Consider the following 72,089-nt stretch of genomic DNA (forward strand, 5'->3'; position numbering starts at 1 on the left):
GATTGAGCCATATGGTGTCATCTTCAAGCGGATCCGTTCCCATTGACTTACATTGTAAGTCTGAACGGATCCGCTCGCCTCCGCACGGCCAGGCGGACAGCTGAACGCTGCTTGCAGCGTTCAGCTGTCCGCCTGGCCGTGCGGAGGCGAGCGGAGCGGAGGCTGAACGCCGCCAGACTGATGCAGTCTGAGCGGATCCGCTCCATTCAGACTGCATCAGGGCTGGACGGAGGCGTTCGGGTCCGCTCGTGAGCTCCTTCAAACGGAGCTCACGAACGGACCTATGAACGCTAGTGTGAAAGTAGCCTAAGGTTTAAAGAGGAGCCAAATTTAACAAAGTGCAACATTTGATTAAAAATAAAGTTCTCCACATAATTCCCCTCCTGATAATTTACTCCAAATATTCCTCTCGTGATAATTTAACCCCAAGTTCTTTCCTCTCTCTGAAGGAGTTGCCTTCACCCTTTTTTCTCAATGGCTCTCCCTCTAACCTGTCGCTTTTCAACTGTAAAACTACAACTCTCTGCATGCCCTGGCAGCTGCAGACTGTAGTGGCATGCTGGGAGTTGTAGTTGTACAGTAACTGCTGAGGAGCTCCAGGTTGGAGATGACTGTAGTAGAGCAGGCTCCTACTTGCCTGTGGCAACCAATAACATAATGACTTTCATTTTTTTATCTACAAGCTGATTGGTTGCTATGGGAAATGCATATACAGTATACTTGTCTGTGTTAGTTTTCCCTGATGAAGCCCTTTGCATAGTAACAGTGTGGTCACATGACTGAGTTGAACCAATAGTAAGGAAGCTCTTCTCTCCCTCACTGAATCCCTCCATTTTTCTGCCTTCTATGTGACTGGCACTTCTGACTGTACTTTGTGTCACCTGAAAATCCCTCCTCATCCCTGGCTCTTCACTAAACTCCATAACCAGCACCACAGTGTACAATCCAGGGTGTCACCTCCCCTCATGACAACCTTTCATCCCTGAGGTGACATGTAAACCATTTTTATGTATACACTGCTTGTTAGAGGACGACCACACGGAGCGGCCCGGCCCCGGCAGGCTTCAATTAACTAATTAGGACAGCATGGTTTAGTCAGTTTTCATTAACGGTCACACCGACTAAACAATGTGGCCGTATTTAGTTAATTGGAGCCTGCTGCAGCTTGTCACGTGGTTCTCAGCCACAACATGGGCGCGTCACAACCGTGGCACGGTTGTAAAGGGGATTTCCACCCGCTAACAATCACTTTTAGGCCCCATTCACACAACCGTATGGCCACCGTATGGCCACCGTGCCACACAACCGTATGGCCACCGTGCTCGTGTTGCGGACTGCGAACCCATTGACATGAATGGTTCTGCGGTTCGCAAAATACAGCAAAATATAGGATATGTCCTATCTTTTCCAGCGTGGTGGCACGGACCTAGAAGCGCACGGAAACACATGGAAGCCCTTTCGTGGGCTTTCTGGTCCGTGCCTCCTCTCCTCAAAAGATAAGACATGTCCTATCTTTTGCTGTATCTTGCGGACTGCAGAACCATTCAAGTCAATAGGTCCGCACTGCGATGCAGAGTTCACAAGGCTGGTACTCCCAGTTTGCAGTCCACAACACCAGCATGGCGGCACTATGGTCGTGTGAATGGGGCCTTAGGGTATAGTTTTGCAGCACTAGCAAAGTGGATGAGATTTTAGGAAATCCGCAATGGAATTTCCACAGTGGAAAAATCTACAACATGTAGCTGTACCTGTAGGTTATGTCCACACGGCAAAAAATCCATTCTGCACCAATTGGTGGGAATTGTGTTGTAGAACTAGGATTGCCACCTGGCTAGTAAACCACCAGCCTAGCCAGTATTTGTGGCAGGAGGTCAGTGCCAGTATTTTATGAAGTTTCCCTGACCTGCTTAGGAGTCCCTGCTCTGCTTCCTTGGAGTCCCATGCTTTCCCTCTGGCAGCCTGGTATAATTTAGTAAATGCAAAAAATTGAATGGCAAATAAGTGAAAATCACAAAACTGTCCCTTAGGCCTAGTTCACACGTCCGTGGTGTGTTGCGGACCTGCAAATTGCGGGTCCGCAACACACCAGCCTGGCACCCCCATAGAAATGCCTATTCTTGTCCGCAAGTTGCGGACAAGAATAGGACATGCTCTATCTTTTTGCGGAGCTGCGGACCAAAAATCGGGGCCGCGCACCGCAAATGCGGATGCGGACAGCACACTGTGTGCTGTCCACATCCGTTCCGTCCCCATAGAGAATGAATGGGTCCGCACCCGTTCCGCAAAATTGCGGAACGGATGCGGACCCATTTTGCGGACGTGTGAATAGAGCCTTATCGAAGGAGAACAGTTGAAATAATATAAGTGCAGTTTCCATCAAATTATGGAAATGACTTCCACCTGACGGACCCCACAGACCATTTGCAAAATGGACAAGAATAGGACAGGTTATATTTTTTTTTTGCGGGGCCACAGAACGGAGCAACGGATGCGGACAGCACACGGAGTGCTGTCCGCATCTTTTGCGGCCCCATTGAAGTTAATAGGTCCGCATCCGAGCTGCAAAAAATGCGGCTCTGATGCGGACCAAAACAACGGCCGTGTGCATGAGGCCTAAGGATGTTTTATTGATGCCATTACCCAGATATTTACCAGCGACTATGACTAGAGAGTTGGATCTAATAGACTTCTGACAGATGGAGAAAGTTCTCTTACTGACTTACTGACTGTCACCATAAACCATCATCTTTTATGAGTTTTACAGAGCACACCAGTATGACAAACCAAAGCAAACTGGGTTCCTGCATAGGGCTGTACGTTTCAGGGGCAGCAGTGAAATAGGTGAAAGGGAGGGTTTTTTCACAGCTTTGTGGTTATCTGCCTCTCCATAAGGGCTCATGCAGACGAACGTATATTCTTTCTGCGTCCGTTCCGTTTTTTTTTGTGAACCGTATATGGAACCATTCATTTCAATGGGTCCGCAAAAAAAACTGAAGTTACTCCATGTGCATTCTGTTTCCGTATGTTTGTATTTCCGTTCTGCAAAAAAATAGAACTTGTCCTATTATTGTCTGCCAATAACAGTACTGTTCTATTAGGGGCCAGCTGTTCTGTTATGCAAAATAAGGAATGCACACGGACGTCATCCGTAGTTTTTGCGGATCCGTTTTTTGCGGACTGCAAAATACATACGGTCATGTGCATGAGAGTTTCATTATACCTGTTCACACGAGGCCATTACAGCATTTTATATTATGGTCAATTTCATACTCGTGTATTCAGTATGGAAAACACGTTCCGTATGGGAGCAGTATTTCCCGGACTGGACACTGCTCCTGCGACATGAACTCACTGCATTACCATGATTTACAATGCTATGTGTTCCTGCCCGACCTCGGCTGTACTGAACAGTACTCACAAAATGCTGTCAGTACAATTCAGTACAGCCTTAGTGATCCACAATGTGCTACCTCCTGCAGAATCCATAGTAAAGTAAAGGCATGATTACTAAAGGGTCTTCAGCCAACACAAAATCCTGAAACACCAGTAAGGGGTCCTTTGAGTCTATTGTGGTTATAAAGGTACAGAACTTACCATAGGCATACAAAGCTGTCTGCAGGGCGGATTGGCCATAGACCTTACAGGGAAATTTCCCGGTCGGCCGATGCCCAGGGGGCTGCCCGGGCCCTCCTCACGGTCGGCCATTGGACGTTTTTGGGATGTATTTTGTGCTGCTGGCAGTATTTAGTGATGGGGTGCTATAATCTGCCACAATATGGTATTGCTGGCCCTGACTTCCATCACATTGGACCCAACTACAAAACAGGGCCACTTTTAGTATTTTTTCCAGGGCCACTTTAAGTTCCCAGTCTGCATGGTTGGCCTCTTCACCAGCAACCCTCTTAGGGTATGTCCACATATGAAATGCTGCAGATTTGCCTTCACAGATTTTGCATAGCAATTCTGCAGGATTATGCAGTACCAGCAAAGAGAATGGGTTTTACCGATTCTTATTCACACACTGCAGACAGAAATCTGCTGTGGAATTTAATTTGCAGATTTCGACCTTCGCCATGCAGAGAGTGAAATTTCCATCAAATCAGCAACACCTCCGCAACAAAAAAATGCACCATTTGGTATGTTTTTTTCTGCTGTGGATTTACTGTAGATGTTCTGTCATTTGTGAACATACTTTAAAGGGGTTATCCTATATGGATAGGTCATCAGTATCTGATCGGTGGGGGTTTGACACCCGGGACTCCCGCAGATCAGCTGTTTAAGAAGGCCCCAGCTCTCCTGTGAGTTCTGCAGCCTTCTTGCTGCTTACCCTAGATCACCGATATCATGACCATTGGTAACATAGTCTGGGCGCAGCTCAGCCCCATTCAAGTGCCTAGGCCATTTGTCCAAAGGTTGTGATGTCACTGGCCTAGGATAAGCAGTGAGAAGACCTTGGCATTCACAGGAATGCCAGGGTTTTCTAAAAAAGCTGATCGCTGGGGTCCCAGGCGTCAACCCCCATCGATCAGATGCTGATAATTAAGAGCCTGGTTTAAAGGGGCCATAATTGAAAAGTTTGCCTCCAACTGCAGTCATTTTTACATGTTGTCCTGGTTTTCAATACAGCACTTTTGTAAACACAGACACATGTACATTGACATTTGTCTTTTATCCACAGGATCACTTCTGGCAAAATGCCCATAAAGCCATTCTCCTTTCCTCTCCCAGAAACACGATTTTTCCATACCACGAAATATGTGTACAAGTTCAAAATCCGATACAGTGCCCATTTTTGGTATGTTTTAAGAAGATATCAGTTGTATTTCCTATAGTTAGGCCTCATGCACACGACCGTGGTGTGTTTTGCGGTCCGCAAATCGCGGATCCGCAAAACACGGATGGTGTCTGTGCGTGTTCCGCAATTTGCGGAACGGCACGGACAGCCTTCAATATAAATGCCTATTCTTGTCCGCAAAGCGCGGACAAGAATAGGACATGTTATATTTTTTTAGCAGGGCCACTGAACAGAGCAATGGATGCGGCCCCATTGAAGTGAATGGGTCCGCATCGAAGCCGCCAAAACGGCGGCTTGGATGCAGACCCAAACAATGGCCGTGTGCATGAGGCCTTAGTCTGCAAGTCATCCTCTGGTTATAATGATCTTCTGACACTGAGACATTAGATCAAAGCATCACCATCACAGGTTACCCCAAATAAAGGGGTTTGTTGGCATCTGTCAGCACATTTGTGCCTATGAAACTGGCTGACCTGTTGCGCTTGGCAGCTGAAGGCATGTGTGTTGGTCCCATGTTCATATGTGCCTACATTACTGAGAAAAATGTTTTAATGTATGCAAATGAGCCACTGGGAGCAATGGGGTGTTGCCATTACACCTAGAGGCTCAGCTCTCTCTGCCACTGCAACGTCCTCTTCACTTTGATTGACAGGGCCAGGTGTGATGATGTTTTCACTGCCTGGCCCTGTCAATCAAAATGCAGAGCAGAGTATCTGGGTGTAATGGCAACGCCCCCGTTGCTCCTAGAGGCTCATTTGCTTACAGTCAGATCCATAAATATTGGGACATCAACATAATTCTAACATTTTTGGCTCTATACACCACCACAATGGATTTGAAATGAAATGATCAGGATATGCTTTAACTGCAGGCTGACAGCTTTAATTTGAGGGTATTTACATCCAAATCAGGTGAACGGTGTAGGAATTACAACAGTTTGCATATGTGCCTCCCACTTGTTAAGAAACCAAAAGTAATGGGACAATTGGCTTCTCAGCTGTTCCATGGCCAGGTGTGTGTTATTCCCTCATTATCCCAATTACAATGAGCAGATAAAAGGTCCAGAGTTCATTACAAGTGTGCTATTTGCATTTGGAATCTGTTGCTGTCAACTCTCAAGATGAGATCCAAAGAGCTGTTCACTATCCGTGAAGCAAGCCATAATTAGGCTGAAAAAACACAACAAACCCATCAGAGAGATAGCAAAAACATTAGGCATGGCCAAAACAACTGTTTGGAACATTCTTAAAAAGAAGGAACGCACCGGTGAGCTCAGCAACACCAAAAGACCTGGAAGACCACAGAAAACAACTGTGGTGGATGACCAAAGATTTTTTTCCCTGGTAAAGAAAACACCCTTCACAACAGTTGGCCAGATCAAGAACACTCTCCAGGAGGTAGGTGTATGTGTGTCAAAGTCAACAATCAAGAGAAGACTTCACAAGAGTGAATACAGAGGGTTCACCACAAGCTGTAAACCATTGGTGAGCCTCAAAAACAGGAAGGACAGATTAGAGTTTGCCAAACGACATCTAAAAAAGCCTTCACAGTTCTGGAACAACATCCTATGGACAGATGAGACCAAGATCAACTTGTACCAGAGTGATGGGAAGAGAAGAGTATGGAGAAGGAAGGGAACTGCTCATGATCCTAAGCATACCTACATCAGTGAAGCATGATGGTGGTAGTGTCATGGCTTGGGCATGTATAGCTGCCAATGGAACTGGTTCTCTTGTATTTATTGATGATGTGACTGCTGACAAAAGCAGCAGGATGAATTCTGAAGTGTTTCGGGCAATATTATTTGCTAATATTCAGCCAAATGCTTCAGAACTCATTGGACGGCGCTTCACAGTTCAGATGGACAATGACCCAAAGCATACTGCAAAAGCAACCAAAGAGTTTTTTAAGGGAAAGAAGTGGAATGTTATGCAATGGCCAAGTCAATCACCTGACCTGAATCCGATTGAGCATGCATTTCACTTGCTGAAGACAAAACTGAAGGGAAAATGCCCCAAGAACAAGCGGGAACTGAAGACAGTTGCAGTAGAGGCCTGGCAGAGCATCACCAGGGATGAAACCCAGCGTCTGGTGAAGTCTATGCGTTCCAGACTTCAGGCTGTAATTGACTGCAAAGGATTTGCAACCAAGTATTAAAAAGTGAAAGTTTGATTTATGATTAATATTCTGTCCCATTACTTTTGGTCCCTTAACAAGTGGGAGGCACATATGAAAACTGTTGTAATTCCTACACCGTTCACCTGATTTGGATGTAAATACCCGCAAATTAAAGCTGACAGTCTGCAGTTAAAGCACATCTTGTTCGTATCATTTCAAATCCATTGTGGTGGTGTATAGAGCCAAAAATTTTAGATTTGTGTCGATGTCCCAATATTTATGGACCTGACTGTATATTAAAACATAATTTTTCTCAGCAATGTGGACACATATGAACATGGGACCAACACAGACGCCTTCAGCTGCCAAGTGCACATGTAACAGGTCAGCCAGTGTCATAGATACAAATCTGCTGACATGCCCTTTAAATGGATAGGTGATAAATGGTAGATATGGGGTGGGTCTGGCCTCTGGGACCTCCACTGGTAACCATAAATGTGACCCTAGTCCTCCATGCTTGGATTTGTTTGCCAGTGCTGTAGACATCGTATTGAGTAGCAGGGAGCATACTCAACCATACATGGAAACTACTACTAGCTGTGGACAGGGGGGTCCCATGTTTTTGAGATTTGTTGCAGTTCCAGCAGCGATGGAAGAAAGTGGGCAGTGGGCTGAGGAAGTCTGTTTGGTTTCCTTTGTGCAGCAGTGATGTCCTGTACACACCACCTCAGTGCCGCAGCCAATCAGTGACCTTAGCAGTCATATATGCTGAGGCCAGTGATTGTCTGCACAGTGACATAGTGTGCATAGGATGTCGCTGCTGCAGCCAAGAAGATGGCGTAATTTCTGCAGGACTTTATCAGCTATTCTATCACAATTACTGCTGCTGGGCACATTTTAATGTAACTTGGGCAACCCTTATAAAGGGAACCTGTCACCTAAAAAACGCCTTCCAAACCGCCAGCATTACCTTAAAGTAGCCAGCGGTATGTTCCTAAAGATCCTTTTCTTCCTCCGGCTAGATGCACCAAAATCCTGAAAAATGAACTTTAATCCCCTGCACGCGCTATGTAACAGCAGAGTTTGAAGTCAAGGGGGCAGCGGGCTCCTCGCTTCAAGTCAAGATAACCACGCCCCCTTTCCCTGCCCCTTCACCTCTGATTGACAGCCGCGCATTTACACTCGGCCGGCTTTGCTGAACAGTCGAAAGCTATCGGCTGTCAATCAAAAGCGAAAGGCTGGGAATAGGGGCGTGGTTATCTTGACTTGAAGCGAGGAGGCCGCTGCCCCCTTGACTTCAAACTCTGCTGTTACATAGCGCGTGCAGGGGATTAAAGTTCATTTTTCAGGATTTTGGTGCATCTAGCCGGAGGAAGAAAAGGATCTTTAGAAACATACCGCTGGCTACTTTAAGGTAATGCTGGTGGTTTGGGAGGCATTTTTTAGGTGACAGGTTCCCTTTTTTTTTTGGGAGTATTGGATTGTGGTGATTAATATCTCCTTGGTGGCCCTATTTCAACTTTTCACTGTGTATTCAATTAAACCCTTAATTCAACATTTTTGTTCCCTGTACTGCCTACTTTTACCTGTGCTTAAAATAGGGTTGCTAGGCATGGTCCGTCTATCTGTTGAAGGACGGAGGACGCAGAAGCACGCAGCGTGCAGGGTCACATTACTGACAGCCAGGGACTGTAAGTAAATGATTAAAGCCAGGTCCTCCCCAGCAGCTGATAACAGTGCCTGGGCTGTGTGCACTTCTCCCTGTCCCTGCGCTTGGCAGACGCTCCCTCACTCAGCAGAGCTGGAGAATGCAGAGTGGAAGCAGCGCAGACCAGGGAAGGGAGATCTGCCGTCTGCTCAGTGTATAAATGAATGCAACATGTGGTAAGAGGACCCCTCTGTGCTGCAGGAGATTAACCCTTTAGGGGGGAGGGCTCTGGTTACTGACACTTTTGGGGGGCTATTGTTACTGGCTAGTGAGGGCAGGCGGGATTAGCCTCAGGGTGAGGGCAGTGGTGGCCATCTTAACTGAATAGTGAGATTGCAGTTTTATGCAGACTGGTTGCTAAGGGCTGAATCTTATTAAATATGGGGTAAGTCAGTCTAATAGTAACTGATTCTGGAATATCATGTTATTAGTAACTACATATATGAAAATTGAAATTAGGGTCTAAATGTGACAGTTATCCTTTAATATTTTAGCGCATTAGCCTTATATCTATTTTTGTATCTGTAGCTCAGAAGACACAGAAAATAAGTATGTTATGAGTGAATTATTGGTAAGTTAAAAAAAGACATAATCCTAAAATATGAATAACTGATTTCAATTGTTCATACGCATGAAATTTAATAAACTACCCTTCCTGCTATTTAGAGTAAGTTCACATGTAGTACCACAGAATAGGGTCCTTAAAAAATTGTTTTTGTTGTTTAATGTTCTGATGTATTGCCACCTGCATAGTTTTGTATAGTGTTAATAATCATTACCCTGCCCTTGTAGGAAGCAAGGAGTTATACCTAGGTCAGCCCCCAGTTCTCTTTCTAGTGTAAGGTGAGGAAGAGAGTGTAGCTACACGTGCTCATTCCTTGGGGAAATTAGGTGGCCTGAGTCCCAGAGAATCACTATCTCTGAGATATTTGCATCAAGAAAGCATTGTCTGTTTAGGGTCCATTCACACGTCCGTATGTGTTTTGCGGATCCGCACATCCCCGTCACTCTCATAGAAAATGCCTTTTCATGTCCACAATTGTGGACAAGAATAGGACATGTTGTATTTTTTTGCGGATCCGAAAGAGCGGATGCGGACAGCACATTCCGGCCCTATTGAAAATGAATGGGTCCGCACCTGTTCCGCAAAATTGCGGAACGGATGCGGACCCTTTTGCGGACGTGTGAATCGACCCTTACAGTAGTCCATAGAGAGAAAAGAACTAGAATATCCAGAATCTACAAGGCGGAGCATTGGACTCAGTCAGTAAGGTATTCGCTGTTTAAAGATGATAAAGACTTTACTGCAGTTAGAGCAACATTGCTAATACTACTTTCAGCCTTTGACATGGTCCTGGCCAGCCGTATCTTAATCCTGTACCCCTCAGCCTGGGGATTACAGACAAATTTTGCAAAAACCTTATTGCCAGCCTCAGATTCTGCAGAGCGATAGACTTTGGAAAGTACAACATTTTGTACAACTGGCCAGGTTACTGACTCCAGCATCAATTACCTGCTACAGGACCTACATATCCTGCTTTGCACCCCTACCACACTCATACCACCAAGGGCATGCCGACTATCATCAGGCAGGAGCCCCAACTCAACAGCTTTTGACCGGCCAATTCTCGGCATATTTGCCTGGTTGCGGCTGGATCTCCGCCGGTTTCCATTATAGTTAATTGGGCCGGAAGCCAACTCTGTGGCTTCCGGCAATCCCGAGTGACCTGGCAGGCTGTTCCCTGCCAGATGCCACAACACTAGTGTGAAACTAGCCTAAGGCCTCATGTACACGGCCGTTGCTGGCCGTGGCCTGTATTGCAGCCTGCAAACAGTATGCGGGCACCGGCTGTGTGCTCCTCGCATCACGGATGCAGACCCATTCACTTGAATGGGTCTGTAATTCGGAGCTGCGGTGTGGAACGGAGGCATGGAACGCAACGGAAGCACTACAGAGTGCTTCTGTGGAGTTTCTGTCCGTGCCTCGATACTGCAAAAAAATAGAACTTGTTAAATTTTTTTTGCAGTGCGGACGGATCACGGACCCATCCAAGTTGAATGGGTCTGGATCCGTCACAGCAGCCGCGCGGATGGTGCCCGTGCATTGGGGACCGCAAATTGCGGTTCCCGATGCACGGAGCGTCCGAACAACGGCTGTGTGCAAGAGGCCTTATGTGAATAAGCTGGTGTCGCTAGAGCCACTACCACTCCCATCCTCTTCTCCTCCTGGGCCATTGCACACACTATTTCCGTAGCTGAAAAATCCATTCCATAAATCTGAATACGGTTATTTCTGCAGCATTGACATGGATTTCTGCAAGCTCCATTTAGATAATGGGCCATTTGCAGACATTTGCAGCAACAAACCTGCCAGTGTGAACACTAAGGCCTCTTTCACACGGGCGTCATGTTTTTTGCCCGGATAAGATGCGGGTGCGTTGCGGGAAAATGCTTGATTTTTCAGCTCAAGTGCAAAACATTGTAATGCGTTTTGCACGCGCGTGAAAAAAATCGGCATGTTTGGTACCCAAACCCGGACTTCTTCACAGAAGTTCGGGTTTGGGTTAGGAGTTCTGTAGATTGTATTATTTTCCCTTATAACATGGTTATAAGGGAAAATATTAGCATTCTTAATACAGAATGCATAGTACAATAGGGCTGGAGGGGTTAAAAAAAAAATAAAAAAAATTTAACTCACCTTAATCCACTTGATCGCGCAGCCCGGCTTCTCTTCTGTCTTCTTCTTTGCTGTGCACAGGAATAGGACCTTTGATGACGTCACTGTGCTCATCACATGGTCCAATCACATGGTTTATCACCATGGTGAGGGACCATGTGATTGGATCAAGTGAAGTGACGTCACCACAGGTCCTTAGCCGGCAGCTCAACTTTACAGAAGAAGACAGAGATCTGCAACTACGCGATCAAGTGGACTCGGTGAGTTAATTTTTAGTTAATTATTTTTTTTTTTTTTAACCCCTCCATCACTATTTTACTTTGCATTCTGTATTCAGAATGCTATTATTTTCCCTTATAACCATGTTATAAGGGAAAATAATACAGATCGGGTCCCCAGCCCGATCGTCACCTAGCAACCATGCGTGAAAATCGCACCGCATCCGCCCTTGCTTGCGGATGCTTGCGATTTTCACGCGGCCCCATTCACTTCTAGAATATAGAGCATGCTGCGATTTTCACGCAACGCACAAGTGATGCGCGAAAATCACCGCTCGTGTGCACAGCCCCATAGAAATGAATGGGTCAGGATTCAGTGCGGGTGCAATGCGTTCAACTCACGCATTGCACCCGCGCAGAATACTCGCCCGTGTGAAAGGGGCCTAAAAGTTTAATTTTATTTTGTCAAGTTTTTCTATGTTGACCTACTTTCTTGTGTAACTTTTTTTGATAGGATTCTATAAGGGCCATACTTGGCAGCCTTGATAATTTGCAACCTTTCTCAACAAAACATTTCATTATTTTTCCCTGTATCCTTTGAATGATAACGCAAATGTAATACAACACCAGTCACTGTATTATAGGGATGTGAATATCTAGGAAGAGAGTCTTAGGTATTGATTACCTATGTCATCAATATCTTAATCCTGGAAAATCCCTTTCCGTTTTGCGGGCCGTTTTTTGCATTCCGTATACGGTCCGTATACGGAACCATTCATTTGAATGGTTCCGCAAAAAAAAACAGAATGTACTCCGTATGCATTCCGTTTCCGTATTTCCATTTTTCCGTTCCGTTGAAAGATAGAACATGTCCTATTATTGCCCGCAAATCACGTTCCGTGGCTCCATTCAAGTCAGTGGGTCCGCAAAAAAAAGGAACACATACGGAAATGTATGTCTTCCGTATCCGTTCCGTTTTTGCGGAACCATCTATTGAAAATGTTATGCACAGCCCAATTTTTTACTTACTGCCAGGTCACCCGGGATTGCCGGAAGCCACAGAGTTGCCTTCCGGCCCAATTATATACTGTATATGCCATACGGAAAAACGGAACGGAAACGGAAACACAACGGAAACAAAAAAACTGAACAACGGATCCGTGAAAAACGGACCGCAAAACACTGAAATAGCCATACGGTAGTGTGAAAGAGGCCTAAAAGGAATATTTTATAGGAAAAAGACTTTCCCAGTATAAACAGCAATGTCTGTTCAAGTCTATGCTATTGAAAAAACGGTTACTAATGTTTTTTCATAGTGGTTAGCAGAATTGTGGTTTTTTTTAATACTCCTGGTAAATGAACTTTTTCTCCCTGACAAAAATGACTGGTATCCTCCAGATAAGAGTAAATGGGAAAGTGCGTCTCGTCTAAAGTTTAAACACTGTCAGTCATTTCTCCAGCCATTTCCATATTTCTTCACAATATATGTGGAGCCTTATGCTTTAGTTTACGGTAAGTGTTCTTTGTTATAGCATATATAGTACTGTAAAATATATAGTATATAAGTCTATTATACAGTATACACAACTGAACATTTATATGCCTTTATGGGCAGGGGCATCACTAGGCCAAAACATCCAGGGCCGAGCCCCGAATATTGCGTCGCTGTCCTCAGGATGCAGATACAGTTGAATATTGCAGTACGGCACATGAGAAAATTGCAACCTGCCCTGCCATAAATCACTCTTATAGGCCTAAAGCCTGTAAGAGATTGCCTGCGTCCTGGCTCAGGCTGCGCAATGATGTCATAGTGGTTGCCTGCGCAGGGAGCAGGCAATGCAGGCAAGAAGAGGCCTCTGGCCTGCATCGCGAGCGGTGGCGGAAAGTGGAAGTGAGGTGAGTATTTGATTGTTATTTTTATATACACCACTTAACTGATGTGGCACTACATGGGGCAGGGGTATCAGTGCAGGGGCATTATAACTACTGGGGAACTATAAGGGGCAGACTGGGGCATTACAGTGGGCTTTATAACTACTAGGGGCACTAGAGGGGCATTACAACTACTGGGGACATTTTAACTAATGGGGCAATACGGGGGTCATTTTAACTACTGTGGGCACTATAGGCAGAATTATAACTATTTGGGACAGTACTGGGAGCGTTATAAGTACTTAGGCACTACAGGAGGGCATTTTAACTGCTTGGGCACTGGGGCCTTATAACTACTGGGGCACTATAGGGGACATTTTAACTACTGGGGCACTATATAGGTTGGCATTTTAACTACTAGGGAATTATAACTAGGGTTGAGCAAATCAAAGTATCCAAAGTGGACTTCAATCCAAATTTCAAGGAAAATTTGATTCGCCGCGAAGCTGAATTTCTTTGTGCTTCGTGGTAACTAATCAATTTTCCCTGAAATGAAGCTAAAAAAAAACTTTTCACATCATCCATTTGAGCGCGAAGAGGCCGCCACAACCATCTTTATTGAAGATGCTGTGCAAAATCTTGTGCATGGTGACGTATGACATCATCACGCACAGCGCAAGGCTTCGCACGGGATATTCAATTGAGATGGCCGTGGCAGCCTCTTCGCACTCAAATGGATAAGGTGAGTATTTTTTTTAACTGATTAACCCCTGAAAGGCTTGATTTTTCATCTCAGATGCCGCGATCAGCAATGAATGCGGCATCTGAGGGGTTCAATGACGGGGAGGCGGCGCAATCCCTGTCATTGCACCCGCTACTTACAAAGAAATGTGCTTTGTGACGAAGTAACTACACAGTAACTACTGGGGTTACTATAGGAGCCATTATAACTAATGGAGGCACAATAGAGAAGTCTTAATACTATTGGAGGCACTACAGGGGACCTTATTAATACCAGGGGTACTATAGAGAGGCCTTATTACTACTTGGTGGTGTATGGTGGGCATTTTTATTGGGCACAATATGAAGGGCACTACTACTAATACGGGCACTCTTGAGGAGCAGTATCATTATTGGGGGCACTGTATGGAGTACTTTTACTAATGAGGACACTCTGGGAGATAATTATTGCTGCTGGTAGGATTTTTATATTGCTGTAGGGGTACTATCTGTATGATATTATTTCTGCAGTATAGGGTCATAGGGGAGCACAGTGCGCGCAGTATTACGGAACCAACAGGATAACACTGTTGGGGCATTAGGGTGAGTAGTATGATGGAAAAGTGAGGAACCTAAGATGTCTGTGTGGCAAACTCTACAGAGACATGTTTACATAGAACGCAGAGACAGTTGCCTGTAATGATAAAGCAGAGAGACCTGCGCTCCTTACTTCATCATTCCTCCCTCTGTTAGTGCTCCACACTGCTGGTCTGTGCAGGGGGCAGGGCCGGCAGTCGGCTGTGCTCCTCCTACACAGACCTGCATCTCCATGTGTATGCTGCTGCTAGGGAGATCATCGGAAGAAGCAGGTGAGTATGTTAATTTTTTTTTCTACTTCCTGTGAAGGGGGCATATACCTGGGCATAATACTATGAGGGGGCACATAACTGGGCATATTACTGTCGGGGCATATATCTTTGCATAACTTCTGTGAGGGGGCACATATTAGGGCATAACTACTGTGAGGGGCACATATCTTGGCAAAACTACTATGAGGGGCACATGTGTGCATAGAGAGCTGTGTATGAGTCAGTTCTGGCACATGCGCAGTAGTGTGCATGTGTCAGGTCCACTGAAAGCTGGCAGGAGGTGGTGATATTAGCAATGGTCAGCAGTAGTCCTGAAACCCAACAGGAGCGGTCACGTGACCGTGAAGAGGATCGTGGAAATGCTGCTGCTGCTGGGGGTAAGTATGGCTTTACTACAGGTTAGATTCGGGCCTCATTTTTTAGGTAGGGCAGAGAACCCCATTAAGATCAATAGCATGTGTAGCAGGTAGTTATGGTAATGAAACTTAAACCCCCTACAAAATTATTTTTCCTCTGGATATTTAATATAAATCATTTTTATATTATCATTTTATGATCATTTTATATTATCAGTTTTTCGAACTATAAAACACACACTATTTAGTAAAAAAAAATCTTGCTCAATCATGCCTGTAGTCCGCCATCAGGGTATTCCAGCAGTGCCAGACCCTCTGACTGCTTCTGTAATGACTCGTACTCCCTCTGCCTTCTCCTGTCTCACTTACATAAACCGGAACTGAAGCCGGCATCAATGTGCCTGTCTGGGACTTCTAGCCCAGGGGGTGGCAATGCTGGATGGTTTCTGGCATCCTGAATTCTGGGCAGGCTTAGGGCACAGTCCTCAAAAGAGGCTTAGATCATGATCACAAATCTTTCCTGGCTAATGGCAAGCTCTGGAAGTGAGGCTGATTCAGTGATGGCTGACGTCACCATCAATCCAATGCACCTCACTTCTGGCAACTCCGGGGACTGTGCCTCCAAGCCTGCCCGGAATTCAGGATGCCAGAGACCATCCAGCATCGTCACTCACTGGGCTAGAACTCTCAGCCAGGTAGTCAGGCACATTGATGCAGGCTGCAGGCTTCAGTTCAGGTGTATGTGAGCAGGGCAGATGTATATGTTGCAGTGCTGTGTGTGTAAATATATATGTATATGTATATATATATGTATATACAGTCAGGTCCATAAATATTGGGACATCAACACAATTCTAACATTTTTGGCTCTATACACCACCACAATGGATTTGAAATGAAATGAGCAAGATGTGCTTTAACTGCAAACTGTCAGCTTTAATTTGAGGGTATTTACATCCAAATCAGGTAAACGGTGTAGGAATTACAACAGTTTGCATATGTGCCTCCCACTTGTTTAGGGACCAAAAGTAATGGGACAATTGGCTTCTCAGCTGTTCCATGGCCAGGTGTGTGTTATTCCCTTATTATCCCAAATACAATGAGCAGATAAAAGGTCCAGAGTTCATTTCAAGTCTGCTATTTGCATTTGGAATCTGTTGCTGTCAACTTTCAAGATGAGATCCAAAGAGCTGTCACTATCAGTGAAGCAAGCCATCATTAGGCTGAAAAAACAAAACAAACCCATCAGAGAGATAGCAAAATCATTAGAAGTGGCCAAAACAACTGTTTGGAACATTCTTAAAAAGAAGGAACGCATCGGTGAGCTCAGCAACACAAAAGACCCGGAAGACCACGGAAAACAACTGTGGTGGATGACCGAAGAATTCTTTCCCTGGTGAAGAAAACACCCTTCACAACAGTTGGCCAGATCAAGAACACTCTCCAGGAGGTAGGTGTATGTGTGTCAAAGTCAACAATCAAGAGAAGACTTCACCAGAGTGAATACAGAGGGTTTGCCACAAGATGTAAACCATTGGTGAGCCTCAAAAACAGGAAGGCCAGATTAGAGTTTGCCAAATGACATCTAAAAAAGCCTTCACAGTTCTGGAACAACATCCTATGGACAGATGAGACTAAGATCAACTTGTACCAGAGTGATAGAAAGAGAAGAGTATGGAGAAGGAAAGGAACTGCTCATGATCCTAAGCATACCACCTCATCAGTGAAGCATGGTGGTGGTAGTGTCATGGCGTGGGCATGTATGGCTGCCAATGGAACTGGTTCTCTTGTATTTCTTGATGATGTGACTGCTGACAAAAGCAGCAGGATGAATTCTGAAGTGTTTCGGGCAATATTATCTGCTCATATTCAGCCAAATGCTTCAGAACTCATTGGACAGCGCTTCACAGTGCAGATGGACAATGACCCAAAGCATACTTCAAAAGCAACCAAAGAGTTTTTTAAGGGAAAGAAGTGGAATGTTATGCAATGGCCAAGTCAATCACCTGACCTGAATCCGATTGAGCATGCATTTCACTTGCTGAAGAAAAAACTGAAGGGAAAATGCCCCAAGAATAAGCAGGAACTGAAGACATTTGCAGTAGAGGCCTGGCAGAGCATCACCAGGGATGAAACCCAGCGTCTGGTGATGTCTATGCGTTCCAGACTTCAGGCTGTAATTGACTGCAAAGGATTTGCAACCAAGTATTAAAAAGTGAAACTTTGATTTATGATTATTATTATGTCCCATTACTTTTGGTTCCTTAACAAGTGGGAGGCACATATGCAAACTGTTGTAATTCCTACATCGTTCACCTGATTTGGATGTAAATGCCCACAAATTAAAGCTGACAGTCTGCAGTTAAAGCACATCTTGATTGTTTCATTTCAAAGCCATTGTGGTGGTGTATAGAGCCAAAAATGTTAGAATTGTGTCGATGTCCCAATATTTTTGGACCTGACTGTGTGTATATATATATATATATATACACAATCAGCTATGTACAGAGCTGTGTTCATCATGGGTTGATGGGTTGTACGCAACTGTGCTGTATGTGTATGTCAGCTGTGTAGCAGGGCTGTGTTTGTTAGGTGTGTACGCAGCAGTTTTGTGTGTGTAAGTTACTGATGTTGGCCAATCCACTTCATTAAACGACTAGCGAAGCTTTAATAAATAGAAAATATTTTATTTTATTTTATGTTGTCTAAGGCCTCTTGCACACAAACATGTGTTGGCCGTGCCTGTGCTGCGGTCCGCAATGCATGGGAAGGTGGGCCAGCCGCATGCGGATGGCGACCCTATTCACTTGAATGAGGTCCGCGATCCGCCCGTTCCGCAAAAAAATAGGACAAGTTCTATCGTTTTGCGGAACGGAACCCCACAAAAGCACTTCGTAGTGCTTCCGTGGGGTTCCGATCCGCGCTTCCGCACCGCATCTCTGGATTTGCAGACCCATTCAAGTGAGTGGGTGTTCCGTGTATTTTGGACCCACCGTATGCGGGCCGCAATGTGGCCACGGGGACACACGGCCATGTGCAAGAGGCCTAAGGGTAAAGTCAGGTTTCCGTTTTCTGATGCGGTTTTGGAAGCCAAAATCAGCTATTTATTTAAAAAAGAGGAGAAGGCGTATCTGTCCTTTATACTTTCTCTTCTTTTATGATCCACTCCTGATTTTGGTTTCCAAAACTGCATGCAGAAACCTGGCTGTGTGGCCGTACACTAAACCTGAATATTTATTGCATATCTTTTTGAAAACCCCTTTAAAGGTGATTTCAAGGACTTACCTATTGATGATCTATCTTTAGGATAAGTTATCAATATCAGATTAATGGCAGTACAACTCCCAACACCTCTGCCAGTCAGCTATTTTCATTAGCTGCAGTGCTGGAATAATGAGGCGAGGCCACTACATAGCTCACTTCCAGAGCAACAGCTAGGAGTCAGATAAGGATAGGATCAGGGGCGTAATGATCGCGGTCGCAGAGGGTGCGACTGGGCCGGTGGGGGTAGGGGGCCCGCTGCGCTCACAGCATGAAGTACCAGCATGAAGTACAGTGACAATGTCAGGCCCTGTCAGAGCGCTCTTCAAACAGGTATATTATGCGCCCCGGGTGCACAGACAAGAGGGGGCGCACATACTCACCCGGCAGTTCTTGTCACTGCCGGGCTGTCGTCTCCAGAGTGAAGCAGGGAGCTCTCTCTGCTCCCTGCTTAACTTTTCTTCTGAACTCTGGCGCGCCCCCTGCAGGTCGCACATGGCGCTGCTGGCTGTGGGAGGAGCGCTGAAGGCCCAGGAATCGGCCTCCAGCACAGCCAGCAGCGCGATGTGAGTGCCGGAGCGTGTCATCAGGGAAGAAGGTAAGTATGTGTTTTCTTTCATAAAGCTGCAGACTGGAGGCAAAACGGGGGCCACAACAAGAGTGAGGGGGCACAAAAGTGGGCATAACTACTGTGAGGGGGCACATATGTAGGCATAACTGCTATGAGCGAGCACATAACTGGGCATAATTACTGTGAGGGGGCACATATCCAGGCATAACTACTATGAGGGGGCACATAATGTGGCATAACTACTGTGAGGGGGCACCTAATCTGGCATAACTACTGTGAGGGGGCACATATGTGGGCATAACTACTGTGAGGGGGCACATATGTAGGCATAACTGCTATGAGGGGGCACATAACTGGGCATAATTACTGTGAGGGGGCACATATCCAGGCATAACTACTATGAGGGGGCACATAATCTGACATAACTACTGTAAGGGGGCACATATCTGGCCATAACCAGTGTGAGGGGCACATATCTGGCCATAACCAGTGTGAGGGGGCACATAACTGGGCATAACTACTGTGAGGGGGCACATATCTGGCATATCTTCTGTGAGGGGGCACATATCTGGGCATTACCACTGTGAGGGGGCACATATCTGGCCATAACCACTGTGAGGGGGCACATATCTGGAATATCTACTGTGAGTGGGCACATATCTGGCATATCTTCTGTGAGGGGGCACATATCTGGGCATTACTACTGTGAGGGGGCACATATCTGGCCATAACCACTGTGAAGGGGCACATATCTGGCCATAACTACTGTGAGGGGGCACATATCTGGGCATTACTACTGTGAGGGGGCACATATCTGGGCATATCTACTGTGAGGGGACACATCTGGGCATAACTACAGTGACGGGGCACAAAAGTGGGCATAACTATTGTGACAAGAACAAAGGTGGGCATAACTACGGTGAGGGGCCACAAGGAGGACATAACTATTGTGAAGGGGCCACAAGGTGGGCTTAATTACTGTGAGGGGCCACACTGTGGGCATTAGTACTGTGTGGTAGCACTTAGGGGAAATGTCCTAGATTATCCTGCTATACATTGGCATGGCTCAGTCTTACAGGCCAACACAGCGCCCCCTGCTGGTGATTTCACAGGGGCAGTCACCATCCCTTCCTTATGTGATTATTCTTTTTTTCTCTATCACCGCAGGGATCTTGTTCTGGATCCAGTGGTCGTCATGCCAACACCAGTGACACCCTGGATGAGGTAGGACCAGATTTATTTAGTTAGTACTGGGTGAGTGTAGCCATGCATTAGGCTTAGTGTAAAGAAAATTTGCCGTCTCTTTGTATAAATTGGGGGGGGGGGGCCCAATCCAAAGTTTGCACTGGGGCCCATAACACTCTATTTACGCCACTGGATAGGATAGGTCATCAATAGGTACTGTAAGTCCTGGAAGCCGCTTTACCATCATATATGACAATATTGTGTTAAAAAATGACTATTTATATCATATTACAGTATTCATAACATTTTCTTATACTTATGTTTACTAATGCAGACTCTAGTGAAAGCTGCAGTGAGAAAAATAGTCAGGTATTTCCATATTTAAATCTTTATCCATCAAGTAGAGAAGATGTATCAATGGGGGAGTTATCAGTAGTGGATGCCTAGATATAAAAATTGGTGTCCACATGGCATACATAGTTGCGCTTTTATTTTTTTAGACCACCTCATGACCTTTCTACTGTATGTATATGGCAGTCATTTGCAGCAAGAAAGGATGGACATCTTTAATAAATGTTATGTTGTTTATGACTCCTATTAGTCAGATAATACATTTGGTACAAGCCATTTTCTCCATCATTGTAGTACAATTTACACTCATATTTTGGCTGACTTTGCTAGGGAAATGTGAGGGCAACTTTAGGCTGGACATGTGCACAAATGGGGACATTTATAAAGACCGGAAATTTAGACGCTGGTCTTCATCCCTCCTGCGTTGGCGGTTCATGCGCCTGAGTTATGTAGTGGCGCTGGATTTAACACTCCCTTGCTGGCCTAGATTTAGACCATTATTATGTTCCCCTTTACCTGCAGCGGAAAAGGGGAAAATGTGGTGTATATCTGTTTATAAATGACCCCCAAAATTCTTCATTTTTCATGGCATTTTTATGATATATTTTATTTCAATTTTCAATTTTTTTAAGTTAAAAAAACACTGTGATCAGATGTTAAAATCTGGTGAAGTCTACACACAAGCTACTGTAATTAGTTTCCCGCCCCTTTTGTTGCATGTTTGGAGTCATTGACCTTTTATTTCAAATAAGGTATGTTCTAGGACTTTAAAGGGAATCTGTCACTAGTATATTATCAATTTTTTTTTTTTAATGAATCCATGTGTAATAAAGTACCTTATTTCCATATGTCTTGTTTTTTTTATTCTGTGTCTTGTCATTTCTTAAAAAAAAACGCTTTTTATGATATTCAAATGAAGCTGTAAGGAGCCCAGAGGGGCGTTATTCTTTGTCCACGGTGCCCAGGAACGCCCCTCGGAAGTGCCGTGCCCGCCTAAATTTGAAAACTAAGAACTCCTCCAAGATCGCCTAAATCACCTCCCAGAGGCGAGGCTAAGTGCTCCCCCCCCCCAGCGCCGCGCTCTGCGGCAAGCACCCCCGATCCTCCTCTCGCCCGCAGCCAAAATCCCACGCAGGCGCAGTGCCGGCGATTGCCTGCGCCTGCGCGATGATAAGACGACTGAGGGCAACAGCTTCAACAGCGTCACTGGGCATGCGCCGATCCCAGCTGGCTGAGGAAACAGCGAACACGTCACTGGGATCGGCGCATGCCCAGTGACGCTGTTGAAGCTGTTGCCCTCAGTCGTCTTATCATCGCGCAGGCAATTGCCGGCACTGCGCCTGCGTGGGATTTCGGCTGCGGGCGAGAGGAGGATCGGGGGTGTTTGCCGCAGAGCGCGGCGCTGGGGGGGAGCACTTAGCCTCGCCTTTGGGAGGTGATTTAGGCGATCTTGGAGGAGTTCTTAGTTTTCAAATTTAGGCGGGCACGGCACTTCAGAGGGGCATTCCTGGGCACCGTGGACAAAGAATAACGCCCCTCTGGGCTCCTTACAGCTTCATTTGAATATCATAAAAAGCGTTTTTTTGAAGAAATGACAAGACACAGAATAAAAAGAACAAGACATATGGAAATAAGGTACTTTATTACACATGGATTTATTAAAAAAAATTTTTGCTAATATGCTAGTGACAGATTCCCTTTAAAAACACCAGAAATTTTTTTGCCTGTACAAAATGTTACAAATTAGAAAAACACTTGTTAAAACAACAAAATAAGCATTTAGCAAAAGCTAAAAAAAAATACCTGAAGGTCCGTTCACACGGGCTGTTTACATGCAGCAATCACCTCTGCTGCATTGGGTTAAGGGATTGTTGCTGCGATCACTCATCCCTATACAGATTCACTGTTTCTGGGCAGTAGATCCCTGTCTACAATGGATGATCTGCAGCCCAGAAGCAATGATTTAGGTGTCCACATCACCGATGCTTTCAGCTGATGAACAAGCATTTGCTTATTTATCAGGTGATTGGCTGCATCGGCTAAATATCCTCCAATGTTCATGCCTTATTTCTGCCCTTGTGCAGGGACCAAGAGTTTTACTCTTACTTGAAAGTAGTGGAAAACTTTCAGAAACACTCCATCCCCACATACTGTAAATATGTTATGCATAGCAATAATTTCCCCATCAATGGCTATCATATTTTTCCATTCAGATTGATGAGGATCTAGCAGAGGTGACCCAGGAGAGTACACTACTTTTATATTTTTAAAGAGGAGCTGTCCCCTCTCCTGACATGTCTGCTTTAGTAACTACTTGCATCCCCTATGTAATAACAATGCAATTATGGAACTTCTATTCTTATTACTATATTACTATATGTTGTGCTGTTCCTTTATTATTTCTATTATTATACTACTAAGGCCAAGTTCACACATCAGTTATTTGGTCAATTATATCTGCGACGCACGACAACGGCCATGGGTCCCTTAAAGCAAATGTTTTTTGTGACTCTAGTTGCAGTGAAGCAACAAGGGCACAGGGCCCCTTTAGTGATGTAGTAGATGGTACCCAGGTGTAGGAATGCCAGAGTGGTGTAGAGTGGCCTAAATGTCCCTTAATGTTGGTGCACGTGTCACAGTGCTCCTACCTGGATACGCTGGAACCCAGGCGTTGTCATTCGAAGAAGAGCAAATAGGGGGAATAATCGAGGGATTTGAAAAAATAACTTGAGCCCAGACCTGGTGATGAAGTTCAATAACAGCTTTACTTGAATAAACATTTCTCCAACAGTTTCAGGCTTTGTCTTGGTTCCCAGCAAGCGTTAGCATTAACTCTGTCAGGCAAACAAACTCAACTCTGCTACATCTGTTGCTCTCTGGCTCTGCTGTGCTGACAAGCTTACTGTATAACTTAGCTTTTTTCTTTATGCTGCAACTTCTCTCTGTAGTTTGTTTCTAGATTAATACCAGGGAATCTATACCGCCTGGCTTCAGAGGCTTTGGCCTCTGTGTCCAGCAGAGCTGAAGGTGCTCTAGCTGGCTTAGGCAGGACACGTCCAGCAGAGACGTGGACCTGCTTCCTTCCCCTAGCAGGGGGTACTTTCCTGTGTGGGCGGAGCCTGCAGCCCAGAAATCTGCATAAGCTCCTCCCACACAGTGCTTCAGAGCGATCTGTGTCTGCAGGGGAGAGAGGACTGTGAGCTTCAGGAACAGGACAAGGTGAGTAGCTACTGTGTTTTTTTTGTTTTTTTTAAGGGTACTTTCACACTAGCGTTTTTCTTTTCCGGCAATGAGTTCCGTCGAAAGGGCTCAATGCCGGAAAAGAACTGATCAGGTATATCTCCATGCATTCTGAATGGAGAGTAATCCGTTCAGAATGCATAAGGATGTCTTCAGTTCAGTCATTTTGACTGATCAGGCAAAAGATAAAACCGCAGCATGCTACGGTTTTATCTCAGGCGAAAAAAAATAAAGACTTGCCTGAATTTTTTTCCATAGGAATGTATTAGATCCGGCATTTAAAATACCAGAATGCCGGATCTGTCCTTCCAAAAAAGGTGAAAAAAATAAATGCCGGATCCGTTTTGCTGGATGACACCGGAAAGACAGATCCGGCATTTCAATGCATTTTTCTGACTGATCAGGCATTTTTTAGACTGATCAGGATCCTGGTCAGTCTTACAAATGCCATCAGTTGGCATACGTTTTGCCGGATCCAGCAGGCTGTTCGACGGAACTGCTTGCCGGATCACTCTGCCGCAAGTGTGAAAGTAACCTAATACAGAGGGGGCACAGAGGGCTTTATTACTATGGAGGGGGCACAGAGGGCTTTATTACTATGGAGGGGGAACAGAGGACTTTATTACTATGAAGGGGGCACAGAGGGCTTTATTACTATGGAGGGGGCACAGAGGACTTTATTACTATGGAGGGGGCACAGAGGACTTTATTACTATGGAGGGGGCACAGAGGGCTTTATTAATATGGAGGGGGCACAGAGGGCTTTTTTTTTTTACTATGGAGGGGGCACAGAGGGCATTACTAATGTGAAGGGGGCACAATGGGCATTTCTATTATGGGGGGCACAGAGCCAGAGGGCATTACTACAATGAAGGGGGCACAGAGGGCATTATTACTGTGAAGGGGGCACAGTGGGCATTATTACTATGAAGGGGTCACAGTGGGCATTACTATAAAGGGGGCACAATGGTAATTATTACTTTGAAGGTGGAACAGTGGGGATTTCTACTATGGAGGGGGTATAGAGGGCATTACTAGCACAGTGGGCATTACAACTATTAAGGGGTCTCAATGGGCATTATTACTGTGAAAAGGGGACAATGGACATTATTACTATGAAGGGGCACAGTGGGCATTATTACTATAAAGGGGGCACAATGGAGATTATTACTATGAAGAGGGCACAATGGGGATTATTACTGTGAAGGGGCACAATGGGGATTATTTCTATGAAGGGGGCACAATGGGCATTATTACTATGAATGGGGTACAGTGGGCATTATTACTATAAAGGGGGCACAATGGGGATTATTTCTGTGAAGGGGCCACAATGGGCATTATTACTAAGAAGGGGGCACAATGGGGTTTATTACTATGAAGGGGGCACAGTGGGCATTATTACTATAAAGGGGGCACAAAGGGGATTATTACTGTGAAGGGGCACAATGGGGATTTCTACTATGGAGGGGGCACAGAGGGCATTACTAGCACAGTCGCCATTACTACTATTAAGGGGGGCACAATGGGCATTATTACTATGAAAGGGGCACAATTGGGATTATTACTATGAAGGGGGCACAATGGGGATTATTACTCTGAAGGGGGCACAATGGGCATTATTACTAAGAAGGGGGCACAATGGGGTTTATTACTATGATGGGGGCACAGTGGGCATTATTACTATGAAGGGGTCACAGTGGGCATTACTATAAAGGAGGCACAATGGTAATTATTACTTTGAAGGTGGCACAGTGGGGATTTCTACTATGGAGGGGGTATAGAGGGCATTACTAGCACAGTGGGCATTACAACTATTAAGGGGGCTCAATGGGCATTATTACTGTGAAAAGGGGACAATGGGCATTATTACTATGAAGGGGGCACAGTGGGCATTATTACTATAAAGGGGGCACAATGGGGATTATTACTATGAAGAGGGCACAATGGGGATTATTACTGTGAAGGGGCACAATGGGGATTATTTCTATGAAGGGGGCACAATGGGCATTATTACTATGAATGGGGTACAGTGGGCATTATTACTATAAAGGGGGCACAATGGGGATTATTTCTGTGAAGGGGCCACAATGGGCATTATTACTAAGAAGGGGGCACAATGGGGTTTATTACTATGAAGGGGGCACAGTGGGCATTATTACTATAAAGGGGGCACAAAGGGGATTATTACTGTGAAGGGGCACAATGGGGATTTCTACTATGGAGGGGGCACAGAGGGCATTACTAGCACAGTCGCCATTACTACTATTAAGGGGGGCACAATGGGCATTATTACTATGAAAGGGGCACAATTGGGATTATTACTATGAAGGGGGCACAATTGGGATTATTACTCTGAAGGGGGCACAATGGGCATTATTACTAAGAAGGGGGCACAATGGGGTTTATTACTATGAAGGGGGGCACAGTGGGCATTATTACTATAAAGGGGGCACAATGGGGATTAGTACTATGAAGGGGCACAAAGACGTCATCACAACTGTGAAAGGGGCACAGAGAGGGCACAATGTGGGCATAACTACTGTTAGGGGGCACACATCTGTACAAAACTACTGTGAAGGTTGTACAATGAGGGCAATACTACTGTGAGGGGGTACAATTTTTTTTAAGTATTGGTGGAGGGGGTGCCAAAGAAAGGACCCGCCCCGGGTGCCAAACACCCTAGGCACACCACTGCAGTGCAGTCTCATTAGTTTAACTAGTGCTGCCCCACGACCGCACCATGTGGTCCTACATCATGTCAGAAGAAGTTACAGGTTCTCTTATGCCAAAGACTGTTGATGTTCCCGTCCTTCAGATCTGGCAGCTCAACCAGGTCTAAATGATTTGCTATAAAATCAATAGTGTGAAAAGCCCTTTCTTTGTATTTACAGATAAATTATAATTTAAAACTGATCCCAATCATGGAACAATCACTGACTCATTGACTTATTAGCAAATGAGATTATTACACTTCATTAAATAGGAGACGTCTATAGCATTCTCCCTACAAAGGGTTACACACATTAACTACAGCACGTACACAGTTTAAAAGGTAACAATTGTGATTTGTTTAATCAAAAAGACAAGGCACAAGCAGTTTACTTTGTGTGGATCCATTCTGCTGTGCATTATCAAAGTGGACGTTTCTTAACAGTCAAACAGTATTTTTTGTTAGTGCTGATTCTGGGTGAATGTGGGTAAAATCCATAGCAGCAGAGTGGATTAGATGTTAAAAAAAAATCCACACGCTGTGAAAAAATGTCTGCCATCAATCTGCACATAACTTACAGGGGTTATCCAGCCCCTATAATGCCCCCCAAAATGCCCGGGCCCCTCACACAGGTTATACTTACCTCGCTCCGCACCCACGTCGCTTCTGATGCCTGCACGGCCAGTGCTGTATCTCCCCGTCACAGGTAAGTTTAACCTGTGTGAGGGGCCCGGGCATTTTGGGGGGCATTATAGAGGTTGGATAACCCCTTTATCATGCGCATGCGGTGCACATTTTAATAAAATTGACCAGCTTCAGATTTCCACCATAGATTTTACCCTTTGCAATGGAGAAGGTAGAATCTACTGCAGAAAATTCCGATACAACTCATGTGGGTTCTACAGCAGATTTGCAGCAAAGAAAAAAATACTCTTCCGCTACAAAATATGTCCAGTGTGGCTGTAACATAGTAACATAAAATAGCAACACGTGCTAAGACTGCTACATATTTGTGGCAGTAGAAAGTGGAATTTCACAACTAAAGGATCTTCTGGTAAAGAAACTAATTTTCAAATATCCTGCTAGGGCATTCTGAGTTCATGTAGGACCAGAGATGGCAGCAAACATGGGGTCAAAAAGAGGCTTTGATGCAGCATTTGCAAGTTTCAACTGTTTTCTATTATCTATTAAAACTTGATTGTTAATAACTTGCTTACTGATAATGTCTGTGCCATTTTGTATAGTTTTTGATGCTTACATAGCCACGTGGCCTTCTCGTTTCACAATACAGTAACCCAGACTTGGGCATGTCTGCAATGGTTTGTTATGTTATATTTTGCCATGTTACCCTATGCACTGTACACCATTATGATCTGTATGGTTGGCAATAGGGATGGGGCTAACCACCCCATTCCTCCCTTCTTGGTAGGAGTGAGCTGGTCCAGCTTTCGATTAAGAGAGGGCAGAGCTAGTATACAGTGTCGGAATGGGGTGCCTAGGACTTACCAGTAAAATTTATTGTGGGGGCCCACCATAATACGGATACATTCAAATGTTGAGGTGCTGTAAGCTGCCTACAGTGCCTTGCAAAAGTATTCACCCCCTTGACTTTTTTCATATTTTGTTACATTACAGCCTTAAATTCAATGTTTTGTTAATCTGAATTTTATGTGATGCTTCAGAACACAATAGTCTAAGTTGGTGAAGTGAAATGAGAAAAATATATAAATAAAACTATTGTTTAGAAATTGAAAACAGAAAATTGGCATGTGCGTATGTATTCACCCCCTTTGTTAGGAAGCCCAAAAAAAGCTCTGGTGCAACCAATTACCTTCAGAAGTCACATAATTAGTGAAATGATGTCCACCTATGTGCAATCTAAGTGTCACATGATCTGTCATTACATATACACACCTTTTTTGAAAGGCCCCAGAGGCTGCGACACCTAAGCAAGAGGCATCACTAACCAAACACTGCCATGAAGACCAAGGAACTCTCCAAACAAGTAAGGGACAATGTTGTTGAGAAGCACAAGTCAGGGTTAGGTTATAAAAAAATATCCAAATCTTTGATGATCCCTAGGAGCACCATCAAATCTATCATAACCAAATGGAAAGAACATGGCACAACAGCAAACCTGCCAAGAGACGGCCGCCCACCGAAACTCACGGACGGGGCAAGGAGAGCATTAATCAGAGAGGCAGCACAGAGACCTAAGGTAACCCTGGAGGAGCTACAGAGTTCCACAGCAGAGACTGGAGTATCTGTACATAGGACGACTATAAGCCATATGCTCCATAGAGTTAGGCTTTATGGCAGAGTGGCCAGAAGAAAGCCATTACTTTCAGCTAAAAACAAAAAGGCTTGTTTTGAGTTTGCAAAAAGGCATGCGGGAGACTCCCAAAATGTATGGAGGAAGGTGCTCTGGTCTGATGAGACTAAAATTGAACTTTTCGGCCATCAAAGAAAATGCTATGTCTGGCACAAACCCAACACATCACATCACCCCATCCCGACAGTGAAACATGGTGGTGGCAGCATCATGCTGTGGGGATGTTTTTCAGCAGCCGGGACTGGGAAACTGGTCAGAGTTGAGGCAAAGATGGATGGTGCTAAATACAGGGATATTCTGGAGCAAAACCTGTCCCACTGTGCGTGATTTGAGGCTAGGACGGAGGTTCACCTTCCAGCAGGACAATGACCCCAAACACACCGGTAAAGCAACACTTGAGTGGCTTAAGGGGAAACATGTAAATGTGTTGGAATGACCTAGTCAAAGCCTAGATCTGAATCCAATAGAAAATCTGGGGTCAGACTTAAAGGGAACCTGTCACCTCCAAAAAAACATCCCAAGCCGGCAGCAGTACCTGAGAGTAGCCAGCAGCGTGTTTGTAACGATCATTTTCTTCCTGCAGGCAGATACAGCAAAAACTGTAAAAACGTTCTTTAATCCCCTGCCGGCTTCTCTAGTCAGGCTTGAAGTCACGGGGGCAGCGGCCTCCTTGCATCAAGTCGCGGTAACCACGCCCCCTTCCCTGCCCCTTCGCTGTGACTGACAGCCGGCAGTTCAGCAAAGCCAACCGAACTCTCTGCATAAGCGCTGTCAGTCACAGCAAAGGGGCAGGGAAGGGGGCGTGGTTACCGTGACTTGATGCAAGGAGGCCGCTGCCTCCGTGACTTCAAGCCTGACTAGAGAAGCGCGCCGGCAGGGGATTAAAGAGCGTTTTTACAGCTTTTGCTTCATCTTCCTGCAGAAAGAAAATGATCGTTACAAACACGCTGCTGGCTACTCTCAGGTACTGCTGCCGGCTTGGGATGTTTTTTGGAGGTGACAGGTTCCCTTTAAAGATTGCTATTCACAAGCGCAAACCATCCATCTTGAAGGAGCTGGAGCAGTTTTGCAAGGAGGAATGGGCAAAAATCCCAGTGGTAAGATGTGGCAAGCTCAAAGAGACTTATCCAAAGCTACTTGGAGCTGTGATTGCCGCAAAAGATGGCTAAAGTATTGACTTTAGGGGGGTGAATAGTTATGCACATTGACTTTTTCTGTTATTTTGTCCTATTTGTTGTTTACTTCACAATAAAAAAAAAAAAAAAATCTTCAAAGTTGTGGGCATGTTCTGTAAATTAAATTATGCAAATCCTCAAACAATCCATGTTAATTCCAGGTTGTGAGGCACCAAAATACAAAAAAAGTCAAGGGGGTGAATACTTTTGCAAGGCACTGTATCTCAAAGTCTATTGTGTTATGTGCCACTTGTGCGGGGGGTGGGAGACTAGGGGCCAACCTTGCTTCACCTGTACCCCTGTGGGCCAGTCCAAGCCTGCTAGGATAGCAAGTGAAGGAGCATGACTATGTGCTCCCTCTCCACACGGTCTCAAGAACCAGAGATCCAGCTCCATCTGTGAGGGGAAACATGTGAAGACGCCCATCACCCTAGTTCAGTTCAGGCAAACTTCATAAGCCTGCATTTCACAGTGGACACCTACAGCCACAAGTGCCAGCTTAAAGTGGTTAGCCAGAAGTTCAGGAGAGACTTCAGCAAAATAGCACACCAGAGGTGCCATTATCGGCTACTTTGCCAGATACTTTACCTATTCATCTAGGGATAGAATAACTGCAGGATGTACTACAACTTCTTTTTTGCACTAAGTAAAGAGAGAATTTTGGCCTGATTTCCAGGGAGCAACAGCCTGAGGGAGACACCGTGATACATGGGACACTACCACTCCCATCCTCTGCACTGGCTCCTCAGGGGCTCACTGCAACAGCATCGTATTGCCTTCCCTCTTGTCCACCACCTCATGTGGTCCAACTCTCACTATTTGGGAGTCACTCATTTGTAACCTCTATTAAATTCCCAAAGTGGAGAGCAGCCACAAAGAGTCTCTCTGGAGTGCCCAGCCATGTGTAATGCTTTGCTTCACTGTTTCGGGGTAGCAGGAAAATTGACCATTTGTTCATGTAAATTAAAGTTAATTTTGGGGTCCACTAGTTGTGCCCCCTGTGATCAATCTTTTTTCAGGACCCTTCTACTAAAATAAATTTTCTCCAAAGTTCAAGAACTTCACATGTTGATGGGCTTAAAGGGTTTCTACCACCAGAAATACTGTTATGTAGCTGACTGATATTAGCGATGCGCTAATGTCAGCACTACATAACAGTATGTTTCTAACATTAGTCCCTGCAGCCGTTTTTGTAAAAAAAGCACTTTTATTATATGCTAATGAGCCTCTAGGTGCTATGTGGGCGTAAAATCAGCACCTAGAGGCTCCGTCCACTCACGCTTTATCCCGCCCAGGTCCAGTGTTCTGCCCGCCCCTCTCCTCTTGATTTATGCCACTGTTCCCTGCATCGTTGGCGAAATCCCGCGCCTGCGCCGTTCACTTCTGTCTTTGGCGCAGGCGCAGTGAGTGAAGGCCGCTCTCCTGATGCCGGCTTCCTCACTGTGACGTAGTCGGCGCAGGCGCAGTGAGGAATCCGGCACCAGGATCGCATCATTCACTCACTGCGCCGAAGACAGAAGTGAATGGCGCAGGCGCGGGATTTCGCCAACAATGCAGGGAACAGTGGCATCAATCAAGAGGATCGGGGCGGGCAGAACACTGGACCTGGGCGGGATAAAGCGTGAGTGGACGGAGCCTCTCACATATGCAGCACAGCTCCCTGGCTGGCTGTTTCGGCAGAGAACAGCCTGACAGAGTTCTCAGGATCCAGCATTGCCAGATAGTGCCGCCTGCCCACTGGACCGCATTGACCATAATGGGATCCGGCGGAGATTTGACCGCTCCCTGACAAATAGGCCGGGATTCTGCTGGACAAAAAAAACGATACGCTACGGTTTTGTCCAGCCGATTCCTGGTATTCTCTGCCGGAATAGCCTTCGGAGAACTGTGGCGCACATATGAAAGCAGCCTTAGTCAAGATGTATCCAGATGTATGGACATGAATTTTAATATGGTTGAAAAAATTACTGCATTTAATATTTATTAGTAAAACGCCACGCCCAGAATCTGCTGCGAAAAAACAAACTTAGAGCAAGAAATGAAAAAAAAAAAAAAAAGGAAACTGTCTTAACCACTTAAGGACCACAGGTTTATACCCCCCTAAAGACCAGGCCCTTTTTTACAAATCGGCACTACACTACTTTCACCGTTTATTGCTCGGTCATGCAACTTACCACCCAAATGAATTTTACCTCCTTTTCTTCTCACTAATAGAGCTTTCATTTGGTGGTATTTCATTGCTGCTGACATTTTTACTTTTTTTGTTATTAATCGAAATTTAACGATTTTTTTGCAAAAAAATGACATTTTTCACTTTCAGTTGTAAAATTTTGCAAAAAAAACGAGATCCATATAGAAATTTTGCTCTAAATTTATAGTTCTACATGTCTTTGATAAAAAAAAAATGTTTGGGTAAAAAAAAAATGGTTTGGGTAAAAGTTATAGCGTTTACAAACTATGGTACAAAAATGTGAATTTCCGCTTTTTGAAGCAGCTCTGACTTTCTGAGCACCTGTCATGTTTCCTGAGGTTCTACAATGCCCAGACAGTACAAACACCCCACAAATGACCCCATTTCGGAAAGTACACACCCTAAGGTATTCGCTGATGGGCATAGTGAGTTCATAGAACTTTTTATTTTTTGTCACAAGTTAGCGGAAAATGATGATTTTTTTTTATTTTATTTTTTTTCCTACAAAGTCTCATATTCCACTAACTTGTGACAAAAAATAAAAACTTCTATGAACTCACTATGCCCATCACGAAATACCTTGGGGTCTCTTCTTTCCAAAATGGGGTCACTTGTGGGGTAGTTATACTGCCCTGGCATTCTAGGGGCCCAAATGTGTGGTAAGGAGTTTGAAATCAAATTCTGTAAAAAATGACCAGTGAAATCCGAAAGGTGCTTTTGGAATGTGGGCCCCTTTGCCCACCTAGGCTGCAAAAAAGTGTCACACATCTGGTATCTACGTACTCAGGAGAAGTTGAGGAATGTGTTTTGGGGTGTCATTTTACATATACCCATGCTGGGTGAGATAAATATCTTGGTCAAATGCCAACTTTGTATAAAAAAATGGGAAAAGTTGTCTTTTGCCAAGATATTTCTCTCACCCAGCATGGGTATATGTAAAAAGACACCCCAAAACACATTCCCCACCTTCTCCTGAGTACGGCAATACCAGATGTGTGACACTTTTTTGCAGCCTAGGTGGGCAAAGGGGCCCATATTCCAAAGAGCACCTTTCGGATTTCACAGGTCATTTTTTACAGAATTTGATTTCAAACTCCTTACTACACATTCGGGCCCCTAGAATGCCAGGGCAGTATAACTACCCCACAAGTGACCCCATTTTGGAAAGAAGAGACCCCAAGGTATTCCGTGAGGGGCATGGCAAGTTCCTAGAATTTTTTATTTTTTGTCACAAGTTAGTGGAAAATGAGACTTTGTATGAAAAAAAAAAAAAATCAGCATTTTCCACTAACTTGTGACAAAAAATAAAAAATTCTAGGAACTTGCCATGCCCCTCACGGAATACCTTGGGGTGTCTTCTTTCCAAAATGGGGTCACTTGTGGGGTAGTTATACTGCCCTGGCATTTTCCAGGGGCCCTAATGTGTGGTAAGTAGGTAAATGACCTGTGAAATCCTAAAGGTGCTCTTTGGAATATGGGCCCCTTTGCCCACCTAGGCTGCAAAAAAGTGTCACACATGTGGTATCGCCGTATTCAGGAGAAGTTGGGGAATGTGTTTTGGGGTGTCATTTTACATATACCCTTGCTGGGTGAGAGAAATATCTTGGCAAAAGACAACTTTTACCATTTTTTTATACAAAGTTGGCATTTGACCAAGATATTTCTCTCACCCAGCATGGGTATATGTAAAATGACACCCCAAAACACATTCCCCACCTTCTCCTGAGTACGGCAATACCAGATGTGTGACACTTTTTTGCAGCCTAGGTGGGCAAAGGGGCCCATATTCCAAAGAGCACCTTTCGGATTTCACAGGTCATTTTTTACAGAATTTGATTTCAAACTCCTTACTACACATTCGGGCCCCTAGAATGCCAGGGCAGTATAACTACCCCACAAGTGACCCCATTTTGGAAAGAAGAGACCCCAAGGTATTCCGTGAGGGGCATGGCAAGTTCCTAGAATTTTTTATTTTTTGTCACAAGTTAGTGGAAAATGAGACTTTGTATGAAAAAAAAAAAAAAATCAGCATTTTCCACTAACTTGTGACAAAAAATAAAAAATTCTAGGAACTTGCCATGCCCCTCACGGAATACCTTGGGGTGTCTTCTTTCCAAAATGGGGTCACTTGTGGGGTAGTTATACTGCCCTGGCATTTTCCAGGGGCCCTAATGTGTGGTAAGTAGGTAAATGACCTGTGAAATCCTAAAGGTGCTCTTTGGAATATGGGCCCCTTTGCCCACCTAGGCTGCAAAAAAGTGTCACACATGTGGTATCGCCGTATTCAGGAGAAGTTGGGGAATGTGTTTTGGGGTGTCATTTTACATATACCCTTGCTGGGTGAGAGAAATATCTTGGCAAAAGACAACTTTTACCATTTTTTTATACAAAGTTGGCATTTGACCAAGATATTTCTCTCACCCAGCATGGGTATATGTAAAATGACACCCCAAAACACATTCCCCAACTTCTCCTGAATACGGCGATACCAGATGTGTGACACTTTATTGCAGCCTAGATGCGCAAAGGTGCCCAAATTCCTTTTAGGAGGGCATTTTTAGACATTTGGATACCAGACTTCTTCTCACGCTTTGGGGCCCCTAGAATGCCAGGGCAGTATAAATACCCCACATGTGACCCCATTTTGGAAAGAAGACACCCCAAGGTATTCAATGAGGGGCATGGCGAGTTCATAGAAATTTTTTTTTTTTGGCACAAGTTAGCGGAAATTGATATTTTTAATTTTTTTTCTCACAAAGTCTCCCGTTCCGCTAACTTGGGACAAAAATTTCAATCTTTCATGGACTCAATATGCCCCTCACGGAATACCTGGGGGTGTCTTCTTTCCGAAATGGGGTCACATGTGGGGTATTTATACTGCCCTGGCATTCTAGGGGCCCTAAAGCGTGAGAAGAAGTCTGGAATATAAATGTCTAAAAAATTTTACGCATTTGGTTTCCGTGAGGGGTATGGTGAGTTCATGTGAGATTTTATTTTTTGACACAAGTTAGTGGAATATGAGACTTTGTAAGAAAAAAAAAATAATAATTCCGCTAACTTGGGCCAAAAAAATGTCTGGAGCCTTACAGAGGGGTGATCAATGACAGGGAGGTGATCAATGACAGGGGTGTGATCAATGACAGGGGGGTGATCAGGGAGTCTATATGGGGTGATCAATGACAGGGGGGGGTGATCAATGACAGGGGGGTGATCAGGGAGTCTATATGGGGTGATAACCACAGTCATTGATCACGCCCGTGTAAGGCTTCATTCAGACGTCCGTATGCGTTTTGCGGATCCGATCCATCTATCAGTGCATCCGTAAAAATCATGCGGACATCTGAATGGAGCTTTACAGGGGGGTAATCAATGACAGGGGGGTGATCAGGGAGTCTATATGGGGTGATCACCACAATCATTGATCACGCCCCTGTAAGGCTTCATTCAGACGTCCGGATGCGTTTTGCGGATCCGATCCATCTATCAGTGGATCCGTAAAAATCATGCGGACGTCTGAATGGAGCTTTACACGGGGGTAATCAATGACAGGGGGGTAATCAATGACAGGGGGGTGATCAGGGAGTCTATATGGGGTGATCACCACAGTCATTGATCACGCCCCTGTAAGGCTTCATTCAGACGTCCGGATGCGTTTTGCGGATCCGATCCATCTATCAGTGGATCCGTAAAAATCATGCGGACATCTGAATGGAGCTTTACAGGGGGGTGATCAATGACAGGGGTGTAATCAATGACAGGGGGGTGATCAGGGAGTCTATATGGGGTGATAACCACAGTCATTGATCACGCCCCTGTAAGGCTTCATTCAGACGTCCGGATGCGTTTTGCGGATCCGATCCATCTATCAGTGCATCCGTAAAAATCATGCGGACATCTGAATGGAGCTTTACAGGGGGGTGATCAATGACAGGGGTGTAATCAATGACAGGGGGGTGATCAGGGAGTCTATATGGGGTGATCACCACAATCATTGATCATGCCCCTGTAAGGCTTCATTCAGACGTCCGGATGCGTTTTGCGGATCCGATCCATCTATCAGTGCATCCGTAAAAATCATGCGGACATCTGAATGGAGCTTTACAGGGGGGTGATCAGGGAGTCTATATGGGGTGATCACCACAGTCATTGATCATGCCCCTGTAAGGCTTCATTCAGACGTCCGGATGCGTTTTGCGGATCCGATCCATCTATCAGTGGATCTGTAAAAATCATGCGGACGTCTGAATGGAGCTTTACAGGGGGGTAATCAATGACAGGGGGGTAATCAATGACAGGGGGGTGATCAGGGAGTCTATATGGGGTGATCACCACAGTCATTGATCACGCCCCTGTAAGGCTTCATTCAGACGTCCGGATGCGTTTTGCGGATCCGATCCATCTATCAGTGGATCCGTAAAAATCATGCGGACGTCTGAATGGAGCTTTACAGGGGGGTGATCAATGACAGGGGGGTGATCAATGACAGGGGGGTGATCAATGACAGGGGGGTGATCAGGGAGTCTATATGGGGTGATCAGGGGTGATCAGGGGCTAATAAGGGGTTAATAAGTGACGGGGGGGGGGGGGGGTGTAGTGTAGTGTAGTGGTGCTTGGTGCTACTTTACTGAGCTACCTGTGTCCTCTGGTGGTCGATCCAAACAAAGGGGACCACCAGAGGACCAGGTAGCAGGTATATTAGACGCTGTTATCAAAACAGCGTCTAATATACCTGTTAGGGGTTAAAAAAAACACATCTCCAGCCTGCCAGCGAACGATCGCCGCTGGCAGGCTGGAGATCAACTCTCTTACCTTCCGTTCCTGTGAGCGCGCGCGCCTGTGTGCGCGCGTTCACAGGAAATCTCGGCTCACGCGAGATGACGCCTATTGGCGTTAGCGTAGCCTGGGGGAGCCGCCGCAATGACGCCTTTCGGCGTTACAGTTGCGGGAAGTGGTTAAAAAAGGCCACAAAAAACAAACAAACAAACAAAAAAAAAGTTATGCAGATTTACTAATCCTATAGATCAGGGATCAGCAGCCGCCAGCTATTCTGAAACTACAGTCGTGGCCAAAAGTTTTGAGAATTACACAAATATTAGTTTTCACAAAGTTTGCTGCTAAACTGCTTTTAGATCTTTGTTTCAGTTGTTTCTGTGATGTAGTGAAATATAATTACACGCACTTCATACATTTCAAAGGCTTTTATCGACAATTACATGACATTTATGCAAAGAGTCAGTATTTGCAGTGTTGGCCCTTCTTTTTCAGGACCTCTGCAATTTGACTGGGCATGCTCTCAATCAACTTCTGGGCCAATTCCTGACTGATAGCAACCCATTCTTTCATAATCACTTCTTGGAGTTTGTCAGAATTAGTGGGTTTTTGTTTGGCCACCCGCCTCTTGAGGATTGACCACAAGTTCTCAATGGGATTAAGATCTGGGGAGTTTCCAGGCCATGGACCCAAAATGTCAACGTTTTGGTCCCCGAGCCACTTAGTTATCACTTTTGCCTTATGGCACGGTGCTCCATCGTGCTGGAAAATGCATTGTTCTTCACCAAACTGTTGTTGGATTGTTGGAAGAAGTTGCTGTTGGAGGGTGTTTTGGTACCATTCTTTATTCATGGCTGTGTTTTTGGGCAAAATTGTGAGTGAGCCCACTCCCTTGGATGAGAAGCAACCCCACACATGAATGGTCTCAGGATGCTTTACTGTTGGCATGACACAGGACTGATGGTAGCGCTCACCTTTTCTTCTCCGGACAAGCCTTTTTCCAGATGCCCCAAACAATCGGAAAGAGGCTTCATCAGAGAATATGACTTTGCCCCAGTCCTCAGCAGTCCATTCACCATACTTTCTGCAGAAGATCAATCTGTCCCTGATTTTTGTTTGGAGAGAAGTGGCTTCTTTGCTGCCCTTCTTGACACCAGGCCATCTTCCAAAAGTCTTCGCCTCACTGTGCGTGCAGATGCGCTCACACCTGCCTGCTGATTCCTGAGCAAGCTCTGCACTGGTGGCACTCCGATCCCACAGCTGAATCCTCTTTAGGAGACGATCCTGGCGCTTGCTGGACTTTCTTGGACGCCCTGAAGCCTTCTTAACAAGAATTGAACCTCTTTCCTTGAAGTTCTTGATGATCCTATAAATTGTTGATTGAGGTGCAATCTTAGTAGCCACAATATCCTTGCCTGTGAAGCCATTTTTATGCAACGCAATGATGGCTGCACGCGTTTCTTTGCAGGTCACCATGGTTAACAATGGAAGAACAATGATTTCAAGCATCACCCTCCTTTTAACATGTCAAGTCTGCCATTTTAACCCAATCAGCCTGACATAATGATCTCCAGCCTTGTGCTTGTCAACATTCTCACCTGAGTTAACAAGACGATTACTGAAATGATCTCAACAGGTCCTTTAATGACAGCAATGAAATGCAGTGGAAAGTTTTTTTTGGGATTAAGTTAATTTTCATGGCAAAGAAGGACTATGCAATTCATCTGATCACTCTTCATAACATTCTGGAGTATATGCAAATTGCTATTATAAAAACTTAAGCAGCAACTTTTCCAATTTCCAATATTTATGTAATTCTCAAAACTTTTGGCCACGACTGTACAACTCCCAGAATTATCTTTTCACTTCTATGGGAGTTACAAGACCATCTGAGTAATGTACATGCTGGGAGTTGTAGTTTCACAGCAGCTGGAGTGCCGAAGGTTCCTGATCCGTGCTATAGATGGTGTAAACTTAGACAGGCTGTCTAGACCGGTACCATATGTATCACTGACTCAGGCTGGATGATAAATGTGCTGCAGGGAGAGACACTTTTGTCTAACACTGTACCAATTAGAAACATAGAAACATAGAATGTGTCGGCAGATAAGAACCATTTGGCCCATCTAGTCTGCCCAATATACTGAGTACTATGGAGAGCCCTTGTCCCTATCTTATATGAAGGATGGCCTTATGCCTATCCCATGCATGCTTAAACTCCTTCACTGTATTTGCAGCTACCACTTCTGCAGGAAGGCTATTCCATGCATCCACTACTCTCTCAGTAAAGAAATACTTCCTGATATTACTTTTAAACCTTTGCCCCTCTAATTTAAAACTATGTCCTCTTGTAGCAGTTTTTCTTCTTTTAAATATTCTCTCCTCTTTTACCTTGTTGATTCCCTTTATGTATTTAAAAGTTTCTATCATATCCCCTCTGTCTCGTCTTTCTTCCAAGCTATACATAGACACCAATAATAAATGACTCACAGAGTGAGTACGCGTGCTAAGCCTACACGCCCAGTATAACACCAAAAAGAGAAAGAGGCTAGCACAAATGGCAATGAATTTAAACTTTATTATAATCTCAAAAAAGAGACAGAGAATCCGATAAAATACAATGAAAAACAATACAATGGTGGATGAAGGACACGCAGGATAAAAACGGAACACCACTAGGCAATGTGTACACCAATACTGACAAGGTCACAGAGATACTAAATAATAAGTAAATAACCCAAAGTGGGCATATAATATATGGACCAAGTCAGAACCGTCAACACAATACTAAAACCAGATACAGTACATCAGTATAAAGTGCAAAGTACATGGTACATGGATAATATAATGAACGGTTTACTGAAAAAATGACATAAATACCAGAGTGGTGATCCAGAGAGTCCCGACGCACGTTTCACGTAAGCTTCCTCAAGGGGTGTATATGCAGGTAATGCCAATAGGGTGCCTTTTATAGATAGATAACTAATTAAAACTATAAGCAGCAAAATAAGTATATATCCAATCCCTTTGACATTTTGCTGAAACAAAGAGAAAATAAAGTATCACTTTCTGACATCTACAAAACCCTGAGAGAAAAAGGTGATAATAAATTGTCCACTAAAAGATTCCAGGGATGGAAACCACTCTTGGGATCTAGTGAATGGATTGATAAGATTATGGGGGGATGGGAGAGAGTGAGGAGAGCAGTCCCTAGTGACTGCTGTTAGACCTACCACTAGAACCTCTGGTAGTTCTGTTTCATGACTTTCCAGATAAGTTGGTAGTACCTAGGTTGGTAGATGGTGCTTTACTGGTGGCACTCAGATGCTTATTGAGCTCGTGGTTACAACCGAAAGCTCCCTCAATCGCAGAAGTTCAATTACAAATGAGATACTTCCTATTGATGGATCAATTAGAAACAGAAAAACAAAAATCGTGTAAAACGTCACACTTTTTTGATAAGTGGAAGGCTTATATTAGTAAGCAGTTATCAGAAGCTGAAATTCAGAAAATTATGAAGAATTTCCAGTACACGGAATGGTACCTACTTGCTGACTTGAAAAGGAAATTGCGTAACCTAAAAGTAAACTAGGCAGCCTGAAAGGGATTCTCTAGCAGTATTCAGAAACTAAACAGTATTACCTGGGACGAGTACACATCCAGGAAGGGGGGGGGGGTTATTATATGTTGAACAGAGATTACTGTTATATGAAGCAAAATATGTTACTCTTCTTTTGTACAAGAATAATTCAAAAGCATGTAACCATGTTGACTCTTCTTCTGTACTTACATGTAGTGAAAACCATGCTTTGCTCTCAGAAAATAAATAAAATGTTCTTAAACAAAAAACAACTATAAGCAGCTGGGAGGAGACAAAACACATGTGTGTGGCCACACACGGAAGAGAGGCGCGTGCGCTCCACCGTGGAACGCACTGCGTCACTTCCGGTAACCAGGAGGAATGCACTGTGTCGTGAGACGCAATTCGTCACTTCCGGTTCGGGAGAGGAGCAGGACGGAGGCGTACAACCACTAAGGCATACGTATATAGTTGATATAAAGTAACAGAGATGATTGCAATGAGGCTCCCAACATCATAAAGAAAATATAAACAAAGTGTACATCATAATACGAAATAATGAAATCGGCCATACCGGAAATGCCTACAAAGGGCATGGAACGCATAGGGCCGATCACATGACCACTGGAACGCATATACCAGAACACCGAAAAACACAGTGCCACAAAGAAAACTAGTGAAGAGCATCAGCAACAATATATTAAATCAATGTAAAGAATACACAACAATATATGTATATATGTAAGACGTGAGTGATTAGACAAAAAACCGAAGTTTAAATAGATGTATAATATAAACCTGTGCACTAATGGAACAGGAGTGCATGTGAACAAGAAAAAAGATGATGTGTGTGTGGCCGCGCAACACACTGAGGGCACATGTGTGCGCACACACACGCACAGCAAAAGTGCGAAAAGTGCATGTATGAAAAGTGAAAGACAGTAGAGAATTAAGTGAAATAGTGTAAGGAATAACTGTGACGAATCCATATCCATGGAAAATTCACAGATAAACGTGTAATAGAGCCGTGTAAAAATATAACCAATACATAAATATAATCAAGAACATACAAAAATTAGGATAACGATGCAAATAAAGTTGTATATTTATATAGATGTTGAGAATTGATCTGAGCCACTGTATACAAATTCTTCCGTAAAAAACATCTCCAAAAAGAGATTTTGTCAGGTCAGGAATCGATCACATGAAGAGCAGCCACACCTAAATAACTAAACAAGAAACATAATTAAAATTCACAAAAATAAAACAAATATATAAATACATAACCACAGGTAACGACCTGCCGAGTGGTCATACCTCCAAATTGGTAAGGCCTAAAAGCAACCATGTGTGCATGTATACCGGCCGGATATACACGCGCACATGTGCATGAAACACACATACATGAATACACAAAGGAACACCTAAATAAAATAAATAAGAATCAAAAAATCCCTCATCGGCGTACAGTCTTTGAGTATTGATAGGACAATTATAGAAAGGGGGCAAAACTAAGACCCTCGTTCAGACCATAGGGAGTAACCGTATTGAGTTCAAAAATCCATTTGGCTTCACGTTGGGCCAAAATACGTTTCCAATTGCCACCCCTACTTCCTACAAAGACCCTATCTATACCTCTTACCTTCAAAAGGGAACCATCACAGGCATGGTGAGCCTTGAAATGACGTGGAATCGTCTTGAGACAGGCATCATCCTCCTCGTTCGCAGCAGACTGTATCCCCAACACATGTTCTCTGGTCCGGCGCTTTAATTCGCGTGAGGTGAGGCCCACATATTGAAGACCACACGGACAGCTCGCAGCATAGACTACCCCAATGGTATTACAGGTGATCGTGTGGGTAATTTGATAAGTCTTATGACCGGTAGAATCTGTAAAAGAAGTCGTGGTTAAGATGTTGACACAAGTGACACAATTCCCGCATGGACGACAACCCCATTTGGGGCCTTTGGAGCCGAACAATCTGGGAGGAATGGTACCCTGATAATGACTGTGGACCAGAGCATCCTGGATGTTATTATCTAGTCGGAAGGTAAGGGAAGGTCTGGAGTATAGATGTTGTTTCAAAATCGGGGCCATGTACAAAATATCCCAATGTTTCTTCAATGATTTCATCACAGCATTATGACCCGAATTAAAAGTGGTGATGAAACGTACCATACTCCTCTGGGAATTCTTTATCACCTTCGGCCGTTGTTGTAGGAGATCATCCCTCCTAGATCGCTTAGCTCTGAAATAACCCCTCTTCAGTGAGGATTTGGTGTAGCCCCTCTCCCTAAATCTCTTGGTCAATTCTTGCGCTCGCTTTTCAAAAAGATCGTCATTCGAGCATATTCGCCTGAGTCGCAATTATTGGCCCGTAGGGATACCTTCAATCAGTTTCCTTGGATGAGAAGACCCTGCATGTAGAAGACTGTTAACAGAGGTGGGTTTCCGATGGAGATTTGTATGGATATAGCCTTCCTGGTCCACTTGTAGAAGTACGCCCAAAAAATCCATATCACTTCGGCCAGACTTGTATGTAAGATGGATGTTAAGATCATTCTTGTTCAAATTCGTCATAAAGGAATCCAACTCTACAGTCGTACCCTGCCAAATCCCCTAAACATAAAAAAATTATGACTGAGGGCACATCGTCAATATAACGATTCCAAATATGCACCCAATCAATGGAGGGGACAGGGTCAGTGAGAAAGAGACCTCTCTCCCACAGCCCCAGGAAAAGGTTAGCATAGGACGGCACACAGGCCGCCCCCATAGCCGTTCCCTGGAGCTGTAGGTAGAAAGATCCCCTAAACATAAAAAAATTATGACTGAGGGCAAAGTCTAAGATCTGTTAAATAAAAGTGGCATACTCACCCTCAACATCTGACATTGCCAAGAACTGAGCCACTGCTGTCATTCCATCCTTATGACATATGGAGGTATACAGTGATTCCACATCACGATCAGCATGTCCTCCTCCAGCTGTATACCATTTAGTTTACGTAAAATATCACCGGTATCTTTAAGATAGGAGGGAAGACATTCAACCAGAGGTCGTAAGACATGGTCAACTAATCTGCATATGGGTTCACACATATTATTATTACCTGCCACGATGGCACGGCCTGGTGGAGTTGACAACTGCTTGTGCACTTTGGGTAACAAATAGAACGTGGGTATTGTGGGGTAGGTCACAAGTAAACAGCCCAATTCCTTTTGGTTAATAATGCCCTGGTCATGAGCAGAGCGCAGTATCTTCCCTAAAGCATCCTGAAAGGAGTTCAAAGGGTTGAAAGTCAGTTTTTTGTAACATGGGGTATTCTTTAACTGACGAAAAGCCTCCTTCTCATATAATGTGGCCGGCCAAACCACCACATTACCCCCTTTATCGGAAGGTTTTATGATCAAATCCTTCATACTACTCAGTTGCTTAACCGCCAAACGTAAACTGCCATTCATATTACCATGGCAAAACCTGGTTGAAGTCTTTCTCAGATCATCAGTTACCAGTTTAACAAAAATGTCTATGTTGGGAAACATAGAAGCGGGGGTGGGGAACTTTTTGGATTTCGGCACTAATGTGCTGGGCAGTCTACTTACTGGGTCGGGGTCCTGTTTGTCCAGCAAATCACATAAATCTTGTATTGCTCTTTGTTCATTATCCAAAAGGGCAATCAGGCGGTCTCCATCCTTATGAAAAATCCTTTTAAAAACCAAATTCCTTGTGAACAAATTCAGATCCTTTATCGCTGTAAAGATATCAAATTTAGTAGTGGGAACTAAATTGAGGCCCAAACTTAGAACTTCTAGTTGGGCCTCAGTGAGAGTCACATCCGAGAGATTGATTACCTGAGCTCTGGCCGGACCTGAATCACCTGTGCGATATTGTTTATTGATATTCCGTTTATTAGGCAATACCTTCCGTTTACCACCATATCTCGTGGGACGAGAACCGGCCGCATCATCACCTCTTGCCCCTTCAGCATCAGTCGAGACATAGGAAGAGACTGACGTACTTCTACTCCGTGGTGCCATTCTATACTGTTTCCATCGATGGATACGTTTCTGCTCATAGTCCTGGCAATCCCTCTGAAATTTCCTGGCCTTGCTTTCCTTTATTTGTTTTTCCCACAGGTCATGGATGCCCTCCATTTCATGTTTAAAAGCCTCTAAATCCGTACTGCTGAGTATCTGTTTAAGCTCGATATCAACAGTAATCAATTCCTTATCAACATCGGCCAGCATGGTCTCGTTTGCCGATATGAGAAGTTTCAAAAAAGTAATAGAACAGACATTACATGCTTCCTCCCACTTAGCATTCAACTGATCCACATCAAGTCCATAGGAGGGGAAAACCTGAACCCAAAGACCACGTGGAATCAAGTTTTTGGATACATACTGTTCCATGGAGGTTTTATTCCACCAAATACGTAGCCGTTTATGCGAGAGATTCTTGAATAAAATCTTAACATCACGCGTGTTCCTTTGATGGTCTTCCCTCCTATCTTAAAGATACCGGTGACATTTTACGTAAACTAAATGGTATACAGCTGGAGGAGGATGCTGATCGTGACCTGTGATGTGGAATCACTGTATACCTCCATATGTCATAAGGATGGAATGACAGCAGTGGCTCAGTTCTTGGCAATGTCGGATGTTGAGGGTGAGTATGCCACTTTTATTTAACAGATTTTAGACTTTGCCCTCAGTCATAATTTTTTAATGTTTAGGGGATCTTTCTACCTACAGCTCATGGGGGCGGCCTGTGCGCCGTCCTATGCTAACCTTTTCCTGGGGCTGTGGGAGAGAGGCCTCTTTCTCACTGACCCTGTCCCCTCCATTGAGAGGGTGCACATTTGCAATCGTTATATTGACGATGTGCTCATGATTTGGCAGGGTACGACTGTAGAGTTGGATTCCTTTATGACGAATTTGAACAAGAATGATCTTAACATCCATCTTACATACAAGTCTGGCCGAAGTGATATGGATTTTTTGGACGTACTTCTACAAGTGGACCAGGACGGCTATATCCATACTGATCTCCATCGGAAACCCACCTCTGTTAACAGTCTTCTACATGCAGGGTCTTCTCATCCAAGGAAACTGATTGAAGGTATCCCTACGGGCCAATACTTGCGACTCAGGCGAATATGCTCGAATGACGATCTTTTTGAAAAGCGAGCGCAAGAATTGACCAAGAGATTTAGGGAGAGGGGCTACACCGAATCCTCACTGAAGAGGGGTTATTTCAGAGCTAACCGGAAGTGACGCATTGCGTCTCACGACGCGGTGTGTTCCTCCTGGTTCCAGAAGTGACGCGGTGCGTTCCACGGTTGAGCGCACGTGCCTCTATTCCGTGTGGCCACACACATGTGTTTTGTCTCCTCCCAGCTGCTTATAGTTTTAATTAGTTTATCTATCTATAAAAGGCACCCTATTAGCATTACCTGCATATACACCCCTTGAGGAAGCTTACGTGAAACGTGCGTCGGGGCTCTCTGGATCACCACTCTGGTATTTATGTCATTATTTTTTCAGTAAACCGTTCATTATATTATCCATGTACCATGTACTTTGCACTTTATACTGATGTACTGTATCTGGTTTTAGTATTGTGTTGACGGTTCTGACTGGGTCCATATATTATATGCCCACTTTGGGTTATTTACTTATTACTTAGTATCTCTGTGACCTTGTCAGTATTGGTGTACACATTGCCTAGTGGTGTTCCGTTTTTATCCTGCGTGTCCTTCATCCACCATTGTATTGTTTTTCATTGTATTTTATCGGATTCTCTGTCTCTTTTTTAAGATTATAATAAAGTTTATATTCATTGCCATTTGTGCTAGCCTCTTTCTCTTTTTGGTGTTATTCCAAGCTATACATGTTAAGGTCCTTTAATCTTTCCTGGTAAGTTTTATCCTGCAATCCATGTACCAGTTTAGTAGCTCTTCTCTGAACTCTCTCCAAAGTATCAATATCCTTCTGGAGATATGGTCTCCAGTACTGCGCACAATACTCCAAATGAGGTCTCACTAGTGCTCTGCAGAGCAGCATGAGCACCTCCCTCTTTCTACTGGTAATGCCTCTCCCTATACACCCAAGCATTCTGCTAGCATTTCCTGCTGCTCTATGACATTGTCTGCCTACCTTTAAGTCTTCTGAAATAATGACCCCTAAATCCCTTTCCTCAGATACTGAGGTTAGAACTGTATCACTGATTTTATATTCTGCTCTTGGGTTTTTACGCCCCAGATGCATTATCTTGCACTTATCAACATTAAATTTTAGTTGCCAGATTTTTGACCATTCCTCTAGTTTTCCTAAATCCTTTTCCAGTAACATCAACCCTGTTACAAATCTTTGTGTCATCAGCAAAAAGACACACCTTACCATCGAGGCCTTCTGCAATTTCGCTGATAAAGATATTAAACAATATGGGTCCCAGAACAGATCCCTGAGGTACCCCACTGGTAACAAGACTATGGTCTGAATATACTCCATTGACTACAACCCTCTGTTGTCTGTCCCTCAGCCACTGCCTAATCCATTCAACAATATGAGAGTCCAAGCCCAAAGACTGCAATTTATTGATAAGTCTTCTATGTGGGACAGTATCAAAAGCCTTACTAAAGTCTAGATAAGCGATGTCTACTGCACCTCCGCCATCTATTATTTTAGTCACCCAATCAAAAAAATCAATAAGATTAGTTTGACATGATCTCCCTGAAGTAAACCCATGCTTTTTTTCATCTTTCAATCCATGGTATTTTAGATGTGCCAAAATCCTCTCCTTGAGTATGGTTTCCATTTTCCCCACTATTGATGTCAGGCTTACTGGCCTATAGTTGCCCGATTCCTCCTTACTACCTTTTTTTGTGAATGGGCACAACATTTGCTAATTTCCAATCTTCTGGGATGACTCCTATTACCAGTGATTGGTTAAATAAATCTGTTAATGGTTTTGCTAGTTCACCGCTGAGCTCTTTTAATAGCTTTGGGTATTGGCTTACTTTGAGACAGAATTTTACATCTGAATTGTTGCACAATTTTGGTGCAAAATGGTGCATCCTAGGTCACATCCTCCTGTGAAGCCACCCCCTCCCTTTCCGATAAGTCACACACTCTTTTTGGGCTAGGCGCAGATAATATTTTGAACATAGATGCGCCACATTGTGCCACACTTTAGCACAATGTAGACCAATATCTAGGTGCTCTCACATTAGTAAATGTGGGCCAGTGTTTGCAGGGAGTTTTATTATTTCCTGTTGGCCAGCAGGAAACATCTGGCCAAGGTGTTTTTTTTTTTTTTTTTTAAAAAGGTAGTGTGAAACAATGCTTCTAAGAGTATAAGATGTGAACAAATGGCTAAAGTTTAAATTATAATGAATTTTTTGGGGGAGAATGGAGATCCCTTGGAGGTTCCACTAGTTCACCATTATGGAGTGAGGTTTTGTACAAATCTTACTATGTCAGCCTAGAAATTTGTGTAAAAATACATAATTATTTTTGATTGGAACTCTTCTATTTCTTGTGATTTTAAAGAGGAAGGATGAAGATACAGTGGACAAAGAAAATTGCATGTGCACGGGTGAGAAGTTTACTGTCTTTGTCACTGACTTTGCATTTCCTTGTTGAAAAGTACATGGTAAAAATTTCTCACACACTGTAGTATTTAACTGCAGATTTGCATTTATTACAGATAATGATGAATGTGATATAAGCAGCCATTCAGATCATCTATCCAGGATTCCATGCCCAACTCAGGATCACGAGACTCAAAAAGCTGGAGGATTTGTGGCATTCCTAATGAGGTAAGAGGTGATAGTCTGTGTGTGAGGAAGAGTCTTTTTACGCTTTGTTTTACGTCTAATATGCCTCTCAGCTATCCAGACATGTCCATTTTAGTGAGTACTGTACTTGTATTCCCCAGTGTTGGACTGGTGTTCCTTGGACCCACCAGAGGGCTCAACCCCTATATCAGCAATAAAATGTAATAGGTTTTGATTTGAAGAAATAGATGCTCTTGGTTCTAAAAGCAGCTTCAAATGGGATTTTTTTCCCCTGGACCTTTGGGGCCCCACTACTGTTTCAAAGCCTGGGCCCTTCAGAGGATCTTCTGGTACTCTAGTGGGCCAGTTTGTCCCTAGTATTCCCCATTGTGACGAATACCACACCTCGTGCCTGCTTGACGTCGCCTACATCGAGCTCACAAGACGCGGTATGGTCACGGGTGACGTTACGCCCTCCAGAGGAGCAGGTAAGGTCAGCGTGGTACAGTTTATACAGCGCTGTCTCAGCCCGGGTATCTGCCACCAGCTCTCATTTGATATAAGCCCGGTCCGCTAACGGGATTATACAGGGTCAGAGACCAACCCGCAATAGCTTATAACTAGGCCAAAACACAGACGTGGGGATTCGCAATCGAGATACAAGACAGCACAAGAATAAATTATATATTTAATCGCCGTAAGGGCACACTAGATATAACACAATATATACAGGGAATATATACAGTGGTCTGAGGTTACAGATACAGGTTATATGGGTACAACAGGGTTAAGCAGAGTAAAAGTCAGTTACCGGGTAGAAGAAAGTTCCTTTGGGTCATAAGTGTGGAATAGGCCTTGGCTGCAGTCACGTGGGGGCAGTGAGGTCAGCTGGTTCCTGGTCTCTCCAAACACATTAGCACGATGTGACCCCCTTCAGAAAAGACACCGCCCGCTGGCTTGCATGGGCTTATGGCCTGTAGCTGGCCGCTCCCCTCCCCGCCCCTGGGAAGGGTCCACCCCTCCTTCTCTGGTGCTGGCAGCAAATGACCCATAAAACCCCTTAGCCCCAGACCAGAATGTCGCAGGAAGATGGTTCCAGGCCCAATTGATCCGCCTGTGTTCCGGCTACAACTAGAGTCCAAGCATGGTACCGTTATTTGGTTTCTGTGGTGAGATAAGTATATCTCCCCTCCCGGGCATCCTAGTCTCAAGCCAGGACTACGTGGATGTTTGGCTTTGCCCCAGGATCGCAAAAATATAACCGAATTATGCCTGGGATGGATGGACGATTCATAATTCCTTATAACTCGCCGGCCTCAATATGTCTGCTAATCTGATTGAACTGGGGAAGGTTTGGGACCCCCTACTGAAAGATCCTTCCTGTTACCTTGGCCTGGCTCCTAGCTGCCGGAAGAGGTGTGAGTGTATCCACCTGGGGCATCCTTTGAGCTAGGACCCCCTGTGGATTTCCACCATCTGCTTGTCAGATGGCAGAGGTAGTGGAGTGAGAACCTATTTGCATGTGGACTGACAAAAAGGTGAATCAGATGAAAATCAGGGCTGCCAGTAAATAATAATCTATTTTCCTCCCATCCATCAAATAGCAATTTTGAAACATCTGCTCTTAGATTTGCATGGGTTCTTTCCTCAATTTTTTTTTCCAAATAAGTATATGAATTTTAGGCTGTGATTATATGAGGAAATCAGCCTCGGTTTGATGTATACCAGGATAAGTTCCCTAAATATACCTCCGACATAAGGATGTACTCAATCCTGCTATATAGAGTCCTCTTGGAGGACCTTAGAGGGAGGGGCTTATTTCAACAATTCTATCTTTGCTTTCCTCCATTCAGGTTCGTGTTTGGGAGAAGACAGTCTGAATAATACCCAACCATCAGGCTGAAGTGTGACCCCTTGAAGAACTTTTAATACTTTTTCCCTGTTCAAAGAATATTTGTTTCTGATTAAAATGAGCTTCGCATATCTAGAAGGTTAACCAAGTAAAATGTACATATAACAAACTTTTGCCATTGTAGTCGATCTTTCAGAAAATATAAGAGGGGGAGGGGGGGCTCACCTCAGCATAAACAGCCCAGGACTTAAAGGGGTTTGTCCCTTTCTGGCTATTTGTGACCAATTTGTATGCAAAATGATTATATGGCACTTACTAATCTAGCCTTTGTTGATATTCTGTGCTGTTTGCTATATTTCATAAGCCATGTTTCTTTGTTAGTCAAATCTTCTGTGCTGTCTACATAGATGTCCTATCCAAAAAATGGCCGCTGACGGAGGGTCATGTGACACATCATTCTGTCTCCTCCATTCAAACATAGTGCACCTGCACTGAACTCCCAATGGAACAAGTACAGATGGCAGGTGCAATGTATTTGAATGGTGCTTTGCCTGGTCATGTGAGCCTCCATCAGCAGTCATTTTATGGACAAGATCTTTGTGTGGAAAGCACAAAAGATTTTGTCAATTTTTGAATCCTGCTTGTACCTTGCCCTGCAATCACCACAGTTATGGTGCATGTGCAGTCCTGCTTCCGGTTCCTGGCCAGCAGAGAAGGAATTTACTAACTGAAACTGTGGCAGACTGCGCCGGAGCAAGATTGAGCAGGTGAGAGAAGTTCAGTGTGAAAATCTATATGGTGGCACTGTCACGACCATGGTCATGGTCGTGACTCCCCCGCATGCAGTTGCCTGCGGTTTGGTCTGTTGTCAACCACATGGTGAGGACTGCTGGTATGTTACCTCACATGTGGTTGCCTCTGGCAACATGATTGTATTCACAGTATAGCAGCCTGAGCTGTTGCTAGGCAGCTTGCTGTGAAGGGCATGCGGTAGCACTTGGCAACCTCCCCTTGTATGTGTGCACTTTCCTTGTTTGTTGTGCACGAGGTGGTTGTATGTGTGTACTGTGAGACTTTCCTTCACTTGCGGTTGTCCGTGGCAACGTGTGGTTTAGTGTACATGTGGTGGCAGTGTCTCGGCCTTGTGGCTGTTCCCCAGGACATGGTTGCCACGCATGTCGTTGCCGGCGGTAACAGCTGCAGTGTGATACTTGTGTGTGTATTCCCCTTTTAAGTGGTTTCACTTCCCTGGTTGGTGTTGGAAGGGTTAATTCCCTATCCAGTGTGGGTCTGTGTGGGTGTGGCCACTTTGGGCTATTTAGTCTCTGTGGAGACCTGTAGCTGAGGGGGTACTCCAGCCTTGTAGTAAGCTGGAGGCATTGTCCGGGTCTCTAATACCATCTGCCAGTGAGGGCCACCCTTGTGGTCATAAACCTATGTATGATGTTATTTCATGTTTATGTGGTGTCTGTTATTACTGCAGCTTTGGATCTGGGTTCCTGTGTGTTTATGTGTGTGTGCTGTGTCCTTTTATGTTTGGGTGTGGACATCAGCTTGTGAGCACGGGATCCAGTCAGTGTTTCTGTGGCAGGTAGGTGTGGAAGTGCTTTTCACTCTCCTGCCATATCCATAGGCTGTTTATGTTTCTTGTCCTATGCAGCTTGGACAGTTTAGACTCCTGTTCGTCCGTATCCAGGAGGAACAGGTTGTCTTATCCAGCTCCTAGCTCAGGGATCTGTCCAGGGCTAGTAGGGAAGCGAGGTTCCTGAGTATGAGCCCTCCTACCATCAAGGTCGGCTCATACAGCTAGGAGTCAGGGTCAGATTAGGGATGCGCTAGGAGGTGACCTGCTCCCTAAATCTGTTGTCCTGGTCAAGCAGCTTCCACTTACGTTAACATCACACGGATTAGAGTTACCCCCACTCTAATCCGTGACAGGCACATATCACAATAAGTAAATAAAATAAAAAATGTTGCAGTTGCGACACATTTAATAAAATGTCTCTAAATAAATTTGGGCTGCCCTAAATTCAGAAAATGCTTGCTACAGACATAGATTTGCGCCAAAATTTGCACTATTTTATGGCTTATGTATTAATAATTTTTTCTAAATGTTTTAGGCCACACCCCTCCTAGTGAACCACTTCTACTTTTTCAATGTTTTTTGAGTGCATTGCAAACAGCAGAATCATTTTTGCACAAATTTTAACTATTTGGGGCTCGGTTTATGCCAATAATTGGTATTTTTTACACATACTATGCAACCTTTTTCCACAGTTCTATATGTTCTTCATTGTGCAAACATTTAAGGCCTCATGCACTTGACTGTAAGCAAAATATTGAAGAGGTCCATGTGCTGTCCACATTTTTTTGCGGACCAATTGACATTTTGCAGACAAGTATAGAACATGTTCTATACAGGGAGTGCAGAATTATTAGGCAAGTTGTATTTTTGAGGATTAATTTTATTATTGAACAACAACCATGTTCTCAATGAACCCAAAAAACTCATTAATATCAAAGCTGAATATTTTTGGAAGTAGTTTTTAGTTTGTTTTTAGTTTTAGCTATTTTAGGGGGATATCTGTGTGTGCAGGTGACTATTACTGTGCATAATTATTAGGCAACTTAACAAAAAACAAATATATACCCATTTCAATTATTTATTTTTACCAGTGAAACCAATATAACATCTCAACATTCACAAATATACATTTCTGACATTCAAAAACAAAACAAAAACAAATCAGTGACCAATATAGCCACCTTTCTTTGCAAGGACACTCAAAAGCCTGCCATCCATGGATTCTGTCAGTGTTTTGATCTGTTCACCATCAACATTGCGTGCAGCAGCAACCACAGCCTCCCAGACACTGTTCAGAGAGGTGTACTGTTTTCCCTCCTTGTAAATCTCACATTTGATGATGGACCACAGGTTCTCAATGGGGTTCAGATCAGGTGAACAAGGAGGCCATGTCATTAGATTTTCTTATTTTATACCCTTTCTTGCCAGCCACGCTGTGGAGTACTTGGACGCGTGTGATGGAGCATTGTCCTGCATGAAAATCATGTTTTTCTTGAAGGATGCAGACTTCTTCCTGTACCACTGCTTGAAGAAGGTGTCTTCCAGAAACTGGCAGTAGGACTGGGAGTTGAGCTTGACTCCATCCTCAACCCGAAAAGGCCCCACAAGCTCATCTTTGATGATACCAGCCCAAACCAGTACTCCACCTCCACCTTGCTGGCGTCTGAGTCGGACTGGAGCTCTCTGCCCTTTACCAATCCAGCCACGGGCCCATCCATCTGGCCCATCAAGACTCACTCTCATTTCATCAGTCCATAAAACCTTAGAAAAATCAGTCTTGAGATATTTCTTGGCCCAGTCTTGACGTTTCAGCTTGTGTGCCTTGTTCAGTGGTGGTCGTCTTTCAGCCTTTCTTACCTTGGCCATGTCTCTGAGTATTGCACACCTTGTGCTTTTGGGCACTCCAGTGATGTTGCAGCTCTGAAATATGGCCAAACTGGTGGCAAGTGGCATCTTGGCAGCTGCACGCTTGACTTTTCTCAGTTCATGGGCAGTTATTTTGCGCCTTGGTTTTTCCACACGCTTCTTGCGACCCTGTTGACTATTTTGAATGAAACGCTTGATTGTTCGATGATCACGCTTCAGAAGCTTTGCAATTTTAAGAGTGCTGCATCCCTCTGCAAGATATCTCACTATTTTTGACTTTTCTGAGCCTGTCAAGTCCTTCTTTTGACCCATTTTGCCAAAGGAAAGGAAGTTGCCTAATAATTATGCACACCTAATATAGGGTGTTGATGTCATTAGACCACACCCCTTCTCATTACAGAGATGCACATCACCTAATATGCTTAATTGGTAGTAGGCTTTCGAGCCTATACAGCTTGGAGTAAGACAACATGCATAAAGAGGATGATGTGGTCAAAATACTCATTTGCCTAATAATTCTGCACGCAGTGTAGTTTGCAGAATGGACATATGGATACATAAAGCACACGGCTGACTACAAATGGCACACTGTCCGCTTCCGTATTTTGAAGATCCGCGATTTGCGGGCCGTCATATGCTTACGTCTGTGTGCATGAGGCCTAAACGAAAGCTGCTTATTACAGTTTCAGTTGTATGGGCTGCTTCCCTTGAGACTACCTCCCAAGTTTTATCACCCCAGGAAAAGGCTCCATCCAGTTTAGGGATCACTTCGATATGGTAAATGCTAGGACTTCTGTTTTTAAAAGGGTTGTCTGCTTTTTTTATTTTAGGATAGGTCATCAATATTAGATCGGCAGGGATCCAGCTTCCGGCACCCCTGCCTATCAGCTGTTAGAAGAGAACACAGCACTTGTAGGAGCACTGCTTTCTATTCACTGATTACCCGCTCGTCATTGTAAATGCAGCAGCAAGCAGTGTAATTACAGCTATGGCGTCCCCATACACTTCACTTGAACAGACGCAGACGTCCCATTGAAATGAATAGGGATGCCATAGTTGAACTTACACCTGCTCCTCGCTGCAGTCTTGATGGCGAGCAGACAAACATTGAAGAGAAGGCTGCGCTCATATGAGCGCTGCTTTCTCTTTAAACAGCTGATCAGCGGGGGTTTCGGGAGTTGGAACCCCACCAATCAGATATTGATGACCTATCCTGAGGATAAGTCACCAATAGAAAAAGCAGACAACCCCTTTAAGCTCAATCTCCTTACATTATGGGTGAAATAAGGTTTCCATCTCTATCAGGACATCCAAGTTTAGTGCTAGTACATGTACATTTGTCATGTAGACAAGTAACAGAGAGCTCTGTTTCTTTGAAAGTCATTTCCGAATTTCTGAAATATTTAATGTGTCGTGTTAAACTGAGCAAAAGATTGTTCTTTCCAGCACAGAGATTACATTGTCAGAATGCTAGGCACCATATATAATTCCTAAGGTGTAACAAGGGAGTAGTGTTTGTTATTCAGCTTGCGGTTGCTGAAATTCAATAACTCTAGAAAGTTTTACTTACTTCCAAATCACTTGTCAGGCATTGCCCTACAGAACTTTCACTGCACAGCATCTATAATTAAAAATAATTTAAAGGTTAGACACTGCACAGTCGTAATATTACTGTTCTGAAATCCAGGGAGGCAAACACAGAAAAGACCATTCAGCAATGACAATAAAAAACCACAGCTTATCCCAGACTGACATTTCTTATACAAGCCACTTGACCTTCAGACCAGATCATAGACCTTCATACATTTCTAGTTTTTCAGAATAAAGAATGGTAGTATGTTCAATGTATTGTTCTGAACAAAACAAAGGTTGTATAGAAATTATAATGTATTGGCTGAATCAATCTATCTATCTATCTATCTATCTATCTATCATCAGTCTATCGATCCCAGCAAAAAGATCCTCAGTTCTGTCTTTAGGGGGAATTCCACTATTAGCTATATTTTAATATTTGCCTGCTTTTCTAAGAGTCCGGGAGAGCCTTTTTCTGGGAGTCTACTGGACATTGAGTGGGAACCTCTCGATAAAGCTTAGGGTGACCTATACAGGGAGTGCAGAATTATTAGGCAAGTTGTATTTTTGAGGATTAATTTTATTATTGAACAACAACCATGTTCTCAATGAACCCAAAAAACTCATTAATATCAAAGCTGAATATTTTTGGAAGTAGTTTTTAGTTTGTTTTTAGTTTTAGCTATTTTAGGGGGATATCTGTGTGTGCAGGTGACTATTACTGTGCATAATTATTAGGCAACTTAACAAAAAACAAATATATACCCATTTCAATTATTTATTTTTACCAGTGAAACCAATATAACATCTCAACATTCACAAATATACATTTCTGACATTCAAAAACAAAACAAAAACAAATCAGTGACCAATATAGCCACCTTTCTTTGCAAGGACACTCAAAAGCCTGCCATCCATGGATTATGTCAGTGTTTTGATCTGTTCACCATCAACATTGCGTGCAGCAGCAACCACAGCCTCCCAGACACTGTTCAGAGAGGTGTACTGTTTTCCCTCCTTGTAAATCTCACATTTGATGATGGACCACAGGTTCTCAATGGGGTTCAGATCAGGTGAACAAGGAGGCCATGTCATTAGATTTTCTTCTTTTATACCCTTTCTTGCCAGCCACGCTGTGGAGTACTTGGACGCGTGTGATGGAGCATTGTCCTGCATGAAAATCATGTTTTTCTTGAAGGATGCAGACTTCTTCCTGTACCACTGCTTGAAGAAGGTGTCTTCCCGAAACTGGCAGTAGGACTGGGAGTTGAGCTTGACTCCATCCTCAACCCGAAAAGGCCCCACAAGCTCATCTTTGATAATACCAGCCCAAACCAGTACTCCACCTCCACCTTGCTGGCGTCTGAGTCGGACTGGAGCTCTCTGCCCTTTACCAATCCAGCCACGGGCCCATCCATCTGGCCCATCAAGACTCACTCTCATTTCATTAGTCCATAAAACCTTAGAAAAATCAGTCTTGAGATATTTCTTGGCCCAGTCTTGACGTTTCAGCTTGTGTGTCTTGTTCAGTGGTGGTCGTCTTTCAGCCTTTCTTACCTTGGCCATGTCTCTGAGTATTGCACACCTTGTGCTTTTGGGCACTCCAGTGATGTTGCAGCTCTGAAATATGGCCAAACTGGTGGCAAGTGGCATCTTGGCAGCTGCACGCTTGACTTTTCTCAGTTCATGGGCAGTTATTTTGCTCCTTGGTTTTTCCACACGCTTCTTGCGACCCTGTTGACTATTTTGAATGAAACGCTTGATTGTTCGATGATCACACTTCAGAAGCTTTGCAATTTTAAGAGTGCTGCATCCCTCTGCAAGATATCTCACTATTTTTGACTTTTCTGAGCCTGTCAAGTCCTTCTTTTGACCCATTTTGCCAAAGGAAAGGAAGTTGCCTAATAATTATGCACACCTGATATAGGGTGTTGATGTCATTAGACCACACCCCTTCTCATTACAGAGATGAACATCACCTAATATGCTTAATTGGTAGTAGGCTTTCGAGCCTATACAGCTTGGAGTAAGACAACATGCATAAAGAGGATGATGTGGTCAAAATACTCATTTGCCTAATAATTCTGCACGCAGTGTACATGCTCTGGTGTTTGCCAAGACTGCCACCCCAAGCATACCACAGAGCTTGATAGTTTCATGTAGTTCCTCCCATAAAAATGACCTTGGTCACAGGGGGTTACTGGTCCGAAAGGTCCCGGTGGACTGCCCCTTTTTATAGGAATTGGAGGGTGTCCTGGCTATATTGCTCTAAACATAGAGTTTAGAGTGTTCTTATTGTGCCTAAAGTCAGTCCTTCATTGTACTAATCTGCGACAACCTCCCATGCATTTAATGTTTTTACGAGAAAGCCATGTAATGGAGCAATATATCCTAATGCAAGTGTCAGTGTCACTGTATTTTGTACAGTACACTTTATGTCCCAAAGGCTGTACATGGAAAGAGCGTGAGTTTCCTAGTAACTGTTGCTAGGATGGGCTGGCACCACCTCTTCCTTTCTAGGAGGAAGTTGTAGCAGTCTAGTGTGAGCTGTGGCTTTGCAAAGGGGTTTTCGGAGATTTAGAACTGATGACCTATCCTCTGGCTTTCCCTAGGCCATGAGAAAGAAATCCTGGAAAACCCCTTGTACCCTGTGGATTCCAGCAGCAAAGTGATAGCAGATGTGCCAGCCCTTGAGGGAGAGAGCTAGTGGATTCAGCAGAATGTATAGCGGACACAGAAGGGGGAGTGCAGAGCATTTGTCAGGGAGCGGTAATGCATCTGCATTATGGCTACAGACTATTCTGCATAATGGCCTAGTAAAGAACTTCAGGTTGCCCATCATACCAAAAGGACAGACTGTCTGTATTTCACTGAGGATACTGCAGAGATACTGTATCATAGAGTGAGAGTGAAGGAGAGACAAGTTGCAGATTGTAAGAAAGGGACTTAAAGGGACCTTTTACTGTGCAAACTTTATCCCATATACAGCCTTTGGAAACTGCATATGCCTGTGTGAACCATCTATTGAACAGTGGACTTGTATTAAACTCAGCCTCGTCAATGCTCCACACTTCATAGGACCATGCCTCTCTCCTCAAATCCTAACACCACCAAGGGCACCACCAACCGACACCAGGCAGGAGGATTGACAGTAGTCACAGAGCGCCCCCAAGAGAAGACAGGCGCACCCCTTCCTATCACTGTAGGGGAGCGCCACTGTGAGAAACTACTACCACCATCATATTTAGCACCACTCCTCTCCTTTCCTGGGCTCGCTGCAATAACTGTGTTGCACATGACGGAATAAAATGTAAGCTGTACCCATCATGTATGATCTAATGTTTGGTAACATAAACCTGTCACGTTACTTCCTTTCTACAGTGATCCATGTGGTCAGACATTGTCCCAAGAGTAGTACAGTCCTTTTGCTGAGATCATTTATTTTGATGAAACAGAAGAGTTTTTCTGCTGTGATCTTATTTTCCCCTCAGGAATTGGAAAATGTGACATTTCCGTACTGCATGAGGATTAACAGATTACTAACCTCAAGTTTTCTTTCCTGTAGCCCTATTCTCTAAGATGCTTTTTATCTTTTCAGAAGCTCTGTACATCAAGTTGCATGGGCTGAATCATCTATGCAGTGTGGAGGCGTTCCCCATCGTATACATTACTGCACACATTTGGTTTAAACATATTAGTGCAAGAATAATTATTGTGCCAATAATACATATGGGCATGTAATGGAACGCAGTCATCAAACGCTTCATTGTAAGGAACATTCTTTTAAAGCATATTCACAGTAATGTCAATATAGCGCACAATATTCCTGCAATAGTGAATGTCATAATTAGTAAGAGATTTTGTAAAAAAATAAATAAAAATATTGAATTTATTACAGTATAGTATTCGAGTACAGTATTCTAACAGGATTGAAAGTCTGTGTCAATTTTTATACATTTATTGTAAAATATAGAAAAATGATCAGACTTAATTAGGACAAATTAAATATTTGGTAAAAAAAAAAACATCTCAGTCCAATTAGGCCATAAAAACGGGGATGTTCAAAATAAAAACAGTACATGCACCATGGAAATGCGATAAAATCCGCAAAAATATAGAACATGTCCTATTCTCCGCATTACGGACAAGGATAGGACTGTTCTATTATGAGCGGGATGTTCCGTTCCACAAAATGCGGAACGCACACGGCAAGTATCCATGTTTTGTGGATCTGCAATTTGCGGACCACATAACAATCCTTGGTATTGTGCATGAGCCCTAACACATTTATGAAAGTTAGAAAAATTCATAGACTCCCTATATTGTGTGACCCCAGATGAACTTATGTATTTCTTTTTTCTTTAACTTTCTTAGTACTAGTTTCACTGTCATCTATATAGGATTTTATCGCATAATTATGGTGCTTGTACCACGGTTTTCACCCTGAACACCTCCCTTTTTATGGCTGATTGATTAAGGCATAGGATCAATATTTATTCTTAATAAACTTTAATACTTTCTCTATATTATATTTATCTATATTTTCTATATTATATTTGGTGTGTGCCTACTGTTTTGGTGCATATATGACCTATTATTTACAGTTATATGAGACCTTTATTAGTGTTTTTTAATTTGTTATTAAATAAAAGTTTGATTAGTACTACAAAATGTACTGTATGTTGAGACGTATAAAATACCTCCCACTGATGACAGACATATATATTGTTTTCTGAGAAGGGGATAATTCCCTTAACATATTTCGCTAGCTCTTTAGTATAAAGGCTCAGTCTACTGAACTGTTATTCATACCAGGCAATTTACATGACTATACACTTCCGTTGCAATCTCTTGTTTATTTCACATGAATAATACTGACGTGTCCCACACGTCACTTATCTCTGTATAGTAACATACTATATATTGTGCATTAAACAACACAACAGATTTTCCAGTACAATGGTGATGAATGAAATACCTTTTAGTGATGAGCGCCTGAGGAAAGGATAGTTACGGCAGGAGAAGGATGGAGGTGTGAATCAGGTGTGGATGGGTGTGCCTTAATATAATGCACACAGGTGTATATATACTCCTGGAATTGAGAGAATTTCATTAACACTTGAGAACCATCTACTGCTCAGGTAAGATATTCTACATTTCTTTCTATGCATAATAATAGAATAATTCTCATATTGTCGCCATCCATAAGTATATAGGTAGATGTGGCGGTATTATATGGGGTTGTTGCTCAGCCAGTGTGGTTATTTCTGCAATGAAAGTGGTATTCTGGTTTCAGCCAAGAAATGTTCATGTAGGTACAATGACAATTTATAGCATTTTCAAGTATAATATCTTGATCAATTACTCATTGTTATTCGGCACACACTTTCATTGGTTACTTCCAGGTAATAACATTTTCCAGTTTAATTCCATCATCAATTCGTCACACGTTTCAAGATCTCTGCTTGCTGTCTTTCAGTATGAACTTTTATTGTTTAGGTGATATCTGTGCTGATCATGTGATGGATTTGCAGGTGTATGGGATCAGTCCTGCACCCGGGTGTCCATCACATGAAGGTTCCTATTAAATGACGTAAGCTATTGAAAGTCATGAGAAGTAGATACAGAAAATATTTTAAAAAATTGTATTGCTTTTTTATTTTTTAAAGAATAACATTATTTTACTAAAACAAGAACACCCCCTTTAAATGATGATAAGTTTACATTTGCTTTTAATGGATCTAGCAGAGATCACCGGATCCTGCCTAGCCAGATAATGCCGTTCACTGCAGGACCCTATTAACTATATTGCGATCTGGCTTCTTTCCGACATGTGCCTGTTTTTAGCTATAACAAAAATGTTGCATGCAATGGCTTTTGTCTGGCCGAAAGCCAGCCTCACCTGGCCTCATTGGTGGTGCGCCTCTGATTTATAGTCAATGGGGTCCAGCGGTGAACAGCAGTATCCTTCTAGGCTGGATCTGGTGAACTCCAGCAGGCTGTACTCTGCCGGAACTGTTAAACACAACTGTGAACCTACCCTAACCTCTAGTTCGTATCTCACATTGTTTCAATGTGGATGTTTGGCCTGTATTTGTTTTTGCAGACTTGCATTGAGTTTTCTGCTGTTAAGTGGCATCTTTTTTTTATTTCTTGTCACTGACACTGATATCTATAGGTACAGTATTATAAAGGATTAGCCCAAAATATTATACGGCCACATGTTCAGGCTTCCTGATGTAGTTTTTGAAACCAAAATCTGCTGTGTATCATAAAAGTTTTTTGGGTTCAAGAACTGCATCATAAAACCTGAAAGTGGCTTCTATGAAATATTGTTAGACATTTAACGCTATATCCATTGGCTCCACAGATATCTTCACCATGTCCCTTACTTCAGCCTCAGTCTTCCTCATGTTGGCTGTCTTGAGCTTCGAGACGCAGAGCTTTGATGCCATCACTCCAGGATGTCACCTCCATCGTAAGTCATCATTGCAGGACAATAATAAAATACAATTGTCTAGAGATGGTTTTCAAAGTAACCGAATGTTAAAAGTAACGTAGTTTGTAAAGCTGAAAAAAGACATACGTAAAGCCTGTTATCCTGCAAGCTTATCCAGAGAAAGGTAAAAACATTTTAGGGTTTGGAAGGTACTATCTCTCCTTGGGGAGGGACTTATTGGACATACATGCTCCTCTGGAATTCTGGGAAGAAAGGGATGCAAATGAGCTTTTAATAAGCTTTGGCTCTAATGCCACCAGATGTAAGGCAGCTATCCTATAAGTCAATGTTTGACCCGTTAAATAGACCTTGAGACATGACTCAGATATTAAAAAGGCCAGCACCTCATCTGTAGACAGCTGTTTCAGGGTGATTGCCCCTCATCAGTGCAGAGCAGAGAGTACTGGCTTAACTGGGTGAGGGCTGAGTCAGGATTTGGGGGTACTATCTCTCCTTGGGGAGAGAGCACCTTAATCGGCATGAAGAGACTTGTAGGCCATACATGCACCTCTGGAATTCTGGGAAGAAAGGAATGCAAATGAGTTCTTAACAAATTCTGCCTTTAATGCCATAGATGTAAGGCAGCTATCCTATAGTCAATGTTTGACCCTTTAACTAGGCCTTGAGACATGACTTGGATAATAAATAACCCAGCATCCCATCTGCAGGCAGCTGTTTTAGGTGATTGCCCCTCATCAGGAGTGAAATTCCTTCCAGACTCCAGTAGCTACACTGAAAAGAGGAAATTTTTTGTATGTAAATAGAAACACCTGTGTAGTATATGGTTATTATGTGATATAATACTGATTATTTTTTTTAATCTTTTTCTTTGATATTTATTTTTTGTGCTGGCATACTGGGAAATAAATAATTGTACAGTGAAAAATATTGGGGAAAACTGCAAAGCAATATTTGTAAATATGTGTAAAGTATTGTAATTTATATATCTTAGATCTAGGACACATTCACATCAGCGTGATGATTTCCCTTGCTCTGCTTCGTTATAGGAGGTGAACAACACCTTCAGCACATAACTGACAGAAACGAAGCTGAACAGATCCCGCACCCTCTAATGGGGTTCATTCAGTTTCTGTTCGGGAAAAAAAAAAAATTCTAGAGAAAAAAGTCCTGCATGCAGGTCTTTTCTCTTCACTATTTTTGACGAACTCTGTGACTCTGCAACTTTTCCCCTCTAACGCCAGGTCTAGAAAAGGGGACGTGGCATGGGCAGGAAGGGGGCGGGCCAGTAGCCCGTCTCATTTATAATTTTTTAACCCTGTTTTAGGCGTAGAAAATGGTCTAAATCTTTGCCAGCAAGGGAGATGGTATAGATTTAGACAGGCAGTGGGTACACCGAAGTCATGTAGAGGCTGATGCCTCTACTTAAATTTGGTTCATCCACCTCCAGCTAAAAGGGTATTAAGACTGGCGTCTAAAATGCCGGTATTAATAAATGACCCCCTGAGTCTGTAAAGTAGATTAAGGAGCCATAGGCACTCTATGTGCCACTGTATGATGCCTTTGTACAGCATTGTATTACTGGGAAGTGTCTATGGGTGAATAGCTCCATAAATAAAGTGACCTATGGGCAAACATTCATGGTATGGCCACACGGGGTGGAAGTTCTGCAGCGGAAATTCCGTGGCATATTTTGCAGCATTTCTGCAACAACATTCACAACAAATCTGTGGCAAAATCTTTGCGTTACATAAGGATTTGTTGCTGATTTCACATTATGCATTACAACAGGTGAAATCTGTAGCATAAATCAACATACTGCACACCACAGATGAATTTGCACAGTGAATTCTTTTTCACAGCATGTGGAAACACTACAGATTTGCTAGATTCAAGATTTTTTTTTTTACCCAGGTCTAAGATTTGCCATCAATATAATATCAGTGGAGGTTCAACCCCTGCTACTCCTACCAATGAGCTAATTGAAGGGGCCATGGGCACTCTGTCGAGCCCCATAACCCCTTTATTGTTTAGAAGATTTGACCGATATTGCAGAGAACTGCTGCTCAGTCTTATTCAAGTGAATGGGACTCTGCTGCAATACCAGGCACAACCACTACAAAATGTAAGGAGCTGTACCTAACAGTGAATGGGCACAGTGATGGGGCGCCATGGCCCCTTCAATCTGCTGATCAGTGGATGACCCACAAAGATCTAAGGATAGGTCATCAATATCAAAGAGGAGACCTCTTCATGAATAGTAATAAATATCAATATTTATTATATAATTATAGACTTTTAAGGAAAAATAAATATGATTAGTGTAATTTTCATTAATCTACACTAAATGTTGAAAGTTTACAGTATTAACTTTAAATTTAATGGATTCCTGCATTTTACTGTTCTGCATCATCTCCAGCAGACTATACTTGGTAAAAAAAAAATAAAACGCAAAGGTTATAATTCTATATTTTTTTTTCTATTATATCACAGCATTTAATGTCACTATAAGAAGTGACCGCAGAGGGACTTGCAGTGGGACCCAAGTCATCAATGCTTGTGTGGGATACTGTGAATCCAGTGCATTCCCATCCAAGTATTCAGTGCTGGCGGCCAGTGGGTACAAGCACAATATAACGTCTGTATCACAGTGCTGCACCATAAGCAAACTACAAAAGGTAAAAGCAGATAACCCAAAAAAGTCGAAGGGTACTGAAGGAAGGGGGGATGATACTTGGTTGAGCTAAAATTTCAGCTGTCAGTCCCATCTGTCATACACACAAGAATATTTGGGGATATATTTTAGATAGTGTTAACGCATTTTAAAGGAGTTGTCCGGCCACTTAAAATGTTACTCCCCATCCCCAGAATACTTTAGAATGATAAAAATCACCTAACCAAGTCCCTGCTGCTCCCCTTTCGATACTTCTCATGTCCCCATGAGTCTCTGTATTTCCTGGTTTCTGTGACCGCTCAGTAAACACAGTGATGGGCTGAGCGGTCACATTTCTATGTCATCTTTACTTCTAATGAATAAAAAAAGTGATGGGATTTCCCTTTAATGGGTTCATACATTCCAGTATTTTAAAATACTGCTGCAGATTTTTCTGCTTTTCTTGCGGGGGGATCTGGATACTGAATATCAGACAGAAATCATCCCTAAAAGCGATGGTTTCCCCACATTCATATTTTGGAGCACAATGCTGCTAAACGGGAATCATTGATAATACTAAAAAAGCTACAATTTCTGGGGAAATTGTGTGAAGTGTTCTTGCCTCCACCAGTAGTCTGCAACTGGAGTGGGCGGAGTAACTGGGTGGAGTGGCTTGAGTAACTGTTGTGTGGTTTAATTGTTGTGTGGTTGGAGTGGCTGGATTAACTGTGGAAAGGTTGGACTGGGCAGAGTAACTTTATGGAGTGGGCAGAGTAACTGTGTGAAGTGTTTGGAGTGAGTAAAGATAGTAAACATTACACTAACCAATTGATTGATCAAATTTAAAAAGTGCACATGGCAAGCTTGATAGAGTGAGAAATGCATTTAAACTTTTATTTATTTATATAGCACATTTAATTGCAATGTTGTTGCCCAAAGTGCTTTACAGTTACATTAAAACATACATTTATAAAAACATTAGCAGCCGATTTGTGTAGGTGAGCTTGAAAATGAGTGAGTGGTGGCAGTTTAGAAATCATGTCCTGATTTTTCAGCTCACACTCTAGCTTTTGTCAGCTCCCACTCTAGTTTTGAACATTCCGCCATTCATTCCTATGGGACAAATTTCGCCACAAAAACGCAGATATTTCGCAAACCATTCGGCGAAACGTTCCACAAAGTAATAGCACACCAATCGGGAACAATCCGCACGTTTCGTTATATTACTGTCTATGTAGTGTAAATACTGTGGGAGGAGTTAGGGTGGTAAATTTGGCTATAATAAGAATATACACTGCTCAAAAAAATAAAGGGAACACAAAAATAACACATCCTAGATCTGAATTAATTAAATATTCTTCTGAAATACTTTGTTCTTTACATAGTTGAATGTGCTGACAACAAAATCACACAAAAATAAAAAAATGGAAATCAAATTTTTCAACCCATGGAGGTCTGGATTTGGAGTCACACTCAAAATTAAAGTGGAAAAACACACTACAGGCGGATCCAACTTTGATGTAATGTCCTTAAAACAAGTCAAAATGAGGCTCAGTAGTGTGTGTGGCCTCCACGTGCCTGTATGACCTCCCTACAACACCTGTGCATGCTCCTGATGAGGTGGCGGATGGTCTCCTGAGGGATCTCCTCCCAGACCTGGAGTAAAGCATCTGCCAACTCCTGGACAGTCTGTGGTGCAACGTGACGTTGGTGGATAGAGCGAGACATGATGTCCCAGATGTGCTCAATTGGATTCAGGTCTGGGGAACGGGCGGGCCAGTCCATAGCATCAATGCCTTCGTCTTGCAGGAACTGCTGACACACTCCAGCCACATGAGGTCTAGCATTGTCTTGCATTAGGAGGAACCCAGGGCCAACTGCACCAGCATATGGTCTCACAAGGGGTCTGAGGATCTCATCTCGGTACCTAATGGCAGTCAGGCTACCTCTGGCGAGCACATGGAGGGCTGTGCGGCCCTCCAAAGAAATGCCACCCCACACCATTACTGACCCAATGCCAAACCGGTCATGCTGGAGGATGTTGCAGGCAGCAGAACGTTCTCCACGGCTTCTCAAGACTCTGTCACTTCTGTCAAATGTGCTCAGTGTAAACCTGCTTTCATCTGTGAAGAGCACAGGGCGCCAGTGGCGAATTTGCCAATCTTGGTGTTCTCTGGCAAATGCCAAACGTCCTGCACGGTGTTGGGCTGTAATCACAACCCCCACCTGTGGACGTCGGGCCCTCATATCACCCTCATGGAGTCTGTTTCTGACCGTTTGAGCAGACACATGCACATTTGTGGCCTGCTAGAGGTCATTTTGCAGGGCTCTGGCAGTGCTCCTCCTGTTCCTCCTTGCACAAAGGCGGAGGTAGCGGTCCTGCTGCTGGGTTGTTGCCCTCCTACGGCCTCCTCCACGTCTCCTGATGTACTGGCTTGTCTCCTGGTAGCGCCTCCATGCTCTGGACACTACGCTGACAGACACAGCAAACCTTCTTGCCACAGCTCGCATTGATGTGCCATCCTGGATAAGCTGCACTACCTGAGCCACTTGTGTGGGTTGTAGACTCCGTCTCATGCTACCACTAGAGTGAAAGCACCGCCAGCATTCAAAAGTGACCAAAACATCAGCCAGGAAGCATAGGAACTGAGAAGTGGTCTGTGGTCACCACCTGCAGAACCACTCCTTTATTGGGGGTGTCTTGCTAATTGCCTATAATTTCCACCTGTTGTCTATCCCATTTGCACAACAGCATGTGAAATTGATTGTCACTCAGTGTTGCTTCCTAAGTGGACAGTTTGATTTCACAGAAGTGTGATTGACTTGGAGTTACATTGTGTTGTTTAAGTGTTCCCTTTATTTTTTTGAGCAGTGTATATGTGAGATAACAGTAAGTTGTCTTGCTATGCAAGAACACTTAATTATACCAATATGTGGCCATTCAAGCAGTTTTTCCTATACAAATTCCAGAGGTTCCACAAGGTGTTATATGAGATTAGAAACAAGGACTTTTTCCCCAAGAAGCAGTGCCACTCTTGTCCATAGGCTGTGCATGTTATTACAGCTCGGGGATAATCACATGAATGGAGAGGAGATGCTAAACCAGACACAGCTCCTGCAGCGCCACCATTTGTGGCAACTAGCAGACCCTCTCTTCTAATCCCATACAAACTCTTAAAATGGAATCTGTCACCAGGATTCTGTACTATTATCTGCAGTAATAAATGAGTACTACTCCAGATAAGTAGTCCAGATCTTCATTTTTTTTATTTTCCTTCTTGACCTTGTTCATTGTCAGGTCTTCTGTGCTGTGCTAACATATTGGAGAGGACTCTTGTGCGCATGCACAGCAGTCCTGACAATGTATTTCAGAGCAGCTTTATAAGCTGACAGCGGGGGCAGTAGGAAGAAAAAAAAAAAAAAGAGCAATCTGGACGCCTTGGGGCTGAATTATCAAAGCCCTGTGGTGTACGCCTCTTCATAAATTAAATGCAGTCTGTGCACCTGAACTGAAATCTATACCAGCACCGGGCTGGCGTAGATTTCAGTGTTCTTCCACACCAGAAAACTGGCATAGAAGATAAAAGATCTTTGGGGGCCATCATCCCCGCTTTTGCCACTCCCCCTTTTCGGGATAGTGGAGTAATGGTGCTTGCACAAAAATTGCGACTTATTCAAAGGCACTAGTGATTTTAATGATAAATTAGGCCTCTTATCTGTATTACTACTCACATATTATTGAAGATAATAGTCCAAGATTGTGGTGACAGGTTCCCTTTAAAGTGTAGTCATGCTTCCCCAATTAAAGAAATTTAAAAAGTTCCCATTTTGTTTTACAGGTGAAGGTTCGCCTATTGTGTGGGACATCCCAATTGGAAGAAATAGAGATTGGATCGGCGGAGTCATGTCAGTGTGCCACGTGTCGCTTATCCCGTTACTAAGACTTTACACGCACACTCTGCTAGTAGTGGCGGGCTTCAGTGCACCAATAATCCGTAAAGCTGATGGCAGCGCTTGCATTACATTTACAGTGGAAACTACACACTGTATACCAGATAATATACACTTTCTTTTCATACATTATAGGTCTGCAACCCTCCATGTACTCCATGGGTACTGTCATACAAGCTGGTACTAAAGAAAAAAAAGTGCTATAACCCACGGCAACCAGATTATAGCAGTCATTCTCTGATACAGGCAGCTTCACAATTAATCTTGTCTTTGTTTTAACTCTATTTATATTATGTAACTTTATTTATAAAAAATTATATAATTAGTGATTGTGTCAGGTCTGAATCGAAATTCTGTTCTTTGATGTGTTATTTTATTTAAGTATTTATAATAATTATGGTTCAATAATTTTAAAATAAAATTATACATTATTGGTCTTCGTATTTTTCTTAATTTTTTTTACATGAGCACTCACATATTGGTGCAGATTTATTAAGCCTGTGGGTGACAAACTTAGGGGGTAATGTACAAACTGTCTTGCAGCATAAAATTGGGGTGATTTTGTCTGTGGAGTAGGTATTTGAGCCAAATTTTGTGTGTATTTGCGCCATTTTAGGGTGTTTGCGCCATACTCGCTAAATTGGATTTACTAAGGGTCGGAGAGATGTTTTGTAAGAGGAGATACATTTTTGATAAATTTATCATTGCAACTTTTTGACTGAAAAGTCCCAAGTCACCCCAAAAAGTTGCAAGTGCACTGTTAGGCCATACCCCTTTTTGGACTAGGTGAACTAGATTTTCCAAATCTTGGCCCAATTTATGCCAAAATCGAAGTGCTCTCACATTAGCGCATGTGGGCTTTTTTATTTTGACCATAAAGAGCAGAATAATTGATCATGACTGGGGATGAGCGAATCGACTTTGGATAAAACATCTGAAGTCGATTCTCATAAAACTTAGTTTTAATACTCTACGGAGTGAGCGCTCCATACAGTATTAGAATGTATTGGCTCCGATGAGCCGAAGTTATTACTTTGCGAAGTTTCACGAGACTTTGCATAATAACTTTAGAAATTGATTTATACTGTAAAAAAACATTTCCCGAACTCTGGTTCGGTTCCAAGTGATACCTTGGAACCGAACCTGAGTTCGGGAAATGTTTTTTTACAATATACAGCCAGGTCCATAAATATTGGGGCATCGACACAATTCTAACATTTGTGGCTCTATACACCACCACAATGGCTTTGAAATGAAACGAACAAGATGTCCTTTAACTGCAGGCTGTCAGCTTTAATTGGAGGGTATTTATATCCAAATCAGGTGAACGGTGTAGAAATTACAACAGTTTGCATATGTGCTTCCCACTTGTTAAGGGACCAAAAGTAATGGGACATATTAGCCATAAATCAAACTTTCAGTTTTTAATACTTGGTTAAAAATCCTTCGCAGTCAATTACAGCCTGAAGTCTGGAACGCATAGACATCACCAGACGCTGGATTTCATTCCTGGTGATGCTCTGCCAGGCCTCTACTGCAAATGTCTTCAGTTCCTGCTTGTTCTTGGGTCATTCTCCTTTTAGTTTTGTCTTCAGCAAATGAAATGCATTCTCAATCAGATTCAGGTCAGGTGATTGACTTCGCCATTGCATACCATTCCACTTCTTTCCCTTAAAAAACTCTTTGGTTGCTTTTGCAGTATGCTTTGGGTCATTGTCCATCTGCACTGTGAAGCGCCGTCCAATGAGTTCTGAAGCATTTGGCTGAATAAGAGCAGATAATATTGCCCGAAACACTTCAGAATTCATCCTGCTGCTTTTGTCAGCAGTCACTTCATCAATAAATACAAGAGAACCAGTTCCATTGGCAGCCATACATGCCCACGCCATGACACTACCACCACCATGCTTCACTGATGAGGTGGTATGCTTAGGATCATGAGCAGTTCCTTTCCTTCTCCATACTCTTCTCTTCCCATCACTCTGATACAAGTTGATCTTGGTCTCATCTGTCCATAGGATGTTGTTCCAGAACCGTAAAGGCTTTTTTAGATGTCATTTGGCAAACTCTAATCTGGCCTTCCTGTTTTTGAGGCTCACCAATGGTTTACATATTGTGGTGATCCTCTGTATTCACTCTGGTGAAGTCTTCTTTTGATTGTTGACTTTGACACACATACACCTACCTCCTGGAGAGTGTTCTTGATCTGGCCAACTGTTGTGAAGGGTGTTTTCTTCACCAGGGAAAGAATTCTTCGGTCATCCACCACAGTTGTTTTCCGTGGTCTTCCGGGTCTTTTGGTGTTGCTGAGCTCACTGGTGCATTCCTTCTTTTTAAGAATGTTCCAAACAGTTGTTTTGGCCGCGCCTAATTTTTTTGCTATCTCTCTGATTGGTTTGTTTTGTTTTTTCAGCCTAATGATGGCTTGCTTCACTGATAGTGACAGCTCTTTTGATCTCATCTTGAGAGTTGACAGCAACAGATTCCAAATGCAAATAGCACACTTGAAATTAACTCTGGACCTTTTATCTGCTCATTGTAATTGGAATAATGAGAAGCCAATTGTCCCATTACTTTTGGTCCCTTAACAAGTGGAAGACACATGCAAACTGTTGTAATTCCTACACCATTCACCTGATTTGGATGTAAATACCCTCAAATTAAAGCTGACAGTCTGCAGTTAAACCACATCTTGCTCGTTTCATTTCAAATCTATTGTGGTGGTGTATAGAGCCAAATATAGTCCCAATATTTATGGACCTGACTGTAAATCATTTTCTGAAGTTATGCGAAGTTATAGTATTGAAACAAAGTTTTATGTGAATCGACTTCAAATCTATTGTGGTGGTGTATAGAGCCAAATATAGTCCCAATATTTATGGACCTGACTGTAAATCATTTTCTGAAGTTATGCGAAGTTATAGTATTGAAACAAAGTTTTATGTGAATCGACTTCGGATGTTTCATCCGAAGTCGATTTGCTCGTCCCTAATCATGACGATTCCCAACCTCGAATCCACATGAAGCCCTAGTTGACTAGAACCCAGCTTTCACATAGTTATATTTATTCTGCATAAACATGTGTAGACAGTTTTGCCAAGACTACAAAATTGCCATTCAGATTGGTCTTGCATATACAGTAGAAACACTGCAGGAGGCCATGCACACAAGGACTCTAAGGCCCCTTTCACACGGGCGAGTATTCCGCGCGGATGCGATGCGTGAGTTGAACGCATTGCACCCGCACTGAATACCGACCCATTCATTTCTATGGGGCTGTGCACATGAGCGGTGATTTTCACGCATCACTTATGTGTTGCGTGAAAATTGCAGCATGCTCTATATTCTGCGTTTTTCACGTTGGCCCCATAGAAGTGAATGGGGTTGCGTGAAAATCGCAAGCATCCGCAAGCAAGTGTGGATGCGGTGCGATTTTCACGCATGGTTGCTAGGTGACAGTCTATTCACTGTATTATTTTCCCTTATAACATGGTTATAAGGGAAAATAATAGCATTCTGAATACAGAATGCATAGTAGGTGATCAATTGAGGGTTAAAAAAATAAAATAAAATTAACTCACCTTCTCCTCTTGTTCGCGTAGTTCCCGATCTCTTCTTTACTTCTTAAAAGATGAAAATACCGGCTAGGACCTGTGGTGACGTCAGATCACATGC

The 72,089-nt window shown here is 43.5% G+C and overlaps 2 protein-coding genes across 2 annotated transcripts; both read left to right on the top strand.

Moving 5' to 3' along the window:
* Positions 1 to 4,694: 4,694 nt before the first annotated feature.
* MAJIN (membrane anchored junction protein) lies at positions 4,695 to 20,797 on the top strand. The gene is made up of 5 exons (XM_040408901.1): positions 4,695 to 4,795; positions 9,150 to 9,192; positions 12,031 to 12,106; positions 12,915 to 13,028; positions 20,685 to 20,797. Exons 1-5 carry the CDS (start codon positions 4,695 to 4,697, stop codon positions 20,795 to 20,797), a joined length of 447 nt encoding a protein of 148 aa, XP_040264835.1.
* A 40,937-nt stretch (positions 20,798 to 61,734) lies between these two features.
* Positions 61,735 to 68,404, top strand: GPHA2 (glycoprotein hormone subunit alpha 2). The gene is made up of 3 exons (XM_040410259.1): positions 61,735 to 61,831; positions 64,304 to 64,488; positions 68,303 to 68,404. Exons 1-3 carry the CDS (start codon positions 61,735 to 61,737, stop codon positions 68,402 to 68,404), a joined length of 384 nt encoding a protein of 127 aa, XP_040266193.1.
* Positions 68,405 to 72,089: the final 3,685 nt, after the last annotated feature.

This window comes from Bufo bufo, chromosome 10 (assembly GCF_905171765.1).
Source record: "Bufo bufo chromosome 10, aBufBuf1.1, whole genome shotgun sequence".
NCBI lineage: Eukaryota > Metazoa > Chordata > Amphibia > Anura > Bufonidae > Bufo > Bufo bufo.

What these genes read in the sequence shown, in the direction of transcription:
- GPHA2 (XM_040410259.1), top strand. Translation starts at nt 61,735, where the DNA reads ATGTCCCTTACTTCAGCCTCAGTCTTCCTCATGTTGGCTGTCTTGAGC. An exon ending in TCCAGGATGTCACCTCCATC is followed by an intron (nt 61,832 to 64,303) that starts GTAAGTCATCAT and finishes ATTATATCACAG; the next exon opens with CATTTAATGTCACTATAAGA. An exon ending in CCATAAGCAAACTACAAAAG is followed by an intron (nt 64,489 to 68,302) that starts GTAAAAGCAGAT and finishes TTTGTTTTACAG; the next exon opens with GTGAAGGTTCGCCTATTGTG.
- MAJIN (XM_040408901.1), top strand. Translation starts at nt 4,695, where the DNA reads ATGCCCATAAAGCCATTCTCCTTTCCTCTCCCAGAAACACGATTTTTC. An exon ending in ATGTTATGAGTGAATTATTG is followed by an intron (nt 9,193 to 12,030) that starts GTAAGTTAAAAA and finishes TTTTTTTGATAG; the next exon opens with GATTCTATAAGGGCCATACT. An exon ending in ACATTTCATTATTTTTCCCT is followed by an intron (nt 12,107 to 12,914) that starts GTATCCTTTGAA and finishes GGTATCCTCCAG; the next exon opens with ATAAGAGTAAATGGGAAAGT.